Source organism: Carassius carassius, chromosome 16, assembly GCF_963082965.1.
Source record: "Carassius carassius chromosome 16, fCarCar2.1, whole genome shotgun sequence".
NCBI classification, from domain to species: Eukaryota; Metazoa; Chordata; class Actinopteri; order Cypriniformes; family Cyprinidae; genus Carassius; species Carassius carassius.
In genome coordinates this window covers 33,395,600-33,467,688 of record NC_081770.1, presented here as the reverse complement: position 1 = coordinate 33,467,688, position 72,089 = coordinate 33,395,600, and the positions used below count along the sequence as shown (strand labels likewise).

Sequence of the window (72,089 nt, the reverse complement as noted above, 5' to 3'; positions counted from 1 at the left end):
TTATTATTTTTATTTAAAAAAAATTATTAATTAATTCATTGAAGAAAATCAAGCAGCTATTTGACAACGTATAACTAATAGGTTATTATTGAACACGTCCACAAAAACTGCATTAATAATTGTTAGGTGAATCTCATGAAGCATGTCAAGTCTGGCACAAAATCCATGGTAGAAATAAGAAATTATTTTTTGCATTAAGAAAACTATCATATTTTAGGACCATTAGTAGTTTTGTTTACATATTTTACAACACATTTTCCACCAAAATAGTCATTACTAAAAGGATTTTCTTCCCCTCAATAGTTATTCTCATTACATTCTCATTATTATCGTACACTAATAAAATTCTGCTTGTCTGGGCACATTATATAAAAACAAAAGTTATCAAGTATAAATACACTTTATTTTGAATCATTTTAATCGAATTACATTTTCTTTTTGCAAAAATATAATTCATATATTTTATGAATGGTTTTATAATTTTTTTTTTTTTTTTTTTTACAAATTATGTTAACTGGTTTCTTGTTTCATCTGAATTTGAGGTGAAATATTATTCAAACATGTCTTAACGAGATTCGCCCACACAATACGATGACTCAAAACATATGCTTGCACAGTTTGAAACTTATTTTCTCTTTTGAACAATTCTGTCTTTTGTGTTCATACTGTCCTCTATCTCTAGCTACTATGTCAAAGCAGATACACAGATTTGTTTGAAGAATCACATAAATTTCAGAGCATTTTAAGATTTTTTTCAGTAATTCTTTGAATAAACAAGGTAACACTTTATATTAAGTCATCCCATTTGTCCTTTGTTACATATTTGTAGTAATAACATATGAAGTAGTGATCACACAATTCTAAACCAAAAATACAAACATTTCTAATATATATTTATAAATATACAAATATACAGACAAAGCAAACAACTGACATCAGCTCTTTTATAATATTTGTTTAATTAATTATTCATTAAATTATTAAAAACTAAGCACTTAATATAAAGTGAGACCATCATGTGGCATTACGTAAAAACCTAAGCCCTGAGGATGATTTATGGGAATTTTTCTATTGTATAACACTAATTACACACACACACACACACACACACACACACCGTCTTGCGTTGTCTTTAGTTGTCGTTTTTGCAGTGCTAGTTTGAATCAGTTTTCATGATATTTAATCTATTTTCTAGTTTCTCATTTGCTTTTTTCATTCGACTGATTTCCTTTCAAGCATTGAATATGAAACCCATTAAGGAAGATGCAAAGAAATCCTGCGGGATAAGAAAGTAAACATGAGCAGGTTCGACTTACTGCACAATTCACCCATTCTGTGTCCTAACCAGATGTGAAGCAACAAGTGTCTTCTGTTATTCGATCTGTCTGCACTCAAACATGACACACTCACATACAGTCAGATGATATTTGACATATAATATTTAGTTATATGGGCCAATGAGAGTAGCTTTATCACAGCAGGTCTGGTTAGGACACCGTGCAAAAGGTTTAGCTTCAGAGGTTACGTGATTTCAGATGGGCGAGTGTTTGGGATGTTATTTTGCGGTGAGTTTCTGCTGGATGAGCTTGTATCTGTTGAGCTGCTGCTCAGAGACGGATGACTGAAGGCCTGCCAGAGCCTGTCTGAAGTCTTCTGAACACAGAGTCAGAGCGCACGCCTCTGAATCCACACTTGCATCACAGACACAGAGATGAAGAAAGAGTGAAGGCAAGTAGTGCAGACATTGAGAAAGAAGCAGAGAGACTGACAGAGTCAGGCCAGAAACATCCTCTACTCAACACACATAAGAACGCTCGACCAACACATTGCCACAGCACAGGTTTACAATGAGGGGAAATGACTGTGTAGCGTTACTTGTGTAGAGTTTGTTTTTAGGCTCAGAGTGAGTAGCTGGAATATGGACACATGGGTTTCATGCATAAAATGTACTGTTCTATTCTTCTTGGTTTAAACATGTCTCTATCCTCTAAACTTTAAACAATAAATATCTCAGGTGTAGAACTGGCAAATGCACAGACACTGTTTTCATATTTTGTTTATTAATAGATTTCAAATGTTTGCATGGAAGTGAATGTTTGAATAAGCTGATGAGTGTCTGTGTAAAAGCTGACGGATCGGTGAGGATGAAAGATGAAGGATCAAAGGAGTGTTGACAACAACTTATGAACAACTCTCACTTCTTATTCACTTGTCATTGAATAATATTTTTATTAAACATATTTTTTTTATTTTAATTATATATATATTTATAATAATGTATTTGAGTATTTACAATTTTGAATATAATTGTATGTACAGTTAGACATAACTTATAACACAAATACTGAAAGAAGATCTTAAGTGTCTTCTTATTGAAAAATAATACTTTTTATGTGTTTACTACATTGTGTAATTGTATATACTGTAATTATTCATAATTCATATGATTTCAACTAATTTTTAAAGTCTTGTTTTCAGATTTAACTTATGTAACTTATGTAATCAAAAACAGTAATATATAATATATAGCAGTGTTTCCCAACATTTTCAGCACACCACTAAGACGGAAAAAAAAGAGATGGGGTGGGGGGTAATTAAACAATGTTTTGTCACTGTTGGTATTTTGGCTTTATATATGTTCAGACACTTGCACTTAACATTTTTCTAAAAATAAAACTCAAATAGAGTTAACAAGGTTTTTGACGCGTGATAGAGATCTGTGATTTGTCTGTCATTAGAACGGTGGAAACCGAGACGTTATTGATTTACCCTTTCTTCTTTTGTTCTATCATGAACAGACATCATAGCAGGTTATTAGGTTATTTGGCTGCTATTACTTTAAGAGCTGCAACTGCTTAACGTAAAAAGGATCCGACACGCAGGCTAGTCTTTTCATTCACATGTTAAAAATGAAATGATGCAGGCTACAGAGCGCACTACCGTGAACCTGTGCTTGCAGTTAAAGAGTGTGCACTATGAGCACAGTGTAAAGTCAGACAGGAGAAGAAAAACTCGTTTTTACTGACATGGCCTGACAACATCTCATCTGACCACAGTTCACTCTTGTTCTTCTGAAGCTCCTTGTCACCTGCACCATTAAGTGGAGTGCACATCTGAAAAGTCTCCTGTTTGTTGTGGTCGTGAAGACGTTCTGTATCTAAATAAATGCATCTGTTGTCAGAAGCAGCATTTGTGATTAGGGTGGCTCCACCCCTGCATTAACAGTGTTAAATATTTTTAACTCCGTTAAACAATTAAATTTATCGCCTGTGTTAATGGACTCATTTTGACAGCACTTATTACAGTAATAATATAATATAATATAATATAATATAATATAATATAATATAATATAATATAATATAATATAATATAATATAATGCAGTTTACGCACTGGCCCCGCCCCCAGTAGGTCATCTTACAGTCTATACAGTTGACTGATGTTAAATATGAGGAAGGGTAACAACCCCATAAATGCAGTTATGCCCTAAAATTCAAGATCCAAGATACTGGGGCAAAAATGTCCCTGTATGAGTCTCATTCTTATATCATATGATAAGTGATATCACACAGCAGCAAGAACACCAGTGCTGATTTTGTCATGAAGAGCACGAGTGCAAATGTGATTAACATATCAGTAAATAAGAAGTTAACGTTGTGTTATATTTTAAACACAGGATTGTGTTTTTGCTCAGTTTTGCCAATGAAAATATTACCTATAAGGCCACTCCAAACTTTTGTGTGTCTGTGAGCAATAGCGGTGTTTAGTTTGTGAATGAATCCTCATTTTGAACGAATCGTGTGAACCAAAGATTCAATGGCCCATTCATAAAGAGAGCCATTTACTTCATTACGGAATGAATCAGCCAATTGAACAATTGCAAATTATATATATATATATATATATATATATATATATATATATATATATATATATATATATATATATATACATATTAAAGGGATATTTCACCAATTTTTTTCATCATTTACTCACCCTTGTGTCGTTTCAAACCTGAATGACTTACTTTCTTCTGTGCAACTTAAAATAAGGTATTTTGAAGACATTTGGCATTTATGGTAACTCACCATTGAGACCATTTAATCAAAAAAGGTTCATGCTTCACTGGTTGATTTTCCACATACCTCCAGTGATTCGTGAAATCTTCCTCTTGATGGCGCACATCATGGCATCCGAGCAGAGTGCTTAGAGATCAGCTCCGGTCAGCTGAGGAGGACAGGACTCCATGACCTCCGACAGACACACGCTGGGATCCACCTTAAACCTGCAAGCAGAAGAGCAGCAGAGAGTCAGCAGCAGCACACTCCAGCACTGAGATTTAGATTTAGTCATTTAGCAGAGAGAGAGAGAGAGAGAGAAGAGAGAGGAGATTGATGATGAACACACTCACCTGCACAAGCTCGCCTTCAGAGCCTGCGGCTGAGACTCTGTCTTCATTCACACCCACATACACAAACTTATCAAATCTGGAGAGAAAAAAAAATCCAAGAATTCAAGACAAACTGAAAAGCAACTGAATCTGTATGTCCTTACCTTTCAGGCATGAGCAATGATTGGTCCAGTAGATCTGGGCGATTAGTTGCTCCGATCACAGAGATGTCTCCAGATGAAAGAAAACCATCCAGCTCAGCTAAGAGCCGCGACACATCCCTAATAATAAAACATTGCAAAACCTGGCTTGTCATGATGCAGCAGTCCTTTAGCCTTTTTATACATTTCAAAGCAGCTTCACTATGGTGGCCCAGTAGTGCACAACACAACAAAATCTCCACAACTTAGTGAATTCGCCACAACACATTATACAGCAATAATTTTATTGTGTTGTAGTAATTTCATTGTGTTGCACCTTGTTTATATTCTGTTGTGCTTATTTCATTGTGTTGCACTAATTTCCATTGTGTTGTGGCTCATTTCCATTGTGTGGCGACTTTTTTCCAATGTTTTGAAGCTTGTTTCTGTTGTGTTGTGCTTATTTCATTGTGTTGCACTAAGTTTGTTGTGTTGTGGCTTGTTTCTGGTAATGTGTGTCTTGTTCCTTTTGATGCGCATCTTGTTAATGTTGTGCTGTGGCTTGTTTCCATTTTGTTGGGCTAATTTCATTGTGTTGCACTAATATCGTTGTGTTGCACTAATTTCCATTGTGTTGTGGCTTAGTTTCATTGTGTGGCGACTTTTTCCCAGTGTTTTGAGGCTTGTTTCTGTTGTGTTGTGCTTATTTCATTGTGTTGCACTAAGTTTGTTGTGTTGTGGCTTGTTTCTGGTAATGTGTGTCTTGTTCCTTTTGATGCGCATCTTGTTAATGTTGTGCTGTGGCTTGTTTCCATTTTGTTGGGCTAATTTCATTGTGTTGCACTAATATCGTTGTGTTGCACTAATTTCCATTGTGTTGTGGCTTAGTTTCATTGTGTGGCGACTTTTTCCCAGTGTTTTGAGGCTTGTTTCTGTTGTGTTGTGCTTATTTCATTGTGTTGCACTAAGTTTGTTGTGTTGTGGCTTGTTTCTGGTAATGTGTGTCTTGTTCCTTTTGATGCGCATCTTGTTAATGTTGTGCTGTGGCTTGTTTCCATTTTGTTGGGCTAATTTCATTGTGTTGCACTAATATCGTTGTGTTGCACTAATTTCCATTGTGTTGTGGCTTAGTTTCATTGTGTGGCGACTTTTTCCCAGTGTTTTGAGGCTTGTTTCTGTTGTGTTGTGCTTATTTCATTGTATTGCACTAAGTTTGTTGTGTTGTGGCTTTTTTCTGTTGTTGAGTGACTTGTTTCCGTTGTGCGGTGGCTTGTTTCTGGTAATGTGTGTCCTTTTGATGCACGTCTTGTTAATGTTGTACTGTGGCTTGTTTCCATTTTGTTGTGCTAATTTCATTGTGTTGCACTAATATCGTTGTGTTGCACTAATTTCATCAGCCATGTTTCAACTGTCGGGCCAAAAGCAGGTTTGCTAGTGACCAACTATGTCAGCTTCTCATTCAGACTATAAAAATCATGTATTTATTTAGTAACATACTTTATTTGTCTCTTCTCGAGACGTTAGTTTCGCGTAGCTACATCACTAACATCATCAACTGTTTATGTTCGGAAGCTCCCTGTGCTACTCAGGTGTATTTTTTGATGTAAAGAATATAGAAATAATTATTTCTGAATGTGATGTATACTGTGACTACAAATAAACAGAAACAGACTTTAATTTTTGTCCTCTTTCTTTTGTGAAAGAAAGCTTTATTTCTGTGTGAATAATTTTTAATCCTGATAAATTATAAATCTTTAACAAAACATGGAAATGAATGGCCGCTTTTATCATGTTTGTTTTGTGATCACACTAGTTCCTAGAGACATACTTCTTATTAGTTTTCTGATAACTTCTTTTTGTTGGTGAAATGATGGGGTTGCATGATGTTGTTCCAGAGAGGGGTGTAAAGGGCGGGTTTTAGGAAAGCACTTTTTGGGACTTTTTTTTTTATTCTGTTGTGCTAATTTTTCTATGTTGTGGCTTGTGTCCTTTGTGTTGTGCTAATTTCATTGTGATCAGGTAATATTGTTGTGTTGTGGCTTGTTTCCATTGTGTTGTGCTAATGTTGCTGTGTTGTAGAGATTTTGTTGTGTTGTACACTACTGGGCCACCACACTTCACAGTATTAAATAGGAAAGTAACAGAATCAATGAGGTAAAATCAGTTAAAATTAGGCTAATCTAGTAGCGGTGGGTATTAATTATTTTTACTTTGTTGCTGTACTAGTAGTTAGGATTGTAACTATATCAAATTGTTATACATTGAGCAAAACTTTCAGAATCTTTTATATTTACAACTCCAATATACAAAATACAAAATAACTCCAATCTACAATTGCTATAAGTGTATTATCACATAAAGCAATATATATATAAGAAATCTAAATTGCTTAATTGTTAATATCATAATGTAAACTATATTATGGTACAGATCTATTAAGTTGGATATGTAAGTATACCCAACTTTATCCACCTACATAAAATATGCTCATGTAAAGCAATATATATTATATAGAACATCTTATATAGAACCCTTCAGCTATGACTTAATCACAATGCTGTACGACTTCTCGTACCTTATTGCTTACTTACATATGTAATGGACTTATGTAAAATATACTATATAGCAAATCTCAACTGCTGGTCTTTTTCTATAATCGCAAATGTAACTATATTATCACCCAGCTCTAATCTACTTAATGCGACCATATGGCATGAAGATATTATAATATTATATTTAAAACAATGTGCATTTTCAGGAATTTTCATTTTCTGAATTTTCAGGAAAAGGCAATTTCAGTTTTCGGACGATAAAACAGTATGAGCTGGAACACCACCCAGCAGTGTTCAGCCACTGTCACTGTGCATCACTGTGCAATGCTCCCACTCTATGAATGTGCAAGGAACTAAATAAAAATAATTAGTGATTTTCGGCTTCGGCTTAGAATTTTAATTTCAGTGCATCCCTAAAACTGGTGCTGTTAGATTATTCATAGTTTAGTATCTGTGATGCTGACCTGTCCATCATCCCTCCTGAGTCTCCACTGTGGCCTCTATTAGGAACCAAAGAGTCCAGCTCAACAAAGAAAATGATACAGGGAGACGGTTTCTGGACTTACTGAACACTGACGGACAGAGAGAGAGAGAAACGTTGACATGCTCAGTAAAACAAACTCTTACTTTCTCGAATGTTCCCTTTACTCTTGCCAACATACATGCTAATGAGTTATAAAACACACTCATTACATGACATTATAATAATTTAGTTATGTACTCTAGCCAGTCTCTTGAATATTTTAATCTCAAAATCATATTGAATTGATAATTTTTTAATCTAATTAATTACATGAGGTTTAGATTAATTAATCTAATTAATCGCAAATTAAATTTGTGTGTGAAAATATCCACAAATCATTATGTAAAGCTATTATTGTGTTAAATGAGAAAGTAGTAGCTTTAGAAAGAAATATTTGATTTGATTCAACATAAAATGTATTACACATACACATTTAGGATACAACAGCCTAACAAACTATGGCACATAAGTAGATAATTTGAGGAACATCTCAGCATTTTTTGTTTATACAATGAAAATCATTGGTAACCAAAACAGATTAATTATCAACAGTCTTAAAAATACCTTCTTTCATGTTGTGCAAAAGAAGAAAGTCATGCAGGTTTGAAATGGCATAATATACATTTTTGGGTTAACTATACCTCGAATACTTTAAAAAAATAAAGAAATTATACTCTAAATAAGATACTAAAACTACCATCAGGTGGCCGTAAATGTCTTTATGAATCATTGAATCATTGATTGACATGATTTATTTAAAATACAAATTAATTCAGAAACAAATCACTGCTGTGTTTCTCACAGATGCACAACAATGCTGCTATGGCTTTAAAGATAATAATTTCTATGCAAAATTGAGCAAAACAGACAATATTGTATTTAAAATTAAATAAAACTAGCACTGTCAAATTATTAATCGCTATTAATCGTGCACAGAAAAGGTTTTGTTTACATTATTTATGTATGTTTACTGTGTATATTTATTTTGAATATATAAACACATTATAAAACACATTTATATTTATGTTTATACATTTATATATTCATATTCTTCTATTTTATATTACACATTATAGTACATATATTAGTACATATATTACATAACAGCATGTGTTTGTATTTATATATACATAATAAAAATACACACATATATTATGTAAACAAAAACTTTTATTTTTGATGCGATTAATCGCGATTAATCATTTTACTGCACTAATAATAACAATATTAACTTTTTATTTACTGAACTGTTGTATAAAATCACATTTAAACTTGTGATAGATCAGGACAAAAACAGCACTCATGTGATATAGCTCTCTCTGCTCGTGCAATGTCGATTATCATATCATATATAAATATGAGACAAAAATTCATAAGTGCCCATTTTTGCTCAAATATCTTGCATTATAGGGTACAGTATACTTGCATTTATGGAGTTCTTGCCCTACATTGTATTTGTCAATGGGTAACTATATGAAATGAAAGATGACATATAGGTCTGGGGGCAGGGCCAGTGTGTTAACTGCGTTAAAATATTTTATATTGCATTAATGGAAGTGCATTAGCATGGTTTAACTTGTACTTATATGACCGCCATAAATTTGTAGCAGTGAATGAAGAGGTATCATATCGATCACAAGTGCAGTATGGAGTACCTCAAGGCTCAGTACTAGGGCCGCTACTCTTTACGCTTTACATGTTACCCTTGGGAGATATCATCAGGAAACATGGTGTTAGCTTTCACTGTTATGCTGATGATACTCAGCTCTATATTTCTTCACGGCCCGGCGAAACATACCAATTTTAAAAAATTATATTATTAATGCATAGTCGATATAAAAAACTGGATGACGAGTAATTTCTTACTGCTAAATTCTGAAAAAACAGAGGTGTTAATTATAGGACCTAAAAACTCTGCTTGTAATAACCTAGAACACTGTCTAAGACTTGATGGTTGCTCTGTCAATTCTTCGTCATCAGTTAGGAACCTAGGTGTGCCATTTGATCGCAATCTTTCGTTAGAAAGCCACGTTTCTAGCATTTGTAAAACTGCATTTTTCCATCTCAAAAATATATCTAAATTACGGCCTATGCTCTCAATGTCAAATGCACAAATGTTAATCCATTCGTTTATGTCCTCAAGTTTAGATTATTGTAATGCTTTATTGGGTGGTTGTTCTGCACGCTTAGTAAACAAACTACAGCTAGTCCAAAATGCAGCAGCAAGAGTTCTTACTAGAACCAGGAAGTATGACCATATTAGCCCGGTCCTGTCAGCACTGCACTGGCTCCCTATCAAACATCGTATAGATTTTAAAATATTGCTTATTACTTATAAAGCCCTGAATGGTTTAGCACCTCAGTATTTATATGAGCTACTTTTACATTATAATCCTCTATGTCCGCTACGTTCTCAAAACTCACGCAATTTGATAATACCTAGAATATCAAAATCAACTGCAGGCGGCAGATCCTTTTCCTATTTGGCGCCTAAACTCTGGAATAACCTACCTAACATTGTTCGGGAAGCAGACACACTCTTGCAGTTTAAATCTAGATTAAGGACCCATCTCTTTAACCTGGCTTACACATAACATACTAATATGCTTTTAATATCCAAATCCGTTAAAGGATTTTTAGGCTGCATTAATTAGGTAAACCGGAACCGGAAACACTTCCCATAACACCCTATGTACTTGCTACATCATTAGAAGAATGGCATCTACGCTAATATTAGTCTGTTTCTCTCTTGTTCCGAGGTCACCGTGGCCAACAGATCCAGTCTGTGTCCAGATCAGAGGGTCACTGCAGTCACCCGGATCCAGTACGTATCCAGACCAGATGCTGGATCAGCACCTAGAAAGGACCTCTACATCCCTGAAAGACAGCGGAGACCAGGACAACTAGAGCCCCAGATACAGATCCCCTGTAAAGACCTTGTCTCAGAGGAGCACCAGGACAAGACCACAGGAAACAGATGATTCTTCTGCACAATCTGACTTTGCTGCAGCCTGGAATTGAACTACTGGTTTCGTCTGGTCAGAGGAGAACTGGCCCCCTAACTGAGCCTGGTTTCTCCCAAGGTTTTTTTCTCCATTCTGTCACCGATGGAGTTTCGGTTCCTTGCCGCTGTCGCCTCTGGCTTGCTTAGTTGGGGACACTTCAACTACAGCGATATCGTTGACTTGATTGCAAATAAATGCACAGACAATATTTAACTGAACAGAGATGACATAACTGAATCCAATGATGAACTGCCTTTAACTGTCATTTTTGCATTATTGACACTGTTTTCCTAATGAATGTTGTTCAGTTGCTTTGACGCAATGTATTTTGTTTAAAGCGCTATATAAATAAAGGTGACTTTGACTTTGACATTAGCATTTGTATAACCACAGTTCAATCAGGACCACTTCCGTCAAGTATATATGACAATTATATTGCATACAGTTAAGTTCAAGTTTGCTTTATTGTCAATTCTTCCACATGTACAGTACATACATACAGGAAATTACTCATAGGAAATTACTTTGAAATTACTGGGCACCCGAAGAAAATAAAAATCAGCTGATTTAAATGACATTAATCCAGCAAAGCGTTTAAATAATGTGTCATTTTTAATGTTTGAGTTAATGTTTAGTGTGTTACTTTTTTATATAAATTTGCTACGACTAGCCATGAACCACAAGACAAATAAAACACATTTGCCTATTTGATAAAAAAATTATTGATAAAAAAAGCTTGCTCGCTAATTAGCAAATTTTCCACACATTTCTTCACGTTTTTTTTTTTTCATTGTCATCTTCTAAAACAAACCGATGTGAAGCAGTGTCACAGAGGTTTCTGTTTGCATCTTGTTTCTCTTGGCAACTTGTAAACTCAAAGACAGCAAGTGAGATCACATGCAAATCTGCAATAAAACTCTCAAGGTCAGTTTAAGAGTGTTTCTGACAACATTCTTTAAAGTTCACTTCAAGTCAAAGAAGAAAAAGACTAGTTAGTTTTTCATTTATGTTTAAATGGGTTTTAAGAATCTATTGTCAAATTACCACAGGAATTCAACACATCCCAGCTAGTCGCCCATGTTTTATTGGGTCTGTTTTACAGCGACCCCACTGATCTCACACACTGTTTGTCTGTGAACACACACTGAGGACTGACTGAGTGACCGAGAAACACTTCGTCCCATCATTAGGATCTCTGTCACATTTGAGGGGGCAGGTCTCCTCATCAGACAGTATAACCATCAAGAAGATGATCACGGTGTTTAAACTCTTGTCAGCAGACTTTTAGTCATGTACACAGTTAAATTGTCTTCTGCTAATAATATCGCCTCTTTAAAATGTGCATTCTGTCCTGTCACACCTGCCATATTTTTAATTTTCACCTAGGATTCATTCAGAGGTTTAAATTGTGTTCAGACATGACTGGAAAATCATAAACATATAAAACGTGCATTTATAAAATACACTGAGACCCTGAGAATAAACACTCAGACTTTGTGTGAGTCAAAGATTTGATCTCATTGTTTGGGATTTTCAGGGCTTGTTTGTAGTGCTTGTGAGCCATTTGCCATGTTGTAGAGAGCAGATCTCACCTCTGGGTGGCACACGTGTCTTTTAAACGAGAATGTTGTACTTGGTTGTCTTGTTTTGAGACAAGTAAACATTCTGCTCCAGACAGGAAGTCAGCAAGGCCGTTCTTCACATGTTCAGGAAAATAACAATGGAGCCACTTCCCATGGTGACTATGCTATGCAAGCTGGTAAATTACATCTGTGAAACCTTCTAATCCCAGACATTACACAGATACAACATGTTTTAATGTATACATATACATATATATATATATATATATATATATATATATATATATATATATATATATATATATATATATATGTGTGTGTGTATATATATATATATATATATATATATATGCATATATATACAGGTCCTTCTCAAAAAATTAGCATATTGTGATAAAGTTGATTATGTAATGATAAAAATTTAACTTTCATATATTCTAGATTCATTGCACACCAACTGAAATATTTCAGGTCTTTTATTGTTTTAATACTGATGAATTTGGCATACAGCTCATGAAAACCCAAAATGCCTGTCTATGGAAAATAATGAACTTTATCACAATATGCTAATTTTTTGAAAAGGACCTGTATATATATATATATATATATATATATATATACCAGTAGTTCAATTCCAGGCTGCAGCAAAGTCAGATTGTGCAGAAGAATCATCTGTTTCCTGTGGTCTTGTCCTGGTGCTCCTCTGACACAAGGTCTTTACAGGGGATCTGTATCTGGGGCTCTAGTTGTCCTGGTCTCCGCTGTCTTTCAAGGCTGTAGAGGTCCTTTCTAGGTGCTGATCCACCATCTTGTCTGGATTTGGTGAAAATAAATAAGTGTAAATAAAATGTTACTGCCAGAAGAATTGCATGAAACTGTATCATGTCTGTTCAATCTGTATTGTCTCAGTGAGCTTTTCTAAGATTTTATGCATGCACAGTAAAGCCAATTTAACGTTCTCTGACCGTTCAGAAACTTAGTGTGTAGAAAACGCTAGTGTGGATGGTGAGCGTTTTAAAATGAAAATGGTGTTTTTAAATGTATCCATATTAATGCAGACATAACCTGATTTCACGAGATCCTGACATCCTGTGACGCAGGTTTCAGAAGTGTGTGGCTCTCTATGCACATCAATCTTCAGTTCAAGAGGTGGACATGCAAGGGTCAAGCGAGACGACACCACCCGCTGGAAAATGAGCTTGGCATTCTGGTGCATGTTGATGGCTTTCCCATGCAGAAGAAGTCCTCAAATCCCAGAGGCAGAGTGCTAAGAGGATGTATAGAGGTCAAAGAGCCATCCTGCGGCTTCCCAGTGACCTCATGCTTTGTGGGTCCTTCCTGGTCTTTCATCATCCTTCCCAGAGTGCATCAGTAGTGCTGCCACAGCTGCATCCTTCCCAGGCCATGAAGAGCACTAGATGAGACTTCACGAGAAACAGGGCATGTGGAAGGAAGAACCCAGAGGAAATCCTGCCATCCCCATGCTTTTCCAGACATCTGTCACAGTGTGCTTCCTCATCAATAGATCCTCAAAACCCAACAAGATACCTGACGTCTCTTAGAAAACCTTTAAACTGCTGAATGGACGAACTCGTCAGGAGAATGCCTAGTGATGGCCAAGCATTAAAGAGGAGTTTTTTCAGTCATCATCAGATTGGTTGACAATGCTGCCTTCAGACCATCATAGAACACATGAATCCAAATTTGATGAGGTCATACTAAAAGACATTTTTCGCTTCGGACTAAGTGAACCCATAAAGTAATGGTTACCTGAGGGGAATTTTAATTGTAGTCTAAGGGATTTTATAGACTATGCTTTGCTGTTTGCTAGCCCTGTGTTCACGATGGGGTTTTTTTGGGAGGGGGGGGGGGGTTGGGGGGGGGGGCTATAGTACCCAAGTTCCTGTGAATGCAGAGCTTAGACAGAAAGGACTCATTGTCAGTATGATGGATCCACCACTGATGTTGGTGCGAGCAGCTTGCATCCCCAGGGCCTCAACACTGGTTGTCACAGAGACTATTCCCCTTACCTCAGTACTTCCTGTTATGGCAGCCATCATTTTTTTAGCATGTGGGCTGCACACTGTGCTCCAGAGGCCTCTTCTGTCGTCGAGTTTGCTCCTGAGGCCTCTCTTGACCATAAATCCACTCCTGAACCTCCAGAGGTGGCGGCTTCCACTGCAGAACCTCCCGAGGTGGTGGCACCCAGATTCAAACTCTCTGCCTGTCCTGTCACGGCTATGGAGGCCATCCACAAACTTACTGCCTGTCCTGACAGAGCCACAGAGGCCGTCCATGAACTCACGGCCTGTTGTGGCATGGCCACGGAGGCCGTCCACGAACTCACTGCCTGTCCTGTCATGACTATAAATGCTCCCTATGAGCTCTAGTTCTATCCTGTCAGGTCTATGGAGGCCATCTGTGAAACTTCGTCCTGCCCTGTCATGGCTATGAAGGCCGTCTATGAAATCTCTGTGTTCCCTGCCTCAGTCCCTGAGACCATGAATGCACTGCCTGTGTTGTCTGCCCTGGCTTTCCCTAGGCCCCAGTCTCTGCCATGGGTGCCAGCCCCATCTGCTCCATCCTGGTGGCCTTCTGTCCCATCTGCTTTGCTGTGATGGTCCTCTGCTCCACCCTGGTGAGCTTCTGTCCCATCTACTCAGCTATGGTGGTCCTCTGCTCTGCACTGGTGGGCTCCAGTTCTGCCTGCTCCACCCTGGTGGGCTCCAGTTCTGCCTGCTCTGCCCTGCTGGGCTCCAGTTCCGCCTGCTCCGCCCTGGTGGGCTCCAGTTCTGCCTGGCCTAGTAGAGTCCAGTTCCATTTGCTCTGGCCAGGTGGGTTCCAGGTCCGTCTGCTCCACCCTGGCGGGCTCCAGGTCCATCTGCTCCACCCTGGTGGGCTCCAGTTCTGCCTGCTCTGCCCTGGTGGGCTCCAGTTCCACCTGCTCCGCCCTGGTGGGCTCCAGTTCTGCCTGCTCCACCCTGGTGGGCTCCAGTTCTGCCTGCTCTGCCCTGCTGGGCTCCAGTTCCGCCTGCTCCACCCTGGTGGGCTCCAGTTCTGCCTGCTCTGCCCTGCTGGGCTCCAGTTCCGCCTGCTCTGCCCTGGTGGGCTCCAGTTCTGCCAGGCCTGGTAGACTTCAGTTCCATTTGCTCTTGCCAGGTGGGTTCCAGGTCCATCTGCTCCACCCTGGCGGCTCCAGGTCCATCTGCTCCACCCTGGTGGGCTCCAGTTCTGCCTGCTCTGCCCTGCTGGGCTCCAGTTCCACCTGCTCCACCCTGGTGGGCTCCAGTTCTGCCAGGCCTGGTAGACTTCAGTTCCATCTTCTCTGGCCAGGCGGGCTCCAGGTCCGTCTGCTCCACCCTGGCTGGATCCAGGTCCGCTTTGGGTTGCCCTGGTGGGCTCCAGTTCTGCCTGCTCCACCCTGGTGGACTCCAGTTCTGCCTGCTCCACCCTGGTGGGCTCCAGTTCTGCCTGCTCCACCCTGGTGGGCTCCAGTTCCGCCTGCTCCACCCTAGTGGGCTCCAGATTCGTCTGCTCTGACTTGGTGGTCTCATGTTCCATTGGTCCACCTGGGCTTCCTGCTCTGCCGGCTCTTCCTTGGTTCCCGGCAACTCCACTTCCACATGGACCTGGCCCTCCGTCCCTCCCCCTGTTCCACTCCACCGCCCTCCTAGATTGCATAAGAGCATCTGGAACCCACCCCTTGGGGGGGGGGGGTCTATGTCAGGATCCCAGTCTATGTTTCCCTGTCTTGGTTTATGGACTCTTATTTTGAAATGTTTTTGTTCCCCATTGTTTCTGTGTTCCCTTGTACCTTTGCCCATCTTGTTATTTTCAATAATAATTGATTAGCTCGTTTTCTGCCTTGTCTTGCCTTCGCGTTTTGTTATTGGATTGCATACCTGGTTTTTGATTCTTGCTTTTGTATTTTTGGATTTACCCTTTGGATTACCCTGTCTGGAAATTGTTGGCTGGAGATTGACAGCACCTGTTTTTGGATTATTCTCTAGTCTTTCACATAACATACCTGCTTGCCATTGTTTTGACCCTGTCTGTGTTTTTGACCATGTCTGGAAATAAAAGCTTGCACTTGGATCTGTTCGCCTCATGTCTCATCGGCTCAGATGTTAAAGTAATGCAGGGAATTCTGCGAATGTCAATTTATGGTTATTCCCTATAAATTGTTATTGTGCTTTTTCTTCCGAAAACGATATACTACCTTAAAATTAAATGTAATGTCCAATACAGATTAAGACTTGGTCTTGTTTGAGCATTCCAAATATGGCCGCCATGTGAACATACTTTCCTTTAAAAGAGACTTTGGTTATTCTGGGGACATTTCCATGCCCATTAACATGACCTGGCACAAAACTAAACATGATTGATGGATTCACCTGTCAAAGTGGCCAAGGTTCCCAGACCTTCACCCATTAGTCGGACTACACATAGCTATAACTTCAGATTGATGGCAGAATGTCTGGACTCCATAGCAGCTTTAATTGGTCAGTGGCCGATAGGTCAAGAGGAGCAAACATGTAAAGCACCCCATCACAATTCCATGTTTAGGGCATGGAAATGTAAAAGTTGATGCCCCTACAAAAACCTACCGATATGAAGCCGATAAATCATTCATATAAGAATGTCATCTTCAGCCCTCAAGAATCTGTCTTGTGAACTTCACATGCTTTAAAAATCCAGCATTAAGTTGACCCAGATAAGTGTCTCAGTTGCAAACACAACTGCAAAGTGTTTGGTCATGTCAACAGTCCTGTCTGCCTAAAAATAACTGAAACAAAATCAAAATCAGCTGCAGGGTAGTGTGTGTGTGTGTGTGGGGGGGGGGGGGGGGTATATGTGGCTTAAACCTGTCTTCTAGGCTACAGAGTGATGCCAGATGGCTTTTAAAACATGGGTGATTAACAAAATAAGAAGGAAAAAAATCATGCAACTGCAATTAAATGGGAATGCTAGTGTTAGCTTTCTCTCTTAGATTATCTGCTTGTCCAAACAATGACACATGCAGGACTGTTTTTTGGAGAAATATGTTGTAAAACAGTCATTATTTTTGCTGTTCTGTTTGGAGCCACTGATAGTGAAAACACATTTTTTTATCTTTTGTTGTTTTCCTCACAGCTCTTTGACTGAGAAGCCATGGCTGCAGAAGCTAGCGCTAGCACAGACACTAGCCAGACGCGCTTTGAGAGATGACCTGGAATCCTGCTCTGACAACCCTTACAAAACACATTACACAATGAAGACAGAGCCAACTTGTCCAGGGTGTCAAAAACATGCTGTACAGATTCTGTCTCTATGAAGCCTTTGGCTGTCCACAACTTTTTTAACACAAAAAGTACATAGACTTGTTCAACACTAGTGTAGACTATTGAATAGTAAAATAATGAAACTTTGTGCTTTACTGTAATTAAAGATTCCAACTAAATAAAAAAATAACCATGATCTGACTCGGCCATTGCCTTATTACACCCACATTGTATTAATACTTATAAAACGGATAGTTCCGGTCCTTGATTCTGATTGGTTGATTGGTTTAAAGCTGTTGTAAATTACTCTATAAACATAAACTTTGTTTATTCCTGTGTGTTGCTCGGCAACCAGTTTGTTGGAACCTCACCTGTTTCTGAGAAACTAGATTGTTTGGTGGAAGAATACTGTTTTTATTAATATCATTACTCTTTATTTGCTCTGTTTTATTCTGTGAAACCTTACTACATACGTATATGTATACACTTCTTGGTGCTTATTGCTTTATTCATACCCACTATATTTTTATATCATATATAAATTATGAACAAAATGTGCATAGTGTCTGTGATTTTCGGCAACAGTGTAAGGATTAATTTCAGTTCCTTTCTTGTAAAAAAATATTTTTGTTAAAATAATGCAAAATATTTAATAAAGAAGACTTTAAAGTTATGTCCGTCAGCCTGAACTCAACCCCGTCACTCTAATCATTCTACGTTCCTAAATAATCATTTAAGACTCGACTCATTTGTGACATCATTTCCCAGAAATGACATCATTCAGGTCTCTTTAATAGTGGTGCAGAAAATGGTTATGTATATCATACTTTTATTAATATTTTTGAGGCATGTTATAGTCGGGGAGGGTACAACTCAACCCCATCACATAAAATTAAGATTATTATTAATTATTAATAACTTTTTCAACATTTTATTTGAATACATAAGTATATACAGTGTACTTATTTTATTGCTGGCATATACTCTGCTACACTACATGAGGAGCAGCAGCCACAGCCCTGTCACAAATATATGTATTTCTCATTGTTACAGGGTTGTAAACTTGGGACAGGGTTGAGTTATTTGCTTCATTTTATTATAATTTTAATGAACAAATAAAAAATATTCATGGTTTCAGTAAATATATACAGTATACTCCAAAATCATGACGAGCATCATACATCAGAAGCTGCCGCCACTTTTGCAGCAGAAAGACAATGTTAGCATGCAGATATGTTGACCCGGGGACAATATGAGAGAGAAACAAAACCAAACATTTTAATTTAAGCCAATGAATCCCTTCAAATGTGATACAGCGCTCAGCCCGTCACACCTTGTCAAATTACTATTATTTGAAAAATACAGGCAAGACAATTGAGAACAAAAGTATTTCTTGCTAAGGGCTAATACAGTTTAGTTAATACAATTAGTTAAGGGCTAATATAATAACACTGTGGTTTTAGTTAAAATTTGAAATTAAAAATATAACAGTAAACACACAGTTTGTGTATTTTTAGCTTCAGTCCTATTAAAAATTTGAAGATTATGATAAATGTTACCATTAAGTTGCTATGAAGGACACATGAGCTGTAGGTCATGTTTATTTTGTAACAATTTATGTGTAAAATCCCTTTTAAACCAATCCAATTTTGTCTATTATGGGATTGTCATAAGGGTAATTTTTTTTGAAATTCATATATAACTGAAAGCCGAATAAATAAGCTTTCCATTGATATATGGTTTATTAGGATAGGGCAATATTTTTTCCCGAAATATAATTATTTGAAAATCTGGAATCTGATGAAGCAAAAATAAATAAATAAATAAATAAATAAAAAGAAAGAAATAATAATAAAAATAAAAATGTGAAAATCACCTTTAAAGTCGTCCAAATGAAGTTTTTAGCAATGCATTTTACTAATAATTTTTATTTTATTTTATTTTTCTCATCAGAAGGATAATAAAGGAAAATGTTTTTTCCGGCTAATGGCTACCATAAAATGTCAGTCTTTACAACTATTTGTCATCTACCCGTGTATTTTGTACCTTTAGATGCATTCGCTATTTAAAATGCATTTTTTAAATATATTTACTTTTTATTAATAATAATTGTATGTAGGGTATCAAAGGGAATGTGTGTGTTTTGTGGAAGTACGCTGCAGCTCTGGTTTAACTCGGACTGTATTGCGCTGCGCACACAGCTGATCACGTGACTGCTCCAACAATTTACAAACACAACCCGATGATTCATTTTGACGGATAATATATTAAAAGCGTCAGAAAATGCTGTTAGTTTTATCTGAAGAGCACAAGGAGCATTTAGGATTCTTGTCAGAAGTGGATGCCTCGGGTAAGAGACACAAACAACAGGAGATCACATTAATTTACTGACACTTGTGTTTGTGATTATATCAAATACCTGCTTATCGGTAATAAATAACGTTACGTTCCTCAGATCATAGCGTTTAAATCTCTTTTGTGAGCTTTTGCCATATTTCCAGTGTTATCCATGATTTGAGAAGGATATTCAGAGCTTTTAAATAATAATATTTGTTAGTTCTGTAATTCAAAATGCAAAAACATTTTCTCTATTTACATGTTTAAATGAAAGAAGTAAAATCATTCATAGGCTATAACATTTATGTATGTATATATGTTTGTCAGTTGTTGGTGAATTCGGCAGAATCGCTGTGGAGTTTCTGAAAAAAGGCTCGAATCCTAAAATATTCGAGGGAGCTGCACGTGAGTACAGATGCGTGTTATTAATATAGTCATATCAGAGGTTGTTATTATGATATCACCTAGATTGATCTGTTTAAAGATGTCTTGAAAGGTGAGTAAATACAGTTTTTTGTCTTCATGACTGTTTATGAATTTAAATGCATACTTAAATATTCCAGTGTATATTTATTTTCATTTTAAATGACATTTTAATGATTAAATTCATTATTTACTGTGAATTTTTTTACGCAAACATCATTATGCATTTTTAATATGCATTTTTTTGGATGCAATAATGGTTTGGCAGCACTATGTTAAAGATGCATGAGCAGAATCTGAACTGAGATGTCACAGACCGATGTTGTATGATGTTGTAGGGAAGCTGAATGTGTCGTCAGAGAGCGTGCAGCACGGCGTGGAGGGCTTGATGTATCTCCTCACTGAGAGCTCCAAGCTAATGGTGCGTCTGTCCATCACTGCACACAACAGCTGCATAAAAGCCACGATTAATTACTATGCAGTGAACTTTAATTTCTTGTACCATCTCTCAGATCTCGGAGGTGGATTTCCAGGACTCTGTGCTGGTGCTGGGATTCTCAGAGGAGCTCAATGAACTTCTGCTCCAGCTGTATTTAGAGAACAGGAAGGAGATCCGACAGATTCTCGGCAAACTCGCCCCCAGCCTCCCTCATTACCACAACCTGGAGTGGAGGCTGGATGTTCAGGTGAGGCTGAGACCTGTCACACTCAACTCTGACAGAAGCAACAGGTGAACTGATTACAACGGTGTGTGTTCTGCTTGTAGTTGGCGAGCCGGGCGCTCCGACAGCAGGTGAAGCCCACGGTGACGCTGAAGCTCCACCTGGAGGACGGTGCGAAGCGCAGAGCCCACGTCCTGCAGACGGACCCCGCCACACTGCAGCATCTCATCCACGAGCTGGAGCGAGCGCTCGGAGAGCTCAAGAGCAACCACTGTCGCCGCATCCTCCGCAACATCAAATAGAGCCGCAGCTCTCCACTGTAGACCAGTGATGCTCCTCACAGACAGATCTCAATGTTTCATTTGTGCCACAAGTATTAACTGGTGCCTTTGCTTTGAATTAAACACACAGTTCACCCCAAAAATTTAAATGATGCCATTGTTTACTCGCCTTAATGTCATTGCAAACCTCTATGAATTTAGATGCGCACATGTTTTACGAGGTGACTCTTTGTACAAATTTGAAAGACTTATACAAATTTGTAAATTATATGTATTTTACAAAATCCCCAATATGAACAAATTCGTACAACCTCATTCATTTGAATTTGTGCGATTTTTGCTAAATCTTACGTATTTTACAAGTTCCCCAATTTGTAAGAATTCGTATGAATTTGTGCAAAATCGATCGCATTTCTGTGATTTTTGTGAAGGTGTACGCATTTGTACAACATCACTCATTCAATTTTCTGTTTGTCAATTTTTGTTAAATTGTATGTATTTTACAAGTTCCCCAATTTAAATGAATTCAAACAAATTCGTACAACTTCACTAATTAGAATTTGTGCAATTTCTGTTAAATCGCACGTATTTTACGGGTTCCCCAGTTCGTATGAATTTGTACGAATGACCTACCCATCGCTGCGTTCTTGGCAAATCGTACAAAACTGTTTGAGTGAAGTCTTACAAATTCGTACAAATTAGCCACCATGAAAAACACGTAGGAATTGGTTTGTAAGATCGTGCTGAACCATTTGGCAACCAACATTCATCAAAATATCTTCTTTTATGTTACACTAGAAAAAGGGGGTGAATAAATATTGTAATAAAAAATGTAATAATTTTGGAGTGTCTTTATTTTCGGGCAGAAGGTTTAGATCCCCAAGGAACACATGCATCTTTTGGACCAAGTTATTTAACGTCATATTGATCAGCGATAGGACTTTTTCTAAGGTGTCTAAGTAATGATCAGGCCTCGGCTGAATCTGCAGATTTCTTTTTCTTTTTTTGTATTTCATGCACATATTTTGAGTGGGAAACAAGCTCGAGCAGATTCAGCGTTTGCCACTTAATGACCAATAAACTGCCTGTTTCCTTATTGCACTGTTAACATTTGGACTGTATTCATAGATGCCCTTGTGCTTCTTCTTTTTTTTTTATTGTCAGTTCGTATAATAAAACAATCCTTCACATTTAACATGTATGTTGTTTTATGCAGTTATTGCACAAATGGATAGGGGCTTTACTTTGAGCAAAAAGCCTCCACATGCTCGTTTTGTTAGTAATTTAACATGATCATGAGTCATTTAGGCTTAGTTGAATTTCATGGAAACTGTTTCCTTGTGTCAGGATAATGATTAATGTGCTAATTGCTAACTTTTAATCTACATGCTAGCACAGTCATCCACTCCCTTATGCTCGAGGTTGTGGTGTAACTTTAACAGGGTTAAAAACATGTCACAGTATTACAGAGATACAGTGCAACTGTTTAGCTTCATTCATGAAGGGCTCTACCAGTGCTCTGTCCATTTATTTACCTTTTTTTTTCAATTATTTATAATTTGTATTAAATATAATATTAGCCAGTTCAATATCTTTGGTATTTTATAATTACAAAAACAAATAACAACCACAATAATCTATGACTAAATAGTTTTGTTGAATAAACTTTCTTAACTTTACAATTCTTTAGTATCATATTATATAATATATCATTGCAAATTAGCCTTTATTTCTACCTTTTCAGTTTTTAATAATTCTTTTGTGAAAGTTTGTCATTTTCATGTTTTTTTGTTTGTTTGTTTTTCATTAATTTAAAAACAATTATATTTCTATGAACCTTTGTCATGTTTATTAATATTATTTATCAGACTTCAGTTACTCTTATTGGTTACATGCAGTGCTTGGGAGTTAACAAATACGTAATTACAGAATAGATCTACTGTAATTGTAATCAGTTAAAAATGCATATATAATGAAATTACAGTTGCTTATGAAATGCAGTGGCTGCTCTAAAATTTGAGGAACTAGTGTTTCAGGGTTTTTGGACACTTTTTATTGATAGTATCATATCTATTAAACTTAATCTTGTTATGATTGTAAATCTGTATTTAGCCTAAAAATTAACAGAGGTGCTAAAGTCTGTGCTTTAAAATGAGGTTTTTCTAAGTCGGACAGAAATCAGTGTTGAGCACTGCTGTAAAATTAACCCTGCCTGCTTTAAATGATTTAAAGGGGTCATATGATGCAGTTTACATTGTTCCTTTCTCTTTGGAGTGTTGCAAGCTGTTGGTGCATAAAGAAGATCTGGAAAGTTGCAAAGACTAAAGTCTCAAACTACATTGTTTGAAGACACGACTAGAATCTTGTTTATAATGGGTTTTATGTTTATGTCCTGTCGCTCCAGCCGTACAGGGCTTCACAATATGTTAAGGGGCATAACATTTTCAGTTACACGCTTGAGGTATTCGGCCAATGACAGTGCACTGGATAGCTGGCCAATCAGAGCACACCTCGCTTTTCAGACCAATGAGCTTTGTAAAAATGTACACGATTCAGAAAACGGTGCATAGAGGAGAAACAATAATGTACAAATATGTGAAAAATAATGTTAACCTTAAACTACATAAACTCATTTCGTAACACCAAATAATATTATTTTTTAGCAGCATCATATGAGCCCTTTTAAAATTATTAACAGATGAAAACCCTAACCCTAAAAGTTATCAAAAAGTTCTCCGATTACATTACCTAACATGTGTAATGTAATGGATTTGGGGCACATTGTTTTCCATACGGGTGATATGTGATATGATTTAGTGACATAAATAAATATAAATGCATTATGTGTTTTATCTGGTTTATGTTGTATTTTGTTTAGACGTACAAAAAATGGAAGAAATCAGGATGGGCAAACACTTTTCACAGAACTCTGAAGTGCTGTTTTCTTTTATTATGTTATATTACAGTTTAAAATTACATTAAATGCATTCAGTTGAACTTTTGAGTGATATTTTTGAACACTTAAGTGGGACTTTAGTACATTTAAAAGGTACTTTTCAGAATAAGCAATTAATGTGAACTAAAATATACTTCAATGTCAATTTTATGTATTAATTACCTAGTTAAAATCGACACAAACACAAAAAGGAAAACCTTCTACATTTATTGACAAAACTATCTCTAAAACAAATACATGAAAACGCTTTTTGCTGATGCACAAAAAAAAGCAACACTATACACAGTAACAACACTTTAACTCACACAGGTGCTGGTCATATAATTAGAATATCATCAAAACATTGATTTATTTCACTAATTTCATTCAAAAAGTCAAACTTGTATATTATATTCATTCATTCACACAGACTGATATATTTCAGATGTTTATTTCTTTTAATTTTGATGTTTATAACTGACAACTAAGGAAAATCCCAAATTCAATATCTCAGAAAATTTTAATATTGTGAAAAGGTCCAATATTGAAGAGACCTGGTGCCACACTCTAATCAGTTAATTAACTCAAAACACCTGCAAAGCCTTTAAATGGTCTCTCAGTCTAGTTTCGTAGGCTACACAATCATGGGGAAGACTGCTGACTTGACAGTTGTCCAAAAAACGACCACTGACACATTGCACAGGGAGGGCAAGACACAAAAGGTCATTGCAAAAGAGGTTGGCTGTTCACAGAGCTCTGTGTCCAAGAACATTAATAGAGAGGCGAAGGGAAGGAAAAGATGTGGTAGAAAAAAGTGTACAAGCAATAGGGATAACTGCACCCTGGAGAGGATTGTGAAACAAAACCCATTCAAAAATGTGGGGGAGATTCACAAAGAGTGGACTGCAGCTGGAGTCATTGCTTCAAGAACCACTACGTACAGACTTATGCAAGACATGGGTTTCAGCTGTCGCATTGCTTGTGTCAAGCCACTCTTGAACAACAGACAGCATCAGAAGTGTCTTGCTTCAAAAAGGACTGAACTACTGCTGAGTGGTCCATAGTTATGTTCTCTGATGAAAGTAAATTTTGCATTTCCTTTGGATATCAGGGTCCCAGAGTCTGAAGGAATAGAGGAGAGGAACACAATTTACGTTGCTTGAGGTCCAGTGTAAAGTTTTCACAGTCAGTGATGGTTTGGGGTGCCATGTCATCTGCTGGTGTTGGTCCACTGTGTTTTCTGAGGTCAAAGGTCAACACAGCCGTATACCAGGAAGTTTTAGAGCACTTCATGCTTCCTGCTGCTGACCAACTTTATGGAGATGCAGATTTCATTTTCCAACAGGACTTGGCGCCTGCACACAGTGCTAAAGCTTTCAGTACCTGGTTTAAGGACCATGGCATCCCTGTTGAGAAAATCTATGGGGTATTGTGAAGAGGAAGATGTGTTATGCCAGACCCAAGAATGCAGAAGAGCTGAAGGCTACTATCAGAGAAACCTGGGCTCTCATAACACCTGAGCAGTGCCACAGACTGATTGACTCCATGCCACGCTGCATTGATGCAGTAATTCAGGCAAAAAGAGCCCCAAATAAGTACTGAGTGCTGTACATGCTCATACTTTCATGTTCATACTTTTCAGTTGGCCAAGATTTCTAAAAATCCTTTCATTGTATTGGTCTTAAGTAATATACTCATTTTCTGAGATACTGAATTTGGGATTTTCCTTAGTTGTCAGTTATAATCATCAAAATGAAAAGAAATAAACATTTGAAATATATCAGTCTGTGTGTAATGAATGAATATAATATACAAGTTTTTGAATGGAATTAGCGCAATAAATCAACTTTTTGATTATATTCTAATTATATGACCAGCACCTGTATTAGAGTCTGGAGAACAATGCAACATCACTTAGATACTTACAAATGTACCTAATCTCACCATTATGGAAAACCTGTTTCCTCATTGGGGACATAAAAATGTCTTCAAAATTATCATTACATGTACAACAAATGAAACCTTATTGTAAAACATTACCAAACTGTGTTAATGGTCCCCACGGTTTCACAGACAAGGCATAAGACAAGCCCCAGACTAAAATGTAATTCTATAATTATGCTTTGGCAATACTGTGCAAGTCATGCCAATAAAGCTCATATGAATTAAATTGAATATAATTCTGAGCTGGTTCTACTGAAAGAAACCTGCACTGGCTGATCTTTAAAAATATCGGTACCTTTGTTTTGTGTCAAGATGCACACCAGTAATGTTTTTTTCTAAGGCATTTTAATGACAATGAGTTAAATGTCCTAATTGAACTATGGCCTAATCTTGGCTTAGTCTAAACACTGTCTGTGAAACCAGGTCATTAATTCTCAAACCTTTACTATACTAATATATATATATAGAAGAACAATTGTTATAAAACATATCCAGTTATTATAAATGGTTCAACTGAGTGAAACAATAGACAGTTGCAGTCTAAAGTTTATATACACCTTGCAGTCGCTGCAAAAAGTTAATAATTTAAGCAGTAAGAGGGTAGAGAGGTAGAAACATTAAATAATTGCAATTTCTTCTTTGATGAAGCGGTTTATTCTGCAAGCTGTAAACTTTTGACCATATCTGCATCTCCTAAGAGCTTAATTACCTCAATCATCAGGGCAACATGTTAGAAGAATACTAGGAGATGTTCCTTCAGATTTCCTGACCACACCATCTTCACTGACACTGGGCTTTAAAAATAGATAACATTTTTACAGACATTTTTTCTTTCTACTCTACCGGGAATAAAACATCGATTACCCTAATGTAGATAAATATCCCAAAATCTATGAAAATGAAGAAAAGCAAAACTGTACTGACCCTGCAAAATGAATAACTGCAGGTAAGTGAAAAAATATACCATATTACAAACACAAGCAGTAAAGGAACATCTCGCTATTCTAAAAAAGTATAAAAAATAAAAACATTACTTCTAGAGGTGGATGATATATTGATTATTAATGGTGGTTATAATATCAATTACATACATTACCACATCGGATCTTTGAATTTTGTCCAGTAAAAATCATTTTTAATCGTTTAGTAAAAGATTAATAAATAAATATATATTTAATATATTTATATATATTTAATATATTTATATATATATATATATATATATATATATATATATATATATATTATGACTCATTAACATAACTGAAAGTCAGTCATTTTTTAAAAGCGCAGTGTAAAATCAAATGTATTTGAATGCAAATTAATTTTGTTTAGACATGTTAAACTTTTGCTTCCAATTAATGCAATTAAATGTGTTTAAGTCACTTAGAACAAAATTATATTGAAAGCATTCTGTACACAGGTGTTTAAACTATTAAACTTCATAGAGTACATAGTGTGAGAGCTAGTGATGAAAATTTCAACAATAAGTTTTATAGGAGTATACTGTATAAGAAAGAGTATTTAAGTTTAGAAGAAATGTACATTTCAAGTGCATTAATGCACATAGTAGGCTATATACAGTTTTATAGACTAAATACATTTTAAATACATTAACAAATATAATTTTAGAGAACACACTTAAGTTGAAATTAAAATCAATTATTTTACATGTGCTTTAGTATACTGATAAATACTATATCAAAATAAGTGTACTTATTTAAAACACAGTAAAATCATAATTATGTCCAAATGTGTGTTTAAATAATACTTAATTAGATATTATAATAAGGTGCACTCAATTAAGACCTATTAAAGTGTACTCTCTTTAAATACACTTAAGTGGCATTTAATTTAAATTATATTATCTGCAAGTGCACTTTTTAAATACTTTTAACAATTGAAGTACAAAAAAAGCACACTTTAACCGCAACTAAGCACACTTATTTTTCACAAGGGTAGGGTTGCTTTCATAAGCAAAACTGTATGGCACTGATGAACTGAATATTCATGAGGCATGGAGTCACTGAATATTCATGAGGCATGGAGTCACTGAATATTCATGAGTGACATTGGAGCCGCTCAGAGACGCAGAGAGAGAGATAGAGAGAGAGAGAGAGAGAGAGAAAAGCTCGAGTTTACAAACTTTCCATCGGGACACAAACTCTGTCAGCGTTACGGAGGAATAACTCTCCAAACTCTCAATGCGGGACAACATCAGATACACTTTTATAGCTTCATGACAACTTTTTAAAGACTTTTTATTAAGTAGACCGAAACTACTTTTTCCAAAGAGAAAAGAAAAAAAAAAGAAGGAAAAAACAGGCCCAGCCAAAAAAACTTCCTACAGTTTCCCGGATTCTTTTTAATCGAGTATTTTCATACTCATTTCGGGGTTTGCGCATTTTTATATCAAACAAAATGAGCAGTAACCCTCTCCAGCCGTTACCGGGCCAGCAGGTGATCCATGTCGCCAAAGACCTCGACACGGATCTGGAGGCACTGTTTAACTCGGTGATGAACCCCAAGCCCAGCAGCTCCTGGAGGAACAAGCATCTGCCCGAGTCGTTTTTCAGAGAGCCGGACTCGGGCTCGCACTCCCGGCAGTCGAGCACGGACTCCGGCAGCCTCCCTCCGCGCTGCCCGGTGGCGCACGTCCGCTCGCACTCGTCCCCGGCGTCGCTGCAGCTGCCCGCGGCCGCGCTTGGCGCTCCGAGCCCCGGGAGACACCACTCTCACACCCGCCACCAGTCCTTCGATGTGGCCGAGGAGCTGCCGCTGCCGCCCGGCTGGGAGATGGCGTACACCCCCAGCGGACAGAAGTACTTCCTCAAGTAAGTGCCACTGCGCTAATTATGTGTGAAAATACACATTCCTGCACTGCGTTTACATCAGCTGAGCCATAAATCAGTTACTGTAGGCCTACGGGCTAATTATGACCCCAAAACCAGTCCTAAGTGTCAGTGTTTTTTTTTTTTTTTTTTACTGAGATTCATACATCCTCTGAATCAGCTTAATAAATAAGCTCTCCACTGATGTATGTTTTAGGACAATGTTTGGCTGAAATCCAACTATTTGAAAATCTAGTGGTGCAAATATATATATATATATATATATATATATATATATATATATATATATATATATATATATATATATATATAGAGAGAGAGAGAGAGAGAGAGAGAGAGAGAGAGAGAGAATCGCCTTTAAAGTTGTCCAAATGAAGTTCTTAGCAATGCATATTACTAATCAAAAACTAAGGTTTGATATATGTACAGTAGGAAATTGTGACCCTGTACCACAAAACCAATCATAAGTCATATGAAAAGAACATAAACAGAACAGAACATGAACATAAAGCAGTCGTTGCTTATTTATTTCACTCATGAATAAACTAACTATGAACATCGAGCAAACAAAATTAGTTTTTATTGTTTCACTTTTAATTGTTTTATTTACTTACACTCATATATAAACATCACTGCATTGTTTTTAAAAGCAAGAAATCCCAAACTGGTTGTAATCTCTAAACCGGTTTCTGATCCAAATCAGTGTGCGTTCACACTGATGAAATCTCTGCCGTCACGTTTAGCCTTCGTTTCGACCTATGAACGTGTGCCAGGAACACAGAAAACAGTATCTGGGTGTGCTTTGTCAAGCAAGTGCTTCTGCGTTAATTATGTGAGGATCGCGACATTCCTGCTCGGCGTGTACATTAGCTGAGAAATAAATCAGTTACTGTAATGTATGCGTCATATGGGTAATTTAAAAAAAAAAGAGATTGATACATCATCTGAATCAGCTGAATAGCTAAATTTTCCATTGAAAAAATGGAAACCGAGGATGCAAAAAAAAAGATCATAATATCCGAATGATTTTTGGGATAAAAGAAAACTGTATAATCTTTTAATGTAGAAAACTATAATTTTTAACCAAACAATGTATTGTTGGCTATTGCTACAAATATACCTGTGCTACTGACGACTGCATTTGTGCTCCAGGGTCACAATTTACTTTCTCGCTACTTGATTAATTTATTTGTTTTATTTACACTACAATCATCGCTTCATCTCACTCATGCATAGACTAAACGTGAACATTGAACAACCAATAAATGATGTTTTTATTATTTCACCTTTAAGGGTTTTATGTAATTTCACTATTCTATAAACATCACAGCGTTGTTTTTGAAAGCAAGAAAAATCCCAGACAGGTTGTAATCTCTAAACCGGTTTCTGATCCGAATCAGTGCGCGTTCACACTGATGAAATCTCTGCCGTCACGTTTAGCCTTCGTTTCGACCTATGGACACACTCAGGGGGAAGGCGTGGGCCGGAAACACACAAAACAGTATCTGGGTGTGGATCTGAAAGACAGAAAAGACCCGGTCTTGCTTACTGTCGTGTGCACCCCACGTTTCTCACAGCAGGCCTTTTCTCACCTTGATAAGGAGGTGTTTAGCATATCTCAGACAGAGCCTATCTCTCAATGTAAATGTGTGTTTTGACTTGCGTCTCTGTAGGAATGAGACCGCTATTCTTCTGCGGCCCTGGGGACTCTGCTCTTATCTGATTCAGGAGGGTTGATTAGTCACCAGGGTTGTGATCACCTTGGTGGGACGTCGACTGTGGTGTCGATCGACAGACTCAGATCACTGATTGTGTTGAGATGATTAACACTTTAATGTGTCCAAATCTCATTTGCTGGCAACAGAGACCAATGCCAATTCTCACCTACAAGTTAAAACAATTAGTTGCCCACCTCTTTCCTACTAGAAAGCCTTCGGCTGTTCTTTGGGTCATAGTTGTCATGTTTGTGGATAAGCGTGGATGGTTCTCAAATCTCAGTTTTACACTGGAAACCACACGGCGAAGTAACAGTACAAAAGTAAACAACTTTTATTCACTGCGTCTAGGGTGGATAAAATGCAGAAATGTTAATGTGACACGGCTGAATAGCAAAGCGGACAGTTTTGTTTATGCATAAATAGCATGCGTTTTACACGTGACACATCACTGGGCTAAATATTGTATTAGTATTAGCTGGATTACCGAGTTACAGATTAGTTTGCATCGAAACACTGGGGAGTTGGTTTGGAGTGGACACACTGATGTCACTACAAATTATATTTAGAAGCTGATTAACTTGTTTAGTTTAATTATTATAATGTGCCCAATTAAATGGTTAATATTTAATTTTTTCCATGCTGTAACCCAGAAACCTGTTTTTGGGTCATAGTCCACCCACTGAGAAACGCTGCGAAACATAAATAAATAAATATATATACACTACTGGTCCAAAGTTTGGAATAATTATGATTTAAAGTTCTTCTGTTCATAAGGTGAGGTCTGTATTATTTGATTAAACATATAATATATATGGGGCAGCACTTAAAAATGAAGTTTCATAACTTTCCAGTTGACTTCACAGTTCATATCAAGAGGCCTTGGGCTTCACTGGGACAATCTGTCTTCAGCTCTTCTCTCTTCGCTCCCTTCCCTCTCTTACCCGAAACTCCTTGTGTGAAAGCCACAGGTAAACGTGCCAGGGCTTGTCACACATTGAGCAGACACCTCCGCCACCAAAAAAGCATCAGAGGCGCGCTTCACACCGTCACATCCAGTCCCTCACCGTCACTGAACCCGCTTCCTGCTGACTTCACCCAAGTCTATAGGATCCTTGCTTTCTTTTCCTCTGGAAGGAAATGCACAGAAGAAAATACAATAGTTTGTTGAGTTTGTTTCTTCTTCGTTGGATTGCTGCAGCTGTTCGTTTGCCCCCACTTTTAGGACGCACGTGTATCTCTTTCCAGCGTCACACAACCCCCTCTTTATGCTTCAACATCTCTCTGGATATCTTTGTTGCAACTTGCAGTTCGAGGCGCTAGAGCTCGGCTGTTTCTGCAGAAATGATCGAGCTGATTGATAGCGAAGAGCAGCAGCACATTTTTGTAAGGTGAAAAACTGAAACTGAGATTGTTTTGCTGAACTCGTGTGATCTCATTTGTACGACCGACTGACAGTCATGCTTACATTTTGCTAAATATTATTTGGTTTTTGTTCGTTTTTAATCAATCCTGCATTTCTTCACCTGACTTCATGAGACAGGAGATAATTAAAGGATGGCCCTCCAGCTTTAGTCCAAACGAGTGAGGCAGAAGAGCTGAAGTGTTTATCGCTCTTTCTTCATGCCAAGGCAGTCTGTAATTATGCCTCCTCTTGATGCCACGTAAAGCATGAGAAGGTCTTGCCTTCAGGCTTTGTTGATGCCCGTTTTTCTCCATTATGTTGAAGATAAGCGATGAATACGTTTTTATCTGTGCCAGCTCGCGTCTTACACGGTGTTCTCATTTGTTTGTGTGAAAGCTTTTTTGAAGTATGCTTTCTTTCTTGGCCTGCAGACATGAGATAAAACCTACCTGCGTCTCACATATTAACCCAAAATGACAATTAATAAATAAATGAAATTATAATTAAGCTTATATTTAGTAAATGTTAAATGTAGAAAAAAAAAGTTATTGCAATGTAACATTTTCCCCATTTCCATTGCATTCCATGTTTTTGTTTTTATTCCCATGAATCTATAATGCAATATTTTTACAGTTTTGTTTCGTTTTGTTGTTTTGCTTTGCTTTGCTTTTTTTCATCTCAGTGCAAAGTCAGCACAATAAAAACTACAAATATGTATTCACTAAATACAGTATTTTTCACCATTCTTGTTTTTGGAGAGAAATATAACCATGTTCTTGACAGGTTTCTTGAGATTCACCCATATTAATGAAAATGTAACACAGACTCTTTATTACTAGGCAGAGGTTATTATATCGCTGCTATATTGGTAAATAAACTTTGATATATAACAGTCGTGTTGGGAGCCTGTGACGTCGAGAGAAGAACATGATCCAACTCAGTCTGTAAACTAAACGCGTCTGCTGTAGCAACTGGAGGTTTATTGAACAAAATCCTGCTCAAATGTTACTGAAATCCAGATGTGCTGTGTCAAGGAGACAGACGCATTTGTTTTCAGAAGCATTACATCTTAAAACACTTGTTAGCAGAGTTACTTTCAGGTCCGGGCTGCGGGAAATGTTTACTAAAGAAATCATTAAATCTATCCCCCTTTTCATTGGCTGCCGCTGAAGGAATGTCAGGACAGTGTTTCTAGCGTGGCAGGGGTGAGCGGCGAAACAATGGCTCGAAAGCGGCCTGTAATGGAATCTGTGGCTGTGCTATCTGTGCTGCAGACTAACACATGTGTTTGAGGAGCTTCTCTCGAGAGGAGACGCTGGACTCTGGGAGGATCTGAGCTTGTGGCTGGAGGGACGTCCTGTCCAGAGCACGAATTGGAAAGTCACGAAGATCCAGTCGTGCGATGCCTGTTGGCTGGGCCTTTCTTCTCCGCTGATAGCTGCCATCAAAAGACAAAAGTCTCTTTGTAGCCATGTTTTCTTTTTTTGAGTCACTTGAGGGCCTTGCGTGACTCGCCGATATAAACTGTATAAAAGCAATTAAAGTTGAAGGAAATGCCGTGTGAGGGAGCGCTGAACACCAGCGTCTTTGTAGAAATGGGCAGAAATAGAATAAACTAGAGGTAAAGGAGACTTATAAACAGATGGGGCTCTTACTGCATTAAACTGTCACGTTGCTTGGCCAAATCTAGACTAAAGAGTGCTTCTCAGCATCTGGACATTAAGAATCAAGAATACGACAAGGTCTTATATATTTACTGGATAGATACTAAACAAAATAAACATTATTATTATTAGTGATACTCTATTGCTATTGCTCATTCTTTAAGTTTGGTATTATGCTATAAGCTAGTTGATGCGTTACTTTTCAGAGTGATAAAACATCCATAATGTATAAAGTACTGTATAATTTAAACTGTAGGGTTACCTGAAATTACATTTAAAGTTATTTCAAATGCACTAGATTGCAACTTCATTGCAAATGTGTAATCACAAATATATTTAAATACATTACATAGAAATTACATTAACATTAACAAGTTGCATTTAACTATAACAAAGTTAGAACAGTTTAAACTAGTTGGCAATCACCCGAGCAATATTATTTCACTAAATCAACCGATATACATTAATTTATACCAAAAAACAATGTTTATGGGTTAAATGAGGTAGAAATAGCTTGTTATGGTAACACTTGCAGGTTGCCATATTCTAACAGTGTAGTCACACATGCTATACATGTGTTTTATTTGTACTTAGTAAGTCAAACACATGGCGCTCCATTGAAGCAGTCAGTGTATTGTGGTGTTTGCAGACAAAGGCCAGTGTTATGAAGTGCCCAGTAAGCTCATTGATGTCTACAATAACACGAGAGCTGCGTTTCACACACGTCAGTAGCTGATGGGGTGCTTCTGGGCTCACACACGTATCCTATACAGAAAAAGCATCTGTTATTCATGGTCCTCACAACTAGACAGTGCTCTTCTGCCTTAGTTTGAAGCCTCATCTTTACTAACTGTTTCAAAAGATGGTCATCTGTGCATTTCTGCACACTCTATAAGTAATTGTGTGATAAAGTTCATCATTTAAATGCTAGACCGAAATAAAAACATTCACATACCGTCGGTGCCGGAACCGTTGTTCACACCAATAAACAGACAGAATAAAAGCAGAAATACCCCATTTCATAAAGCATTGCACAACTTTCTGACAAGAGATGAGAAAATTATTTGGATTTTAACGCCACTGCGCTGAAGTAAACATTACCAAAAACCCAAATCTTATTGGTTGTCCAGTTTTCCTCCCAGTGAGATAAAAAAAACAGATTAAACCACCTCTCTGTAAAAAATCTGTCACATTGATGGAATGCAAATGTTTGTAAACAGACACAATAACAGCTGTTCATTCAAAGTAAAATGTATGTCACACAGAAGTTTCACAGCAAATGTTTGTTTTAGAGATGCAAAATTGTATGTCTGCGTTTCTGTAAACGCCACCTACTGTCAGGGAGTGAATTCGCGTTTTGTAAAGCCAGTTCCCATTTATTGCATGTGGTAACTGGACATAATTTTAATGCGGAACAAGCTTGATTTTACAAGTTGTTCTATTCCAAAGTGTGTAAGAACGCAATTCATAATGCAACACGACCGCTCGGTTTGTTTTACGCATTCTCAGCATTGTCAGGCGAAGCTATTGTAATCGTTAGTGTAAATTTGTCGGTTTACAAATTGACAAACTGTCACTGTGGAGTAACAGTGTGAGGAGAATCTAGTTAAACTAAACCGTTGACATGTTTATAGATAGTTGCGTGAGTAATAACAGGTTTAATGGAACAGTCATTTGAAGACAACTCTGTCGCCCCCTTGAGTAACGTGCAAGAACACGCGTTAACTGTTTACTTTAAGAGTACGTTTATGGACTTTGAGGTGCAATCGCATTTACTAATGCTTGGCAAATTTTCGTTGCCAAAATTCAGTAATTCCAACAGAATTCTACACAATTTTGAATTTTGCATAAAGATTAATGATATCCCATGCAGATTTCACAACATTTGCTTGTTTTGGAAGTGAAATTTGTGTGAGTTGTAGTTAAAAAAAACAACTATTGACAACAAACCATGGACCGTAAATAAAAATGATTTAAACTCTAGTCAAGTGCCACTTATTTGCAAGACACTGAAAAAGACGCAAGACATCAAACATATCCGTCTAGAATGTTTACATAGAAAATAAATGGAAAAGTAGCGCAATGGAATGGAAAAACGTATTCTTTGTCAACGCCCCCTTAGGGTTCATTGCAGTGGTTTATTTAACTTTTTTGTGGAGCCGAGTCCTAACTTACACCATCACTTTAAACATCTGAAAACAAATAACCCCTTCAAGATGGCGGAGTTTCTTCATGGAAAGTCTTAACAAGTGGATAAGAGCATATCTCTACACTCAGGGCTTTGATTTCATTAATGTACGTCTGGCAGTAGAGCAAAGAAAGAGTTTAACTTAACTAGACTCTTCTGCACCGATCAGTCGATCATCCAGATGTGTTTAGTTTGCGAATAATGCCAGATAGAGCATGAAAGTGTTTGGACAGCAACTGCTTTGTTTACCGCGCCGCTCCTCTGAGCTCCATGCCAAAGTGTTTTACAGCGTTTAAATGATGAAGCAGGTTTGTAGCTCTTCATTGGCTCTTGGACACTGTTTTGCTGACCGTCAACAGACATCCCCTTCTGGGAAGACATCTGTGACCCTTTAGCAGGGGAGGATGGGAGGTTTTGATGCACACGGCCCTCATATCTCTGTTAGTTTACTGATAGTGACCTAACGTACTGATTTGTCGTGACTTATTTGCTATGGCATCGCTATTGCTCATACTTAAAGAGATAGTTCACCTGAAAATTAAAATGCTGTTATCATTTACTCACCCTCATGTTGTTCCAAACCCATATGACTACCTTTCATCTGTGAAACATTAAAAAAAAAATTAATAACTCAGTACTTTTAGTCTACAAAATTGAAGTTAATGGGCTCCAGTGTTGTTTGGTTCTCAACATCCTTCAGAAGATCTTCTCTTGTGATCTGTGAAAGACAGACATGTTTGAGGTTTGGAACCACATGAGTGCTTTCCCTTTTAAAAAAATATATATATTTTAATAAACTTTTAACGCCAAGTCTTTAAAATTACTTTTCTAAGAGATCAGACATTTAAAAACTAAAAGTATATATGCAAGTAAGTAATTACCTAAAACACACTGGCAATCACTCAAAATCTGTCACAGTACTTTAACATTTTTATTTATTATTTTGAATTAGTTTTTTTCCCTAATTCATTTCATTTTTTTAATTTAAAGTTTTAATAATTTTTAGCTGCTTTTGCATTATTTATTTTTTATTTTCTTTAAATATTATTTATACATTTTTATTCAGTTTGAGTTGTTTTAGTATATATATTAAGTTAAACTAAATTAAAATAAGAAAAGTTGTGCTGGCCGTTTCATGGAAAAGAGTAAGCTTACGTTTTCGTTTTTGTTTTTTAATATACTGTATTTTATTTTATTTCAGTTAGCTTCTATATCTCTTTTATTTCAAGCAACCAAATGTTTTTTCTTCCCTCATTTTAGTTGTATAACTACAATAACCCTGCTCATAAACATTCTGACATCATTGTCTCAACATGTTTTGAATGAAAAATGCTGTTTTTCTTCTAATTTAAAGCTTAGTTTAGTTTAGTACTAACTTTCTTCAAATAGAATGGAATAATTCAGCTTTTTTTTTATTGGAATTGTAAATTATTATTCGTAACGAGTATTTGAGTAGTTTGTGTAGCTCTTGGTTGTGATCGTTTTGGTGTGGATGTGCTCTGTTTCTCTCTGCGAGGTATTTTCCATGTGCTCTGCTGCTCTCTGCACCTCCTCTTCAATAAGCAGTTGAAAGCGATGGCTCTGTCTACAGGATATGGAGCTGCTCATTTCCTTTCGTTCATGTGAATAAAGGCAGGAGGAATGCTCTGGGCAAAGTAAAAACAATAAACATGCATTACGAACTTCAAAGAGCGGTTCAAATGAGAAAAAAAGAAAAGAAGAATTACGTACCTCCAAAAACGTTAGTTTACAGTTTTGGCAACTGCTATCTGACAGTGCTTTCCCAAAGAAAATCCCCTCAGATGTAAATAAATTAATATTTAAAACTTATTTAAACAATATTTAAAACGACATTTAAAAAGAGTGTTTACCACAAATATCATATACTTCAAAATTAACATTGAATCATTAATTGCATGTCAATTACAATTAAATGAGGCTGTATAGTTGTTAGTAATTAGTTGACCCACTTCCGTAAAACTTAAGTAAATTTTTATGTAATTTCATAATTGTAATGGATTTCTGGTTATCTAAAATATAGTTTTTTCTTATAAACTTCTATGGACTTTAACTAAAACTTGTAAGGAGTTGCAATTTAGAAAATTCAAAGTGTATTCACTTTAGTTGTAATATTACATAACACACTTAAGTTTAAATTAAAAATGTGCTTTAGTCAGCCAGTCAGCTCAACAAAATAGGTGTGCTTTTTAAAGCACAACAAAAGATTAGTAAAACATTATTTTGAATGTACCGAATAAAATGTTTAATTTGAAATTATTACAGAGGGCGCTTTTAAAAAGTCTACTTAAGTGTCTTAAGTGGCCATTTATTTCATTAATATTATAGGATTTATAAGTAATACTTTTAAGAGTTGTGCACGTTCAGTACAATGAAGTCATAAGGTTTGATGTTAATGATACCAACCAAACACCATTGACACCACATATGTTCTTAGAAATGATAGATTGAACATGCAGAAATACAAATGTGATTCTACAGCTGCAGTCTTAGTTTTCTAACAAAACTTAGTGGCTGGTTGCTATGGTTGGTGGTCAATTGTATAATATTCTGTTCTCTGGATGTGAATAAGTTAATAAGAATAATTTTGCCCTGTTTTATTGCCCACCAGGCAAAATGATCACTATAATTACAACCATGCTTGCTTGTGTTTTGTTGTCTTTTTATAACCACCGTTTTATAATCACTGTTACACTGTACGGAAAGCATTTGCGTAGGAAAATATGTTCTTTGTGTTAGTCACCGCCCACTGAGTTGTGGGGGCAGAGCTTATCAGGACCACGCCCCCTTCGAGACTTGTTGACAGACTGTGTGACAGACTCCTCCTCCCTTGCACTGTGTTTTTGTCTGTGTCAGTCAGTTATGTGGAAGCATTGTTTTCGGCGCTCCTCTAGCGGGGGCATCTCATTGAGCAGCACGGGGGGAACGTGTGTGGTCGCCTTTGTTTTTGGCTGGACCCGGGGCAGCAGCAGCATGGGCCTGCCCCTGATTCACAGCAGCGTCACCCCGTCCCGTGCGATGCATTGCTGGATTCAGAGGGGGCGTCGCTTAAGCGAGATGCTTATGGTCTGTCTGTCTGCTGAAGGGTCTAGCATGTGTCTGATCTTTGAAACGCAATAGACACCAATGCATTCCACTCACCACGTCACCGGCACGAAGGTGGGTGACAAGAGGAGCAGAGAAAAGAGTCAAATTTGCTCCAAGTGGCTCCTCCAAAGAATACACATTCCAGGAGACCAATGCCTTTATGCCGCTGCCGAGGAATCTGTATCGTCTAAAGAGCAGAGAGAGACTTCCCAGGGGTTATTTTCTTTGAGTTTAATCGAATTTGACAGACCATTTAACATGCAGCCGTCAAAGTTTCTAATCTGGTCTTGAGTCAGGTGCCATCAGGGTCTAAAGTTAAAGCTGTTTGGCACACCTACCAATGGAGAGGGAATTGAGAAAATGTACTAACCTTAAATATGATGGCATACCAGCCATGAAAGAAGTCATAATAATATTATATTAATCAAATAAAAGGCCACTTTAGTTACTTAAAGAGAGACACTATCATGGCTGTTTCTTAAAATGCTTTATTATTCTTTAAAAAAAGTGCACTTTGCAATCATGTCAAATTCATTGTTGGGGGTAACACATTACTAGTGGTGTGAGTTAGGTAATCACATCACTTTTAGTGAACTAGTAAACTAACACATTGCATAAAACAAAATATCTGAGTTGCTTTTTCAAGCAGGTAAAGCAAGTTACTTTTTTACATTTATTCAACTCTTCTCCCAACTGTGAGGTGCAGGCGCACTTTCTTCAGCCGGATGATTACTCATTTCACTTTTGGTGTGAAAGGGCCTTTATAGTTGCCACGAATGTAACTTTTTGTTCTTTGTAATTAAAAAAATACAGGCCAGGTGACAAAAAGTAATGCATAAGTGCAGTGCATTGTTTCATAAAAAGTAACAAAGTAATGTAATTAGTTACTTTTTTTAGGAGTAACGCGATATTGTAATGCATTACTTTTTTAATTAACTTTCCGCAACACTGCCTTAAAAGTTTTACTTTAAAGTACATTTTAAATCATTATGTTTTAATATTTTCTCATGCTTTGTGTATTATGTAAGAAATGCTTGATTATAATTTTAACTAGAGTTATTCAATTTTACATTTAAAGTTTGCCAATGTAATAAATTGCAATTTCATCATTTTAAAATGTGTAATTTCACATATATTTAAATACATGACATACAAGTCGCAATTGGAACTAAATAAAATTATATTTTAGTTCAGCATAAATGCTTATTAGTACTTTCAGAAGTACTTTAAACATATTTCAAAGACAGTGCTACTTAAGTATGTACACTCTAAGTTCTTAATAAGTTTTTAGTAAGATTTTTTTGTTTTAAGCAAGTTTTTACTATTTTAATTTAATTGTAAACAGATTTTCATTAATTGCTAATAACATGCAATTTAATATCAGAAAACATTACATTCAGTTTACAATTATGTATACACTTCCAAAATATATTATTTCCATAACAACTCTTCTTTTTAAAAGTATAGGCCTACCTCTGTTTCAAGGGACATTATGATTTTGCTTGTATTATTTTCGTTTAAGTCTTTTAATATTCTACATATGTGCTTCTGTATGATGTGTCCGAGAAAAAACCCAAACAGCTCTTGTTATTGAATGCACTCAAGTCACAACAGATATTTTTTTTAGTAGCCTGTCTTTGATTTGAATCACACACGCCACTTAAGGGTTGGACGCTCATTCTTAAGTTTTACATGATTTTAGTGTGGAAAAATGCTTACTAATGTAAGTTGTTGGCAACTTTACAGCAGAAACCCTAAAATGACCCAGAAAATGATGATAAAATGGTACATTTGTACAATATTTGGTGGTAACCGACCCACCACAAATGCTTCTGGTTGAGTTTAGTGTAACTGGTTTTGAAGCTGAAAGGGTTTAACTTTAGCTCTGGGTGTCATGTGCTGTGCCGTGATTAGCAGACCGTGTATTGTTCTGCAGATGTAATCTGTCTCTTACTCATTGTGAGTGTAGTTAAGCAGGTGTTGAACAGGTAACGCTACATAACTGTGCACTGGAGGTTTCTGAGAGCCGTGGGCCGGCGATGCCTGAACAGATTACCCCTACAGGCACAGAGACACCTGAGCCAAACCCAACCAAAATCTTCCCCATTATCCCAGGCCTCAGTAACCCCCTGGAGCGGTGCTCATTGTCGTCTGTCTCAGGTGTGTTCAGTTTTGGCTCATGTGAGCGCCGCTCTGACAGCCCCATCACTCATTACTGCTCGTCTGATTGTAATTAACTCCTTAACTAGAGATAGATTTGGAGATTTATGGCAACACCTATTGCTGTTTCATAAATGAGGCATAATTTGGTATTCTGAGAATCGTCCTTTCCTACAATTTTTTTTCATCATTTATGGTTTCCGTATAAACAAACAGATCGATTTCACAGACAAATTAGCATTTTTATCATTGCCTCCAAAAGGTCTGTTCAGAATAGTTAGTGAATATGTTTGACAAATTCATTAAAAAGTGCAAATAAAGTACACATATCAAAGCAGCTCTTTTGCAGATTGGAAAGCTTGTAGTGCTGCAGTGCTGTTTTAGTGTTTAAGATAAATCGTTTTGACTATTAAAGCAATAAGAAGCCGTGGTTTACAGTGATTTTATAATAGCTAAGGGGCATTGTTAGGAATGATGCGAAGCAGAGTAAGCCATGTAAACCACTGCTTTCCTGAGGATTATTGCTTTTATAAAACGGTTATTCCATATACGTAGTAAGTTTTCGCAAAATAAAAGAAAGCAAATAAAGTGCAATGATATTAATAACAATATTATTCTTCCACCAAACAATGTTCTTCAAACTCAGTTGTGATTCCAACAAAGTGGTTGTCGAGCAACACACAGAAGTAAACAAAGGTGTGTGTTTATAGAGTAATTTACAACAGCTTTGAAAGCGGCTCAACCAATCAGAATCAAGGACCGGAACTATTCATTTTATAAACTGTTTTATGTATATACTGTCATTCAAGTTTATGATCTAAGATTTTGTAAGATTTAGATTTTTCTTTTAAGGAATTAATACATTTATTAATCAAGGATGCATCGAGTTTTTGTAATGTTACAAAACAATTCTCTTTTACACTAGACTCTACACATGCTGAACTTTCTATTCATCAAGAAGAAAAATCATGGTTTGTACAATATATGAAGCAGCACAATTGTTTTCAACATTGATAATAACCAGAAATGTTTCTTTAGCAGCAAATCATCATATTTTCATGATTTCTGAAGATCATGTGACACTGAAGACTGGAGTAATGATGCTGAAAATACAGCTGTGTATCACATGAATAGTGACTAATATAATTTTGCAAAAGCATCCACTTACGAAAGCATTGACGCCATTTTATTGTGTTTGGTCTGTTCGCTCTGAAGTCATTTATCGTATATGAAAATTATTATATTCAGTGGCTTTTCCAACTTTTCTTAGAGATATTTAATGTAATTTTATTAATAAGATTCGGGAGGAGCACGTCAGATACTTAGCCTAATCAACACAGGTGGACCATAATCAAGTAATCAATCCCATAGTATAAATATCGCTGACTTACCTCTATCCATTGACGGTTTATCAGCATCCCTCCTCCACCCCATCTCCTCACTTCAAGTTCACTTTATAAATAGACGGGGAAGGGGGGTTACTCTAGGTTCGGGCCATTCCCGAGCTCGGAGCCCTTCCCCGGACAGCACGCCAAATACGCATTCCATACCTCAGCTAATTATATGTAAGCGTGAACTATTGAAGTGCCAGTTAAATCAGGAAGTTACGATTTTGTACTCTTTGACTCGTTGGATGGAAGCGGTGCTTATTCGCGATTTTTTTTCCCAATATGCAAGTTTTGTGTGCAAGTTAAATTCGCAACTTTGCATGGAATCCCGGCTAGTTTTTCACATTAAATAAGATTATGTCTTTGAAAATGAGAGTAACAAAATAAACTGTCAAATGCCTTATTTGTTAATAACCGTGTAAAGTAACCCTTTTTAAAAGAAGCACAGAAAATAACAGAAATGGGAAAAATATCATTGTGTTTTTCAGCAAAGTGGAGTCGAGTGCATTAATTGAGCGAGCGAGAGAGCAGCCAATGGAAAGGAAAGTAGTGGGGTCTGTGTGTGAGAGAGCCAGAGTTCATTCCCATGTCTCCTGTAGGATTATTCACAATGAGCGCTTTGTCCCGCAGACGTGAGGCTAATATGTGTCCACTCTTTATATTTGTACTTACTCGGAGACGAGAGAAAGATGCTTGTGTGCCACCATGAGCTGACGGGGGTTGTGTCAAGCGCTCTTTTGTTTTTGTTTTGCGTCCTCATTGAATGTGGCACAGTTGACTGATGGCATCTCGCGGCGGCCCAGCTTTACAGTCGGATGGCGTATGGACACACTTATCAGATACTGTTGAGTCCTGTTCTGGGTTTCCAGAGAATCAAAGCATTTGGTGTCTTTGGGGGAAATGCATATTTTTTAAGGCAGCAAAATAGTGCGAAATGGTGTTTGAAAGAGCCCAGCGCCCGCATTCTCTCGGCCTTGATGTCTCGGCCTCGTCCAGCTCATAAACATAGCATGAGACATTGTGCTCTTTATCTTGGAGGGGAAAGGAGGAATGGGGCAGCGGCGCTGGGACAGACTGTTTTCCACGCACAGCGTTTTCCAGCTGAGACCTGGCAGCCTCATGGAAAGGGGCTGTGATCGTGCCTTTGGCCCGCTGCTGCTGAGGTACTCCGCTAACCTTTGACTGACTTGATTTTAATGTTTCCAGCTGCTGGGAATATTTTGATAGGTGGCGCTTTCGCACAAAATTGCCAGCATTCCAACATGCTCAGTGTTACTGATGTGCTATGTTAGGTTATTTTTGTGCCGTCAAATGATTAATCCTGATTAATCGCATCCAAAATAAAAGTTTTTGTTTACAGAATATATGTGACCCTGAATATGGAATATTTCCATTTTTTTTGAAAATGCATCACATTATCTCCCACTGGAGCTGTACAGTGACCTAGAGCACAGTTATACAGTGACAAAATTAAACAAGTAATATTGTCCTTAGCAATATGTAACAAACACAACAGAAAATGGAGTTAACCATTAACAGTGTTTGTATGTTAATGTGTGATTTGGGAACGGCTGACGGGGGACGGGGTGTTGTCAGGGTGACACTGGGACTGATTTTAACACAGCATTCCAGTAACCCACACACACTCGCGGAAACTCATCAATGCAGTGATCTGGAAAGAGTTTGTGAGAACTGCTGGAGCTTTACAAACATTAACAGTGCTTAAAGGGTGGATCGCACAAAGAACTCTTTCTGGATCACATTTCACGCAAAACAAAACAAAAAAACTTTGCTTACACTTTATTTTAAAGTGTCATTTTTACCAATACATGAACTTACATAAAAACAATAAATTATGCATAATTACATGCAAGTAACCCTAAAACAAACCCTAACCCTAACGATATAGTGTATGTAGTTAATTAATAATACTCCTAAATGCATGAGCACTTTGAAGGCTGGTGATATTCATGAGTTCTGTGGGTTCACGAGAGGCTCAAGAGATCGGATCAGTACATTCTTTTTCGCAGCACAATTTGCTTCTTGTTAGTCTGCAGTCAGGGAGAGTCCTTCTGGAGTTATTTAACATACTGGGCGGCCGTCCAGAACTGCCGCATAATAAAGTCCTAATGAGATCCTCCTAAATCATGCAGTGTCTCAACAACAGCTCCAGCATAAGAGCTCGGATCTGGAGAGCTGGACAAACCTGTAATCCAGAAACTGAATCTTCCAGTTACATATTTAACTTTTAAACAGCCATTTAACTCATAATAGTGTAGCAGAACAAAGATACAGACCTCTCAATTGTGCTAAGGGTCAAGCAGCACCTCCCAAACTTCCCATAAGGCTTTGCTTTGTCTCTGAGGGGAAAAGGCAGTAGACACGAATCACTGACTTACTGTCATGATCTCTGTGTTCAGACCCTCACTTTGAGCCATAGCTCCTCCAGCCCACAGTATGACCATATATATATATATATTAGTGCTGTCAAACGATTAATCGTGATTAATCGCATCCACCAAAATAATAAAATAAAAGTTTATAATATATATATAAAATATATAATTAATTATTTATATACATATATACAATATACTATTGTTTTCTACATGTATACTTGATCATTTGGCTCGCTAAACGTTGGTGTGGGTGACCAGAGCCAGTAAATCCCTGCCAGGTCTAAAGTTAGCCCACCCAATAGCAGCTGCAGGGCGGATGACTCCCACACTCATGGGCCAGTTGTCCGAACCAGTAACACGACGAGCCGCCCAAAGTCCTTCACAACAGCTGAGGAAGATCTGATGCAGGACTGCTTCAGTTTTCCACTTGCTGAATAAGTATTTTTGGAGTCTGTTTCCACACCAACACAGCAGCTATTTAGCGTGGACTGTCCCTTGTCTTTCAATCCAATGGTTCATGTTGGCGCTTGAGACTTTGTGATGATTTCGTTTTATGGTAATAACTAACTAAGTGACACTACTAGCATAATGTTGTCATTTCTCAAGCACCATTTAGCGGAATTACGAAGACACTTCCTGTTTTGAAACAGGTTTTTTGAGTGCCGTCAGAGGAAAACATGGTCCCACCCTAAACCCACACCTGTGATTGAGTTGGCCTGATGCTCAAGCCACACAAGCCCCTTTCACACTGCCATTCCGGTAAATACACGGGTAAAGTGTTCCGGCAATTGTTCCCGGGTCACTAGATTTTGCACTTTCACACTGCCAGTGATGACCCGGGATATGTGCGTGCTTTCACACACAACCCGTAAAGATCCCGTAACGACACGTGACATCAGGTCTTGACGTGTAATGTATGAGTCGAAAACGTTAGGCACGTTATACTTTAACTGAAGCTGGCGAACGATCTCGGCGTCAGCGCGGAAAGTGAGGAACAAACTGATCTCTGCTTCAGTTTGTACATATTTCTTCGTCGCGAACGTTGATCTTCCTTCAAAACAGCCGGTAAAAGAGTCGCGCGTCATCACTTCGACACGCCATTAGATCTGGCTTTTGTTCACACAGCGCTCGTCCCAGGTTGAACCCGGCATTGTTACTAGGTCCCCGACCCGGGTTCAGTGCCAGAATCAATCCCGGGACGTGGTTGCTTTCACACAGAAGGCGACTCGGCAATGTTCCGGCAATATGCTGGGTACGACGTACAGTGTGAAAGGGGCTACTGTCACACTGTTTACAACTCTGAGGGAATCAACTAGCAGATATACGCTGTCATATGTCAAGCTGCTAAGAAACAACTAATACCCTCTGTACTGTATTGTATACCGCACTGATTGTTCAAAATAAATATAATCTGATATTATTAACTAAATCAAAATATTTTTCCTTCAATATAGAGCCATATTGCACCCAAAACTCCCCACAATTAGCGTCAGTGTAATTTGTTTTTGTTTTTTGTTTTGTAATTACCCATCAATTATCACTTTATTGCATGACTTTTTGGAAAACTTGATTGTGCTCGGTCAATTGCCAGGCCAATTGTGATTTTTTTAAAATTATTTATTTATAATAATAATTATTATTATTTTGTCTAAGTGGAAGCTTTAAGATACCATATAAAAATAGAATATACCATTTAAACATAGTATTTCATGTTGCTGTAACATGTAATAACTGTGTAATAAACATGTAATAGCGAACTACTTGTCAGATTACAAAAGAGATCTTACTGTATGATTCATTTTTTTTATTGTCCCTCTTAAACAGCATTTTTATAAACACAGCATCTACTTAGCATAGACTTTCTTTTGCCTTTCGAACCTATGGCTCGTGTAAGTACTTGAAACTTTGTGGTATTCAAATCCTATTCTTGAGAAACAGATCAATTGATTGAGGGTTTTTAGTGTTAGGGCAGTAACTAACTAAATCTAGTGATGCTACTCATGAAGTTAGTTATTTCTAAGCATCACATAATGGAATTGCAAAAACAATGTTTTCTACGTGTCCCACCATCCATTGTCAGATGAAAATATTGATTCTGCTTGGTCAATTGCCAAGTTTTGTTTTGGTCGGAGTGCAAACTTTAGGATGATATACAGGTAAAAATAAATAAATAATATTTCATGTCTAAATAGCATGTGATAAGTGTGTAATAAATGTGTAATAGCTTAAAAATGCTCAGACTGCAAAAAAAGATTATCATCTCATAATTATGTATTTAAAATATATTGTCCCACTTAAATAGCTTTACTTAAATTTTTACAGTATATAATAGTCATTAACTTTCTACTTTCTCCTTTACATCTGAAATCGAATTTTTAAATTGAAATGTATTAATTGATGAATTTTAAGATATAACCACTGTTTCTGAACTTTCTTTGAAACAATCTCTATTCAAACTATCTATAAATCGCTTCGTACAGTAATTAAGTGTGCCAAATCGCTTGACTGTAGTTAAACTGCTAGTAGCTTTCCCAACCACTTGCGAGTAGCAGGTTGTCTTCACACTGACCAGGCCTGCAAACACAAGCCACAACTTGCCCCATTTCCACAAAATATGTCAGGCCTCAGCGGCAGTGATCTGGATGACTATAATTAGTAGCGCATTCCATTTCCTGCGCACCCCTCCCTCACATTATCACATTCAATTGAATACTTCTGATTCCACAATATCCAGCTGATCCCCCCATCTAAATCTGACCTCTGGTGATCCGTCTTTCGGACAGGCCCTCCGTCACCAATTTCTTTTCTCTTCTGAGGAGGAGTCGCCTTTGTGCTGGATGTGCAGGAATTCCCCGGTAACCCGAGCCCAGAGTAATTGGGAAAGTGGATCCTTTTCTTTTGTTCCTGTTTTCAATTAGCACAGCTGGGTGGAGAGAGTCCCTGAGCCATGCTGGGCTGCTGTCACCCTGCAGACAGGGCGGTTTTCAGTGGGGAGGATGTCCCCGAGTCAGCCCAGACATGAACAAGTTACCGTCTGTTTTAGCATGAGTGCTTCAGTGTTTTGTGCAGAAGAAATACTCTCTTGATCCTGTGGAGCTTTTTGATTCTGGTTTGCATTCAAAAAGTTAAAACAATGCATTAAAATTTTTTTTTTCATTGATGAATCCCATTGTAACTGTAAGGAAAGGCCGCCTTCGAGTCAAAATCAAAAGAAAAATAGCTTACTACAATCTGAAAGAATTTCATCAATGTAATGTGAAAAAAAACATTTAAATTAGGCTGAAGTGAACAAATTGTCTGCTCTGTTGGAAACTTAATTGCTAATTAAAAAGTACATTAAAATCATCATGATATTCACAATATGATTTTATTATTATATTATATTGAAATAATAATAATATATAATATTATATATATATATATATATATATATATATATATATATATATATAACAATAATATACAAATGCAATATTAAATATTGCATTAATCAATAATATATACTGTAATTTTTTTAAGTTAATCAATACTTTTATTCTGCAAGCATGCATTAAATTGATCAAAATTAACAGTATAAGACATGTATAATGTTATTGTTCTATGTCTATTTCAAGTAAATGCTTTTCTTTATTTCCTGAAATAAAAAAAATGCATAATGCTTTCCTCTAAAAAATTAAGCAGCACAACCATTTTCAGCATTGATAATAACAAGAAATGTGTCTTTAGCAGCAAATCAGCATATAAGAATGATTTCTGAAGGATCGTGTGACACTGAAGACTGGAATACTGATGCTAAAAAACATCTCTTCCATCTTTATTTGACCCTCTAACTCTAACACTCTCTGTTCTAATTATATTTGATCTATTTGTTGACTTGACCCTTTTTACACTTGCACTCTCTATTTTTTTTTCTAACTGCTTGTTTTCTTAGGCCTCTTTATATATATATAAACCTTGCTAGGCTAACCAAGGCTTGTCATAGCACTTGCATATTATTGCTAGAATGATGTGTAGAATAATAGTAAAATGTTAGACTAAATTATTGACTTACACCTACTGTATTTCTAACAAGTCAACACTCATCTCTGATCTTATAGATGTTTAACACTTGTTTTCCTAAGTAAGTGTGTGTTGCTTGTGTGCCATCATGTGTGTGTGTGTGTGTGTGTGTGTGTGCCAGCTCCGTCTGGAGTTTGTTGAAATCTCTATGGCTACAGACAGACTCACATTCCTGGAGTTTTCTTGCTGGACTCTGAACACGCTTGCGGGTGAAAGGTGCCTTCAGATGCTTCTGCTCTGCCACTGCCTGCTCTATAATTAGAACAACATACAAGATGAATCTGTGTAGACTTTGATATTTTTTCAACCTGGAAATTGGGACATATCAGACATCCCATCCCTGATTGTATTTTATTTTTTAGTAATTAATAGGCTTTGGTTACATCGCAGCCAGATTTGCTGCTCTCTAGTCAGTTGCAGATGGTATTGGGGGAGGGACATTCTCATTTTAGCACCTGATTGGGTAAAATCTGTTGTTTAACATGAGTCATCAATATTTTAGCTTCATTTTTGTGGAAAACAAAGACTGTAAATTTCCAATGTACTGTAAATATGGGCCGAAACTGATTTCTGACTTCTTTGTTTTAGTTAGAGTAGACTAGAATACAGATATAGAATACTGAAGCAAATGTATATTGTGTTGAAGCCATAATGAAAGAAATAAGTTATTTATAGAATGTGCTCTGCAGGCAACACACAGGCTACCAGGGGATGATTTTAAATGGTGAATGAGAGATTCACTCACTTATGTGTTGTAAGTGTGTCTGTTGACATGAATGTGCCCCATGACAAACGCTGAGACTGTATTAGAAAGTGTGTGTGTGTGTGTGTGTGTGTGTGTGTGCGTGCATGTTTTTGTGACATATCAGGACACAACTCTGTATAATGACATGGGTATGACACAGGTATTACAAGGAGAGGGTGACTTATGAGGACATAACCCATGTCCCCATTTTCAAAACGCTTATAAATCATACAGAATGAGTTTTTTTGAGAAAGTAAAAATGCACAAAGTTTCCTGTGCGGGTTAGGGTTAGGTGTAGGGTTTGTGTAGGGCCATAGAATATAGACTTTGTACAGTATAAAAACAATTATGCCTATGGCATGTCCCCACTTTTCACAAAAACAAACGTGTGTGTTTGTGTGTGTGTGTTATTTTCCACAGCTAGAACACTAACAGGAAGAGTGGGAAGCTCAGCTCAGAGTTGTTGTGTCCATCTGGCTACTGTGAGTGTTGATTCAGCCTGTGTGTAACCTCTCATCCACCACCAAGCCATTGTTTCTTTGAGATGTGTGTGTGTGTTTCCTTTGCAAACAGCATGTGGCTTGTACCCAAACATGGCCATGCGAGACCCAAGCGTCAGCCCCCCGTGCCTCCTAATCTCTGCTTTAGTTTTTTCAAACCAGTGCAGAAACGCATTTCCAAAAAACTATAAACCCCACCTTTCAGTCCTAGATTGGATTTGGAAAGGTAAAAATTGGGGGCTCGTCCGGGATGTTAATATTGTCAAAGTAATGGGTTATGATTGATATGGTTTAATATTGCCGTTTTAAATTAAGAAATGAAAGTACTCTTTCTTTAAGAGGACAACATGATTTTTTAACTCATCTTTAAAGTATTAAGAGTCTGTTTTACTATGTACTGTAGACCTGGGGTTTCTGCAGAGTTTAGCTTCCACCTTGATCACATTTGCCTGCCTGTACCTTTCTAGAAATTCTGAAGACTTTGATTACCTTGTCCAGGTGTGTTTCATAAAAGTTGGATCTAAACACTGCAGGAAAGGGCCGGAGTTGAGAATCCCTGATGTGGACATAAAATCATGTCTCAAAAACTTACCTTTGCCAACAACTTATAACCATGAGCTTATTAACCTAGTACTGCCCACTTTTACTTGTGACAACATCACAAGTAAACAGAGATTTGCATAAAAAGCTTTTTATCAATTTTCATTTATGAAGGACCGAAAGGTTCAAAGAGAGGCTGGAAAATGGTCAAAAGAAAAGTACAGCTGTTTTGTTGAACAGAACCTTGACTAACATTAAGAGAGAAAATTATAAAGCTGTAAAAGTGATAAATATGACACTTTAATCAGACAAAAAAGGCTATGCCTTTGCCACTATGCCTCTAGTCCTGATAATTATAGGAAATGTGTAAAATGAGAGAAAGCAAAATTGTGCCACTAGTTAATTGTTGTTTGCTTTAACATTAGGCTGCTAAACAGCTGTTCCACTGCACATATTGGCTTTAATGCATGGGAAGATGGGCCTCAAATTTAGGAAGCCCAACCCACAGGTGCAGGACAGCTGCCCCACCCAGAACCCAAATACCCCCAAGGGCCACTTCCTTCCCTCTCCTGTCCGACTTTCGTAAACTAAACCGCTCAGATTGCTAGCATCCTGACTGTGTTTATTAACCCCAATGTTGATGCATTTCACAAAGCTGGAGTCTCTTAAACTGCAAAGTTAGAAACCGGTGGTCAGGTTTACAGCGTAAACTAAAAAAAACGTAACATTTACATGTTATTTTAACAATATTATATTTTAGGATCTTATGAAGAAATACAGAATTCTTGGAAATTAAAACAGGAAAAATTGAGAAACATTTTATTAAATAGACAGAGATAGTTTCTCAAAACACGCACCGGGGAGGTCTGGTGTGGGAGGCATGGCTTCCTGTTCTGCCACTGTGCAGGCCTGAGATCAGCAGGAAGTAGATAATCTTCCCAGAGGAGTGTGAATAGTTTGAGTGAGTCACTCTCTGATTGATGCTTTTGTGTATTTTGTGACTCATTTGGTCACTAACAGCCATATGATTTTCTGTTCAGACCAGTTTGTGTACAAACAAGAAGGTGAAGTTTAGTGTCATATATTTTAGTTTACAACTTAAACCCTGTAAAGAATCTAATCAGCCAAGTTGATACGTTTATTGGACTTGATCTTCTTTAAACCCAGATATTGATTGGTTAGAATTAATGTGCTTTTTTGATTGTTGACTTCACACAATTTATGTACTATTTTAAGCTTGTCAGAAATGGTTCAAGTTGGTCATGCAAATTCACTGCATTTACCAAAAGAAATCTGCTTGGTTTGAAAGTGACTCTTGTGTAAGTGGAGCTTCATGCATCACTATACAATTGACAAAGGAACATTGACCTTTTTTAGCCACAAAATTTCACCACATTTCACTGATAAAACTGCACCTTAAGAATGATAAAAATAAATATAAATGGAAACCAATACTCAAATTTCCTGTATTTAAAGGTTGGGTTCATTTAATTTAGCAAAGATATCACAATTCGATGTATCGATCTTCTATTGGTCAGGCATATTCATATCATATTAATTTGCAGGTCTTAGTTCGCCCATCTTTCATACAAAGTTGAATGGGAAATTTAGCATGTGTATAAATGAAAGTAAATGGAACAAAATATGACCACCCCTTTAGCTTTGCAGGTGATCGACTGTAAATAAATATGTCTACTGGCAACCAAATTTTGGAGCTTCACCAGTGCTTGTACAAGGCTTGTGTTCATTCATCATTACTGTATGCTACAGTCCTGTAGATGTACTTTCCTGCAGAGTTCAGTTCCAGCTCTAGCGAAACACACCTGAACCTGCTCTTCAAGGTTGAGACTAATCTCAAGTGGAAGTCATATCTCCAGGAAATGGTTTAAGCACCCCTAAGCTAAACTGGTCTACTGATTGAGGGACACTGAGATTGTCATTTAGCAACCGCCAGTCTGACGCTCGTGGCCTTGCATGAAAAAATGCAGAGAAGCCAGAATTTCACGTAGCTGCAGTTTTGAAGGGTTCACTCAGGGTGGAGGAGTGGAGATGACACTGAAAACACCAGTACATCTGTTACTTGATCCACGTAGCGCAGTGATTGTTCATTCAGAACGTTTAAAGCTCTGTGGTTAGAACTGCAGGTCGAAAGGTTGTGTTGAGTCCAGCATGGGCTTGAGTTGAATGATTTAGGGCAGAATCTTGCATCACAACTTTTGTGTCCCCCCACAAAACCTTTGTGTTCAGTGAAGGAACTTTGTGTTTACTTGGGCTCAAAATGTTTGTAGGGAAATGTATAGTGAATTTGGGCATAGAGGGTGATTTCTGATACATTCAGTCTCATGACATTTTAATAACCGATTTAAGTTTTGGTGGGTTCCTGTGAATTCATTATTTTGGTGTATACATTGTTGTATGATCTGTTTAAACCCACTGAGGGTTAAGTTTAGGGGTTAACCTTCATGCTTAGAATTTTTATTTATTTATTTTGTATCAGACAAATTTCATGGTAAAACTTTTTGAGTGTTTTTTGGGGGGAAACTTTGCAAAAAAAAAAAGCAAAAGCATTGATAAAATTGATTCTTCCCATTCCATGTTTTTCCCATCACCATGTCATTTCCGTCGTTCTTCTCCAACAATGACACCACTGTAGTTAGACATGGCCAAGAAATCTAAATGTGTCCTCTGAGAGACAGTTGGGTTTTAAATGGGTTTTGGAGTAAAGGGCTGAGACCAGGCTGAAGTGTCCGATGAGCTAAATCACCACTGTGTTCCTAGAATACAAGAAAAACAAGTTCTGGTTTACTTGACCTAAAGAAAAACAGGTTTTCTTCTTCAGTGTGTTTAATGTGAACATTTTGTTTTCATTCTTGTGCAGTCACGTTGAGAAGATCACTACTTGGCATGACCCCAGGAAGACCATGACACCCTCAATAAACCAGATGGGTCTGCACAATCAAGCCTCCAACAACGGCAACATACAGCAGCGCTCCATGGCCCTCTCTCAACCCAACCTCGGTGAGTGTGAAAGCCGTCCCTCCCAGCCGTCCACATTCCCCATTACTCATGAAAACACACATGCTCTCTTGAGCTGTTTTCAATTAGCTAGGAAAGAGCTTTGCTACAGGTGCTTGACCTGTGTAACTCCAATGCTCGACGGCCCGTGACATTCACACAGACATCTAATATCACACCTCTGATGTGGAATTGGGATTAACTTCATGGAGTTTAATAAACGAATAATAGTTGACCTCAAGTATGATAAAATGCAGTTCTTTTCTTTTGCATTTAGATGTGTGTGTTAATGGTTAGAAATTTAAACAAACTTCTATAGTCTTATACCCACAACGTTTTTGCAACACGCATGCTTTACCAAAAACATAAGTTACTCTTATTTAGTGCACTATTTGAAGTCAACAGCCATTAGTAGCGGTATCCGAAACCATAGTGGGCATAACTGAGTGCACCACAGTAATGAGTGTTCAACCGATATACTGTACACTCAGTGGATACCAATGTGCTCAGTGAGGGTCACATCAAATAAATAACCCCATCTCAACGGAAGACTGCACCCACAGTCGCCTCAAATAAATTCCCACATTTCTAAAAGATGGTGTCCACTGTCCACATTTTCTGAATTCTCAAATTTCTAATTTAAGTGGACTATATTAGTTGAGAATTGTAAATGAGCATTTAGGGGACAATTTTGAAAAGTCTCATGCAAAGTCATTATATCCCAGTCTCATGGCAATTATTTACTTTTTCAGATTTTGCCAATTTAGAATGAATTTATCTCATTATCTCATTTATCTCAATTGTGCATTTTCATAGTTTTTTTATGCAACAATGGAGGTTATTGTTAAACTTCATGCTTGTTTTTTTTTGTTTCTTCTTCTAAAATTAGTTTTTGTATGAATCAATTCCGAAATATAAAATTTCAGAAACTTAATTAAAAAATGTAAAATTCAAGTGGACTATATTAGTTGAGAATAGTAAATGAGTATATAGGGGAGGATTTTGAAAAGTCCCATGGCAAGTCATTTTGCACTAGTCTCATGGCAATTGTTAACAATTCATATGAACTCATTTGTATGTTTTTGTGTGATTTGTTTACACCCCAAAGAGGGTTGGATTTAGGGGTTGACCTTCATACTTATTCTTTTTATAAGAATAAGTGTTTTGGTTTTTCAAATCAAATCGAACAAATTCATTAGTAATCGCAAACTCAAGATGTAGTTGTCTTCTCATGCAGACTCAATGGCTAGCAGCTAGAGAGCACCCATGCACCGTGAGGGTCGCTTCAAATAAATTCCCACATCCCAACAGAGGATGGAGTCCACAGCACTCAAAAAAAGTTCTGAATTCAAGTGGATTATATTAGTGCAGTATTGAAAGTAGTGTTGCTTTCGTCAACGAAAATTATGACTAAATATCGTCGTCAACGAACCTTTATCATGTGACGAAAACGAGACGAGACGCAACGTAAATGCTGGTCATGTGACGATGACTGTAATTAAATGTATAATGCAATATTGTTGACGAATAAAAACGTGACTAAATGGGGTTTACAAAATAAAAAGGCGATGTCACTTCCTCGAGCCTCACTATTTAGAAAACGACAACAAACACAAGTTAAGTCTGACACAGAGAAATGACCGATGTGTGTACTTATGGAAAAAATAAATGTTGTAAATTCAAGTCAGAGCATCGTCAGTGTCTGGAATGGATGTATTCTTGAGTCTACAAGGTAACAATAATACAATAAGATAACCTTGTTTGAAATGTGTTTGGCTAAAATAAATATACTATACTGTCTATACTGCTAGGTACTTATACTATATTGACTGACTAAAATCCAATTTTCATTGACTAAAACTAGACTAAGTGTTATCGGTGTTCATTGACTAAAACTAAACGAAAATAGTCATGGATAATTCTGACTAAAATGAGACTAAAACGCTCAGACTTTTAGTTGACTGAAACTTGACTAGACTAAAAAGAGTATGAACGTGACTAAATCTAATAAAAACTAAAATGACAGCTTCACACTAAGACTAGACTAAAACTAGAAGGTCGCCAAAAACAACACTAATTGTAAGGAATAGTAAATTAATGTATAGGTGTCGATTTCGAAAAGCCACAGACTCAAGGCAGTTATTAGTTACATTTGCTATGTTTTACTGAATTAGTATAAATTTGTACATTTGTATGTTTTCGGTTTATGCCAAACTGAGTGTTAGGTTTAGGGAGGGACTGGCATGCTTAAGTGTTTTTCTAAAAATGTTATATTTCTGCACAAATCAAATCATACAAATTCATGCGAATCCGCATTAAAATAGGTTTTCTCATAAAATCAGGCTGCATTCAGAATATACAGTATTTGAATCTGGTTATTTAGTTTTATGTTATTTTAGGCTCGGTATCATAAAAAAACGAGTTGTTTTAGACCAAGTAACAAAGTGTTTCATTTAGTAATTAAAGTATGTGTATATGACATGAAGGCTATCTTCCATTTCTGGATAACAGCACGTAACGCAGTCTGTCTGTTGATCAGAGGCCCTGAATGAGGTTTAACTGGTATTTCTGAGGGGGTCAAATGCTGATTTAATGAAAAAAGCCTCCCAGCCAGCAGATCTGAAGGCTTTTAAAGTCGTACGTGGGGCGTTCTGTATCATGTTTTGCATGTTGCTTGCTCTGTCCTGTCACACGGGCCGCCACTCTCACTCTGTACTTAAATGATTTCCAAATGTGCTTTCTTTTTTTATTCCCGAAAACTGATTTGTGATGAAATGGAAAAAAAGGTGTGCCTCAGCTTTGTTGGCAGCCGAGAAACAGATTCCTGTGAAAAGGGAGGGATGGAGGGATGAGAACTAGATGAAAGAGTTTGGAGCGAGAGATATTCCTTCCAGCACTGCATACAGTAGACGGAAACTATCTCAGCATATAGAGTTACATACTGTGAAGTTGAGATGGTGTCTCCATTCACAGGAAGATGTTTAATAAAAACTCCTTTTTACCTTGTTGTAAATAAAAGCAAATCAAATGCAACTTTTCCTTTTCAATGTGAAGGTATCACACATGATGAATAGGGAGGAAGCAGTGGTGATAATGTCTCACTGCGCTTGTGTGGAAGTGAATAAAGCTGCTCATCCTGAAATAATGATGTGTGTTTAAGCCAACCTGCTACACTCGTTCAGATGGCTGCGTTTCTGTAAACTCAACCACTTACTTCTCTGGTGCACGATCTTCCAGTGACTCAGCCGCTCAGGTTTTTTGATATGGCCGTGTCATCCATTTTGGCTCACCGGAAACTAGAAGAAGTTCAACAGACGTATAATAGAAAGCCGTGACTCAGACCCTGTGCCTACAATCCCACAATTCCTTGTGCTTCCTCTTTACCCTGGATGGAGGATTATTTTTTTTTTCAGCCTCCAGGAACTTGAGAGGCAACAGATTTCCTGTATTCTTAGTTTAGACCAGCTTGAGCCTTCACCTGTTGTGTGTTCGCAGTGATTCATGGTGGGGCCCCCTTCAAAACTTAGGGATTATGGGTAATTGACACTCTAATGCAGGAGTGCATTATTAGAACAATACAGTTTTGTTGAATGCTTTTCATAGCTTTTATCCCCCCTCACTTACAACAACAAATGCCATATTGCATCACACTCTAGAGTCTTAAAGGCAGCTGAGACTGCTTCTTTTAGCTTGTAAGAAATTGAGCCCAGTATGTGAACGTGTCATGATGAAATTATTGTAATAAAACATACAAAATGCATTTCATTCATACAATGACATAATATATAGGCTATATTATATGATGAGTGTGTTTTGAATTTCTGAAAAACAAATCTATATAATCTAATTTTAATTGAATTGGAGGCTGTTGTCCTCCAAAACAAATTCATATGGTCTAGCATGCAAAAAAATAATAATAATTTTTAAACATTAAATTATGTCATATAGAGGTCTCTTATGATAGCAGATCTTTTTTTTTTCTTTTTATGACTAGGCAATGATAGATGAGATTAAAAAATGTGTCATGTGGTGCAACTCCAGCAGTAACCTTTTTAGTAACTATTATTCAATATAATTTAATTAAAATAATAAAACTTGTTGCCTTGAAAAAATATTAAGACATTGTATTAGAATTAGAATTAAGATTCAAACACTATTTATTAATTGTGTACAGAAAATGCCGATTTTTTTTTCTTGATGGTTGCACCACATCACACCACAAAAAAAAGAGTTATTAAATTTAAAGTTTTCTTGTAAATTGTATAAATGTTTTCACAACTGTATGAATCCACTATGAATACAAACTGGATTTTATTCATTTAGATTTAATTGAATTTATTTATATTATATTGTGTAAAATTGAATTCTGCTTTATGACAAAAGTCATAGGAAAGTCATTTTGGTAATTACATTTTGATTAAAACGATGAATTGCACACAAACCACCAAGCTGTCAGAACAAATGCACATAAATCGAACCTTTGGGGGTACAACAGCTTGTTACTGGGGCAGTAACTATTATTACTATGTACCTTTTAGTGTTAAATAAAGCATAAAGTTAAAGTCTCTTTAAGGGTACCTCTTAAAGTGTCATTTTTGCACGTTTAAGTAGACCAAAAAGTAGCTCGGTGAATAACGCCCTCTTCGCTGGTCATCACTCTGGGTGAGGGTCAGGCTGCTGGCTGATCTCTAGCTGTTGTACTGTTGCTGAACAGGACAGTTGCCCGAGGGTTGGGGGCAGGCCGTCACCCCTCAGGGAGAAACATACTTCATTGACCACAAAACCCAAAGCACCTCATGTTTGGACCCGCGGGTGGGTGAGTACTCCCTTCTAGCGTTCCTGGAGTCCTATCAGCCCTGTAGCTTGATATAATTATATAAATTATCCACCTCCCACTCCAATCCCACAATCTCATTCCTGATAATTTGACTCGTTTCCCACACTTCCACTAATCTGAACATGCGATATGATGAAATGGCATGAGGGTGTTGCTCTAGTGCCGTGACTAGCATGTGTCTACACTGAAGGTGAAATGATCCAGAGATGATTTGCAATGCATGCTAATACCTCTCGTTTGTAATTGTCTGTTGACTAAACTAATCAGTGATCATTTTACCTTTAAAAACTTAAAGATTCTTGATAGTAGGGGTGGGCAATATACCAGTAGACATGGTTAACTGGTAGAAATTTGAAATCTCTATCATGGCTACATGCAGGGTTGCCAGGTTTTTACTCAATTTTTACTCAAAACTAGCCTAAAACTAGCCCAATTAGCGCACTTCTGAATGCTGTAAGTTATTTTTGCTACTTTATATGCCTTGAATAGTTAAATGCACACATGCATGTGTCAAAATACAAGAATTCTCATCAACACGGTAACCGCTGAGAAAGAAAATGCATTTGTAACAACATATTGGATCCGTGCAGCTCTTAAAGGGTAACTCCACCCCAAAATGAAAAAATGTGTCATTAATTACTTAACCCCATGTTGTTCCAAACCCATAAAAGCTTAATTTGTCTTCGGTACACAATTTAAGATATTTTGAATGAATGGCGGGAGGCTTGTGACTGTCCCATAGACTGCCAAGTAAATGACTTCTGTGCCAGCTGTGCCACAAGGATATGTTTTTTACGTATATTTACGCTTTGATTTGAAAGAAAACATCGCCACCTTGTGGCGCAGCTGACTCAGAAGAGCATTCGCTGCCTGCGTTCAGCTCATAATCTCCAAAACAGAGGAGACAAATTGTTGAATAAAGACGTTATTTTTGTTTTCTACTTGTTCAAAAAGTATTCTCGTCGCTTCATAATGTTACGGTTGTATCACTGATGGCAGATGGACTATATTGACGATGCTTTTCATACTTTTCTGGACTTTGACAGTGTAAATTACTTGGCAGTCTATGGGACAGTCAAAAGCCTTCTGGTTTTCATCCAAAATTGTATTGTGTTCCAAAGACGAACAAAGTTTTACAGGTTAGGAACGACATGAGGGTAAGTGATTAATGACAACGTTTTCCTTTTGGGGTGGAGTACGATATCCCTTTAAAGTCTAATATTCCTGCTGTCCATCATTCATGTTAATCAAAATGAAAATCTCTCACTGCTCTTGACTAAATTACTTTTGTAACTTGGGGGGGGGGGGGGGGGGGTCTTTAAAATGGTTGACTGAAGCATGTGAAATGTGTCTCTACAGCGATTTTTTTTTATACAGTACATGAAGACTACTCCTAATTTGCATGATATCTGCATGTTATCTGTCCTATATAGTATAATAAAACAGGACTGGTGCATCCCATAATAGTGCACTGAAAAACTATAAGAGTTGTCTGGATGGTGCACTATTGGTGGATTTTTCAGAGTACACTGACTCTTGCACTCTGTGATGTAAATTTAGTTTGACAATTTGGGGGGCATTGAGTTTCAATCTATTCTGTTTATAATAGTGGACATTAGTTGCTGTCGTCATATTAGATCTCCACTACATGATGATCATGGCCAAAACAACTTACTATAACAAAATTATTGCAATATAGTGCAAAAGGTGCCTACTATGCTGGAGTGTGAACCAGATCATTTGTGTTGGATTAATTACTACATTTTTTAAGTAGTGTAGTAATATATATCACAGTTATCGTGAATACCAGTTTTCAACACACCTAGTGGACAGAAAGTTCAGTCTCATGTACAATAGTCCATATCCTTTGCTGTCTTTATGAGAAGGTATTTAGATCTTCATCATAAAAAGCACAAGTAAATGTAAGTGGAGCGAGATATGAGCTTCGGTTATGAGCTGTTTTTGGGACAGGATGTTCTTTAATGTCTCCCAGATTTTGGGGCCTGGACATTTTCCTTTGCTTTTTTCCTGTCGTTTTTGCTGACCCTGCTGGACAGCTGATGTCGTTTCTGGGAAATCAATGAAACAAGAAGCTCTTTGTTGGTGTGGCCTAAGCAACTCAATCGACTCTGTCCGATCTCTCTCTCCTTCACGAACCCTGTCCGCTGCGCATGTGTTTTCTATCATGGCGGGTGTTGTGACTCTCCGATGTCGGGGGGGGCTGAAGGCTAGGGTTGAAGCTGTTCACATCTGGACCAGCAGCACACAGTGGAATGGATCGTAACCAAGAGTCAGTGCTGCTTCACACCTGTTGGGACTGTGTTGAGCTCAGACAGTGAACGCCATGAACTTTGACCTCTAGATGAACGACGTTTAAAAGTGAATCTCACAGAACCTCAAAAACATGTCCGGGTCATATTTAGCCTCAGAATTAAACAAAAGATTTTTTTTTTTTTTTTCTTGGGACCATTAATATTTAAACCAGGACAACAAATAATGGATAAGTTTGTGATTTTTACAGTAATTCACAGTAATTTATTTTTATACATGTGTTTTAACAGAATTTACTCAGAAATTAAAATAATGTCGTTGTCTACTCACCTTAGTATCTTTGAAACACAATTGAAGATCTTTTGACGAAACCTGAGGGATTTGTGTCGTTCCAGTGTAAGTCCATTCCACCAAGTTAACAAAGACATGAAAAGCAATCTATGTTAACGTAGTGATTTAATCTAAGTCTTCTGAATATAATGATCAGATTTTAAACATTGCTCAACACATATCTACAGAGCACATCAAATATGGTAAACAGAAACTACTTTAAACGCTTGAAAAGTGAGAACAGACATCACTGGTTCTTCTGCATCTAATCCAGTGAACAGAATCTGTCAGATTTCAAATATCTTTGTGTTTCGAGGATGAACGAAAGCCTTATATGTTTAGAATTAAGTGATGGTGAGCAATTGATGACCGTTTTCATGCTTGGGTGAACTAACCCTTGACTTGTCATGGAAAATAATATCCCAGTGCAAATTATCTTATTGCTAGTACAAATAGTTGATGACTTCAGTGACAGAAGAGAGATCTGAACTAGCGAAGTCTCCTCTTCATCTGACCATATAAGGCCGTCTTTGCTTCTCCTCAACTGCTCGTTTGCCAAATCCTCCATCCCATCCATAAAACTGATCCTTTGAAGAGCTTTTTGATGTCAATAAATGTTTGCAAAGAAAACTGTGATAATCCTCGGCTCCTGCCTGGTTATGATTGTGGAGTTTAGTAGAGTTTAGTTGCTGGCTTCATTACGCGACGCAGATTTGAGTGATAACACATGAGTTGGTCGTATCTCTTAACATTTTGACCCGGTTTCTCATTTACCACACTTCGAGAGTTAATGTGTTGTCTTCCTGTTCACTAGACAGTTGATAGCCTGAACATGTCTATAGCAAGTCTGAAGAATCACTGCATTTAGTCTAACAAGGAAATTGGTTAAGTGCCAGTTTGAAACCGTTCTCTTGTGCATTATGTAACCCTCTCCAACAGAAATCCATTTATAGTAGAACTGTGATACACAGAGGGGATGGGCTTCAACTTTTTCCGTCCAGTAAGTTTGATTGAGTCTTTTGCACGTTTGAGATGATGTGGGTCCTGTGCAGATGTTTAAGACATAGCCTACTTGTAAGTTGGGGATTTGAACAAATGTGACTTGCTGAGGAGAGGTGTGCTCGTGCTAATGACATTACTTATTTGCTCAGACATAATTTAGGTCTGGTAGACAATAAAACAGGCAAACAATCTATTTTTTTTATGCTGAATGAGAGACCTGAAAGTCACAGAGACTTGGGTATGTGCTCTTTTGACTCTTTTGACCAGTACTTTTACATTTATACATTTGGCAGACACTCTTATCTGAAGTGACTTTGCATTCGTACGAACAAGTGGAGCTTTTTTTCTTTTAGATTTTCTTTTCTTAAAATTCTTATTAAGATAGCAATGCCATATAAACCAATCAGCAAACACATACTGTAGCAACACAGCAAGAAAACACCAATTTCCTGATTACATAATAAGAGTAATTTAATTTGTTTGTTTTAAACCATTCTGTAAATCTCTAAAACATTGGTATCCGGTTCACGAATCAATGTACGACAGCGTAATAAATTTAAGCACAATGTAAGAATTAATATATTCTATGATTTTTCTTTTTCATAAACTAAGTTCACGTTTAAAAATAAAGGCTCCAAAATGGTGTTTTCACAATGATGCCATTGAAGAACCAACTTTTTAGTGGAGCGTTCTTAAAAGAACCATTTTCATAATCTAAACAACCTTTTTCTCCTATAAAGAATCTTTTCTGCTATAGAAAGGTTCAATGGATGTTAAAGGTGTGTCATGGAGCCATCAATGCCAGTAAATAACATTTATTTCTAAGAGTGGACAATGTCTATCATAAATTGGTACAAATTTAAATTTCACACATTTGGTTTGCAACAGAACAGAATACAAACTTAGTCTTAAGGTTGTTAAATCCTTTCCAGTCTGATCATTGGCCATGGACTTGGTGTGAGTTTTTATATATTTAAATAAACTGCACAATAATGAATCCAAGAGCAGTACCAGAGAGCAGAAAGACTGTGCTTTGTTTGTGCAGTATCTCACGACTCTTTCAGCCCACATCTGGCTTTTACAGGAATGTTTTGTCCATGTGAAAGTGGTTTACCCGACAGATAAACACCCCGCACACACAGATACACACACATGCTCCGTATGGCCAGGAGTCGCCAGCACTCTTCACTCAGTTCATTTCTTCCTGTGTGCGGTGAGAAGATTATCATCACGAGACTGGTTGAGTTTGAACTGAAGTAAAGCATGTGAATCTTATTGTGCTGTCATATCAGTTGTGAAACTCTGCCTGCGTCCTTGAGGCAAACATTGTTTCTTATCGGTCTGTTCCTCTGAGAACATCAGACGTTCTTTACACCGAAACAGAACAGCTTTTCACAAGCAGGAGAATCAGCATATTAGAATGGTATCTGAGGGGCCATGACTGGAATAATATGGGTAGTTTTAGGTTTGTTTACACTAGTCTCTTTATATTTTAAAAAGCAAAAGTTTTGCTTTTTTATAACTCATCAGTTTAAATTATATTAAGACTTAAAGTTCTGCATAATTAATGGCATAGCCACTTGAGTGACAGGTGGATTGTCGCTGCTGACACTGCCGTCGTGCTAGGTGGGCGTGGCTACAGCAACTAACTCCCGCCTTTTTGCCCATTTTTGATTGTCCGGTAGAGTCGCGCGGTGATGCGCTGCCAAGATAGCGACGGCCCGCTCTACACACTTTAGGCTTCAAAAACACACTTCAGGAGACTACGGGTGACGTTACGGACACTACGTCCATGTTTTTATACAGTCTATGGTATTAGTTCAAGAACTCTGCAGTCGCGTTTCACTGTAAACAGACGAAAAACGGAGATAAATGAAAATGACAGCTCTGCGTATCCCAAGACGTCATTACAGGAATATAGTACATTTATCTTCAAATAGAAATCACTTGTTTTATGTAATGTAAATTAATTAATATAAATGAAAATGTGTTAGTGAGCTTAAAGGCCTGTTCACACCAAGGACGATAACTATTAGGGCTGGGACAATAAATCGATGCATCGCAAATCGATTCTGAGCTTAGTTTTTACCAGCAGATGGCACTGCGTGCTTTAGAAATAGCTGTATTCTGCTTGCTTCCAGTTCCTTACACATGCACCACTTGAACCTAAAATAATCATTCATAAAGTTCGAAAAGGTTGAAGCGAATTACAAGGATGTTAACATTAATCTCGCAACATACAAGCATAGAAGTCGATGTGCAATTACATTTAAACCGTTACATTACTCAGCCGAACGCACAAACGCTATTCTTCGTGAGCATCTGCTATTAAAAACTAAGCTCGCAATCGATTCCAGAGAGAATCAGGATGCATTAGGAAAATCTCAGAATTGATTCATGAATCGCGATGCATCAATTTATTGTCCCAGTCCTAATAAATGTAAAGATATTGGTGCATTAGGACGCTAATATAGTTATCTTTATAGCTATCATTCTTAGTGTGAAACTAAAATCTGACTTGTCTTTTGTACACCTAACATTAAAAGTGGACTATCTTGATTTGCCTGTTGTCGGTGGCCACACTAAAGCCATTTTAAGGCCAGTATTTTCTTCCAGTAGGACTGGGAAGAGATTTCTTGGTAAACACTTTTCCGTGCTGCGTTCTGGCCAGCTGTAATTGAGTCATTGTGTTTGTGTGTCGTCTTTGTTTAACCTGTTTTTCCTCAGACAACCAGAAATAAAGACACTTTTCTAAACACTATGATTTGCCATTTTAGCATGAGGATTAGATTTTGGATTAATGAACCTGTCTGGTTTTGTACAGACAGACTTTTATGTATGCGCACACAGCCTGGCTGTTTGCCAAAGAACAACCCATTTAGATAGAAACAGTACAAAGTATCTCTCATTGTAGATGTCTGATTCCACGTAAATGAAACCGGCCAATCAGCTTAGAGCTTGCCGGATGGAGGACGTTCTTGAATTGAGTGTGTTTGTGGTGTGTTTGTGGCAGTGCTGAGCCAGCAGGCCCATCAGCAGCAGCAGCAGCACCTCCAGCAGCAGGTCCAGGTCCAGGTCCAGGTCCAGGGTCCCCAGCAGCAGAGCCCTCAGCCCATGATGAACATGAGCGCCCAGCAGCACCAGCACCAGCAGAAGATGAGGCTCCAGCGCATCCAGATGGAGCGAGAACGCATCCAGAGGAGACAGGAGGAGCTCCTCAGACAGGTGAGTGACCGCTGGAGAAATACATCACCAGAACTAGGACAGCAAATATAGCATAAAGGACAAAAACAGACAGATTGCTGTTAAGAATCATTTATGTTTCTTGAGTCCTCAAACCCCAGCAGTTGTTACCAGCATGCGCTTAAAGGTGATTTAAGGGGAAAGGATTACAAAATTTCTATACATTTTATAATTCCAGCGAAAAATTAACTATAAAATGAAAATGTTGTTGTATTAAGTTCATGTGCATGGCAAGGAAGAGGACAAAGGGGTCGGCTGGACTGCTGACGTATTTATTAATAACAAAAATAAATAAAGCTTTGCAAGCACCAAATGGTGACTTCTATTCTGACACGTTAGCAGAGCACTTTCGATTTACTCCTTCTGGTTTCGGTTTCCGGTTCCCATCAGCAGTCCGTCTCTCTCTCCCTTGCTTCCGTCTCCCCTGGCGTTTTATACTCTCTCCACGCCAATTACTGGAACAAGAAACAGGTGATGATAATTTTTGCCCAAACCACTCACTTACCGCTCGTCTCCTGATTCTCTCTCCAGCTGCAGACTTCGCTAAAACACGCCCCCCCTGCCACAGTTGTCATTAATGACATGTTGTTCCAAACCCATAAAAGCTTCGCTCATCTTCGGAACACAATATAAGATATTATGGAAGAAAACTGGAAGTTTTGAGACTGTCCCATAGACTGTCAAGTAAGTTATACCGTCAAGGTCCAGAAAAGTATGAAAGAACCATCAGAGGTTCAACCGTAACATTATGAAGCTACAAGTGAAGAAAACTTTTTGTAAGCGAAGAAAACTAAAATAATGACTTTATTCATGAAATTCCCTAGTCAGCAGTCTCCTCTGTGTCTCTCATCACAAGGATGTGCTGTTTCTAAGTCTATTTAGCTTTGATTTGAAAGAAAACAGTGCATCCTTGTGGCGCGGCTGATACAGAAGAGCATACGCAGCTATATGGTGATCTGGAACGACATGTGATTAATGACAACATTTTCATTTTGGGGTGGAGTATCCCTTTAACTGAAAAGTGTAACTTTGACAAACATGAGAATAAAGAGTGTATTCGGTTGATAAGTGATGATGACGTAAGAAGCGCTGTGTCCGGGTCCAAGCCTCAACTCGCCTCACTTGAGAATATGACCTCAGCAGTCGTTTATGAGCACTGTTTATTCGTATTAATCACTTAAGTGAAACGTTTTCAAACTTACGGTATACATATATTAATATATGTTTATATATTAAAACTATTTATAAATAATATAAATTCTATGAATATAAATACACACATAGAGCATATATTTAGAAAATATTTACATTTATATATGTACATGATAAATTTACACAGTACACACAGATATTATGTAAACAAAAATGTTTATTTTGGATGTGATTAAACGTGATTAATCATTTGACTGCACTAATAAGAAAATGTTTATATTTGATGAAATGTTAGCTTACAACCTAAAGAACCTAAAAGAAAAGAATAGAAGAAATAGAAGCTGAGAAAAATTATAGAAGTACAAGAAAATGACTAAATTGTAAATTAAAAACTGAAAATAGAAAAGGAAAGGTGATTTAAACTAATAATAATAATAAAGTTTTTTATAATTAAATGTGTGAATGAAATGTGTATAAGTTTTCCAAAAGAGAGACATGGAGTCGTGAAAAACATGACTTGTAACACGAGAGCCAGTTTTAACCAAACAAGCGTCTGATGTGAAGTTTGACTCCACCTAGTGTTACAGAAGCTGTGTCCGCCCTCATCAAGGACGTAAATCAAAATTCAGGTTTATAGAAATGATTGGCAGGAGAACACATCCATCCAGTCCAGACAGACCTCACGCAGCTTGTTTATATGAAACATCTCTGACTCTTCAGGGACTCTGTAAACTCAGTTTGTGATGCTCGACGTGTTTTTCTGTGCGAGGACACATGCTGCTCACATATGTTTGTGGACTAAAGCTGAAAAAAACAACAGCTTAAAAAAAGAGATGAGTCAGACGTTGGTTTTTCTGGTTCTGGACGTCTTCCACGCGTTTCTTCTGGACTGAATTCTTGCAGCTGTTTTTGAGAACGCACTCCACCCTGAATCTCGTCTATATATATAAACAGCCCGAGCTGAAATCTGGAGCTTATCATTTTATAAAACCACTGTAAATTATCATTAAAACTTAGTTTTTACAGTTTCAGCTTTATAATCATTTTAGGGTTTTAGCTTAGTAAATTTAGATTTAATTTAATGAACACAAAAAAGTATGCATTCATAATGTAACATTTGGTTGCACTTTATTTAAAGTTGTCCTTGTTTACAGTGTAATTATTCGTTAAAGTACTGTGTAATATGCATTGACTACATTTACTTTCTATATGGTTAAGGTTTGGCTTAGGGTGACTTGCATGTAATTATGCATCATTTATTGTTATTATAATGGTAAGTACATGTAACAAGGACACCTTAAAATAAATAAGCATTACCTAAGTTTTTATTTTATGTTTTAATAATACTAATTATGCTACTTCAGCTTAAACTTTACATTGAAACATTTTTGCAATTGTCATCTGATATTTGTTTTATTTTATTTCAGCTTCATTCAAATAAAGAAAATATATTTTTATAGGTTTAGGTAACAATAACAACACTGAGATGGTAATAGTAAATATTAGTCATTAAAGCAAAAAGAAATACCACGTATACAAAATTAAAGACACCCCTTTTTTAATTTCTATTCAGTTCAGATAATAGGTATTGAATGAATAACTGTCAAATGATCAATCGCATATTATCACATCCAAAATAATAATGTATATATTTGTATTCATATAATTTATATGAAATATAAATATATTTAAAAAATAAACATAACCTATTTTTCTTAAGTATATGCATGCATTTGTGTGTATTTACAGTATATATACCTAATAAATATACATAATACACACATATATTATGTGAAAAAAACTTTTATTTTGGAGTTCTAATATATATATATATCTCATCACTATTGGAAATAATGTATATATTGAGTTTATTTGAACAGAAGCAGTAAAGCAGCAGTGTTATGAGCACAGATTGTCAGGTTTATTTCAGTGAGTGAGTGTAAATGTTAGTTCTTCCTCTCTCTGCGGGTGTGTTGGGGTTACAGTGTGTGTGTGTGTTTCTCCAGGAGGTGGCGCTCCGGCAGCTGCCCATGGACTCTGATAATATGGCAGCAAACATCAGCTCTCCACCAATGACGCAGGGCAACATGCCCAACAACAGCTCAGACCCCTTCCTCAACAGGTGAGTCTCTTCTTTACCGTCTCAAAGCACTCACAAAAATGAGTTTGACTTGGTCCAGATCTCCCAGGGGGGTCTCTGAGGGTGTGAAGTCGTGTTAAAGGCCTGTGTGTGTGTGTGTGTGTGTGTGTGTGTGTGTGCGCGCAGCGGGCCGTATCACTCGCGGGAGCAGAGCACAGACAGCGGGCTGGGACTGGGCTGCTACAGCATCCCCACCACTCCGGAGGACTTCCTCAACAGCATGGAGGAGATGGACACAGGTACAGCACCAGATGTAAAAACACGACAGAGCGGCGCATTGGGGTTGTTTACCTGTTACAGTATTTTCTGGCTATAATGTCTGCTTGATTGATTGCACAGACACTATTGGAAGAGAGCTGAGCTGGATGACATCAGTGCATCATCTGTTTGTTATTGTCCTCTTGCATTATCGATAAACTTCTCCTGTTTGATACTGTAAAGCTGCTTTGACCCATTCAGTATTGTGTAAAGCGCTATAGAAACAAAGTTGACTTGCTTTGTGGGGTTTTTTGTACATTGTCATTAATATTTGTAAAATTACATTTTTTTAATTATTATTTTTTTGTTATTTTACTAGTTAAACTAAATGAAAATGAGAAATAAACTAGCATAAATAAAAGTAATTACATTCATTTAATTTAATATTTATTTTGTTTCAAGTAATTTTTTTATTTTTATAATTTTGTAGCCTTTTGCACAAAAATAAGCATATTTTTCACTGGATCTCTTTTTCATTACTACTTTGAAATTTTTAGTATTATTTATTAAATTTTTTATGATTCTCATTTTTCCTAATCATAATTTATGTTTTTATTTTTTGTCAGATCTCTTTTTTTATTTTTTACCTAAATCAGTATATATTATAGACAGTACAACAAATCCTACAATGGTGTGCACTTTAAAATACTATTTATTTTTCTATTTTAAATTTACTATTAAAATAATTAATAAAGTATTCTTGTCATGAAAATGATTAATGTAATGGTGATTATATAATTAATTCTATTGTCTTAATGGTCCTAAAATAGAAGATTTTTTTCAATCTTTTTTTTTTGATTGTTTTCCAAAGCATAATATAATATAATATAATATAATATAATATAATATAATATAATATAATATAATATAATATAATATAATTAATATAATATAATATAATATAATATAATATAATATAATATAATATAATATAATATAATATAATTTTCTTTACAGTTCCAGGGGCTTTTAGTCCACTTACCCATGAAAAATCTGCAATTTATATGCTATACATTTAAATATATATATTGCCCCGTCATTTTTTCCCGGTTTGTGTATCAGTTACATGCTGTATCGTTTCTTGCAGATGCAAGGGATTCTTTCTCTAATAAATCACTAAATCAATGAAACATGTACAGTATAGCATGTTTAACTTTCCCCTGGCCGGTGACTCCTGCGCTATGCAGTGAATGAACATGATTGTTAGCTAGTTTAATAGATGTTTAGAGGGTAATAACAACCGTTTTAGCCTGTCAGGGAAATGGTTTTTCCTCCCTAACCTCTGGTCTTGTCTGCAGGTGAGAGCATGGTGCCGGTCAGTATGAGTGTCCCAGCGCAGAGCCGTTTCCCAGACTTCCTGGACTCCATGCCTGGCACCAACGTGGACCTGGGCACCCTGGAGGGAGCCGACCTCATGCCCATCCTCAACGATGTGGAGTCGGTTCTGAACAAGAGCGAGCCCTTCCTCACCTGGCTCTAGACTCACTCACACCACACTAAAGACTCTTTTATATAAATACATATATTATATTATATATTCGATCAGCCTCTTCCTCCGGTTTTAGGTGTAAGATTTGTTCCCTCACTTCACCACGAGTCGAAGAACAATACCAAAGTGTTTAGCCTGCGAACAAACGAGCGAGCGCGCATCAGTCGAAGCGTAGTGGAGGAAGACAAGTGTGTTTGTTTAGTAGACTTGGTTCTGACTGTTTGTGTTCAGAATGATCACGTTGATAGCAGAAACAGCTGAATAGTGTTTTGATCTTGTTTAACAGGCACGCTTGTGTGTTTAACCCAGAATTAGAGCTAGTCAAGCTTTACCGACAGGTTCGGTGAGTCTCACCGAACCTGTCAACAACGTATGCAAGCTTATTTCCGCCATGGAATTAAATGATCAAAAGGTAGTCGCGACTTTATTCACAATTTAGACTTTTTCTTGCAATTGTAAATTTGTGTCTCGCAATTCTGCATGTGGTCAGGTATCTGAAAGTGTAAGTGAGATTTCAGAGAAAACCACGCCAAAATATGAGATTTAAACACCCAATTGTTATAAATAAAAGATTGCATTGTTTACAAAATACAAACTCACAATATTGATGTTTTTCTCAGAACTGAGAGTTTTCTTCGTAATTTGGAATTTTTCTTAGAACGGCACGTTTTCTCGTTATGTTGACTTTCTCAGAATTTTCGAATTTACTTCTCAGAATGCTGATGTTTTTCTCAGAATTGTGAGTTCACTTTTGACGATTCTTATTTTTTGTTCTTAGAATCGTTTTTAATTCTCGTATTTTGGACTTCTATCAGAATTGTGGGTTTATAACTCGCGATTTCAAGATATAAACTTCCAAGAAAAAAAGTCAAAACCGTGAGATAAAAAATCACACTTATTTTTTTTTTATCACTTATTTTTATCTGATTGTGTATATTTGTGTATTTCTGGGCAGAAATAAGCTTTGATTAAAGAAATATATATATTTGGATCAATGACAACAAATAAATTCCTAAAGAAAATGAAGCCAGTTTTTATAGGACCATTGGGATATTTTGAATATTAATAAAGCACATTAAATAGCACATTAAAACACTAATGCGAATCAAGACGGAGAATAAGAATTAAGAACAAACTCAAAAACAACAATCAGACACGTTACTGTATATTAATGCAAAATATATGTAATGCAAAGCGAGTGTTTGTTTTTGATTTGGATGTTATCATTTCTCAAGGGTGTTTGCTAGTCAGAAGATCATAACGGTCCTTACGTTTTCATGAGATTCACCCTGCTTTTTCACTTTTTGCCAAATCAGTAGCACACATGTGCCTGTCAAAGCTTTACATTGTGACTTTATATCCAACAAGTAACTATTTCAGATGTGTTTAACTCTTATTCCAGTTTAGCTACTGTGTGAAGCTCATGATGGCATTTGTAGACGAGCGTTTCATATCATATATGTTTTTATGTACTGCTACAGTATTCCTATTTTCTATTCCGTGCTCTTGACATCTGGTGCATTGAATTAGTTTGCAGTTTGGTATTTATCAAGAGCTATGAACTTCTTTTTAAATAGTTTTTAGATCTGTTTTC

At 37.1% G+C, this 72,089-nt stretch overlaps 2 protein-coding genes and 1 long non-coding RNA gene across 4 annotated transcripts in view; all 3 read left to right on the top strand.

Annotated features, from left to right (window-relative positions):
- LOC132160172 (uncharacterized) overlaps nt 1-2,021 on the top strand; it is a 23,219-nt gene extending 21,198 nt beyond the window's left edge. Inside the window, exon 3 of the long non-coding RNA XR_009437958.1 lies at nt 1-2,021. This exon is cut by the window's left edge and continues 603 nt beyond it. This is a non-coding gene — a long non-coding RNA (uncharacterized LOC132160172).
- A 17,590-nt stretch (nt 2,022-19,611) lies between these two features.
- On the top strand, nt 19,612-21,182 carry commd2 (COMM domain containing 2). The gene is made up of 5 exons (XM_059568771.1): nt 19,612-19,806; nt 20,121-20,198; nt 20,555-20,637; nt 20,729-20,902; nt 20,983-21,182. The coding sequence occupies exons 1-5, from the start codon at nt 19,740-19,742 to the stop codon at nt 21,178-21,180; spliced, it is 600 nt and encodes a 199-aa protein (XP_059424754.1). The 5' UTR covers nt 19,612-19,739; the 3' UTR covers nt 21,181-21,182.
- Nucleotides 21,183-28,156: 6,974 nt separating this feature from the next.
- On the top strand, nt 28,157-71,640 carry wwtr1 (WW domain containing transcription regulator 1). 2 transcript variants are annotated; one of them, XM_059569914.1, is made up of 7 exons: nt 28,157-28,872; nt 53,637-53,776; nt 65,227-65,438; nt 68,618-68,730; nt 68,875-68,987; nt 70,305-71,371; nt 71,470-71,640. In XM_059569914.1, exons 1-6 carry the CDS (start codon nt 28,460-28,462, stop codon nt 70,484-70,486), a joined length of 1,173 nt encoding a protein of 390 aa, XP_059425897.1. In that variant the 5' UTR covers nt 28,157-28,459; the 3' UTR covers nt 70,487-71,371; nt 71,470-71,640. The 2 variants fall into 2 exon arrangements, with proteins under 2 accessions (XP_059425897.1, XP_059425896.1); XM_059569913.1 differs by having other exon boundaries at nt 28,158-28,872; nt 68,615-68,730.
- Nucleotides 71,641-72,089: the final 449 nt, after the last annotated feature.

Bases quoted from the DNA above. Each gene is read 5' to 3' on its own strand.
- commd2 (XM_059568771.1), top strand. From the start codon at position 19,740: ATGCTGTTAGTTTTATCTGAAGAGCACAAGGAGCATTTAGGATTCTTG. The intron at 19,807-20,120 runs GTAAGAGACACA...TATGTTTGTCAG, and splicing joins GTCAGAAGTGGATGCCTCGG to TTGTTGGTGAATTCGGCAGA. The intron at 20,903-20,982 runs GTGAGGCTGAGA...TTCTGCTTGTAG, and splicing joins AGTGGAGGCTGGATGTTCAG to TTGGCGAGCCGGGCGCTCCG.
- wwtr1 (XM_059569913.1), top strand. From the start codon at position 28,460: ATGAGCAGTAACCCTCTCCAGCCGTTACCGGGCCAGCAGGTGATCCAT. The intron at 28,873-53,636 runs GTAAGTGCCACT...ATTCTTGTGCAG, and splicing joins GGACAGAAGTACTTCCTCAA to TCACGTTGAGAAGATCACTA. The intron at 68,988-70,304 runs GTACAGCACCAG...TCTTGTCTGCAG, and splicing joins CATGGAGGAGATGGACACAG to GTGAGAGCATGGTGCCGGTC.